Raw genomic sequence first — 71,519 nt, forward strand, 5'->3', positions numbered from 1 at the left:
TATGTTAGTGCCAGTGGCCGGGAACAGGGGGAAAATAGTGTCTAACATGTTTGCTTCTCGCAGACGTCTGGGCAGTCAGCTTTAGAAACTGAATGCTAAAATAGATGGATTCTGTAGCGTAGGGATCCCCAGCCTTTTTGAGCCTGCAGGCACATCTGGAATTCTGATGCGGCATGGTGGACACAGCAACAGAATGGCTGCCACAAAATGGAAACCGCAGGAGGTGGCGCCAACCAAAAAACGATCGCCACAGTTTCACTTGAGTAGTACCGTGCAGATCCTTGTGCTGTGGTGGCAGCTGCTACCAAAGCAACATTTTTAAAATCAAAATCAAATCTGCAATAGTCAACCAGAAGCCTTGCCAGGCAAAAGCCCTACCCCACTTCCTAAAAACACTTGGCGGGCACCGGAAAAGGTGTCGGTAGGCGCCATGGCATCCACGGGCACCACGCTGGGGACTCCTGCTGTGGTGTTACGCTCTTCTTGACAGATGTAGACAGACAGAAAGGCTATGAAACACAATGCTTTGCTTTATTTGCTGAAGAACAGCAGAGGTCACAAATGTCTGGAAAGAGCTATCTTACACGATGGGGGGGGGACTGCGTGGACCTCTGGTACAGCACCTGGTACGCAAATGGTATTACATAGCAGCAGTGGTGAGGACTGTCAGGAGAGAGGACTCAGGGGGACCATTTTCCTCTTTTGCAAACACTCACACACGCCTTAGTATACCGTCTCTGCACTGCTCAGTTTCTGGCAGGATGCTAAGTCCTCGTCCGGTGGTACCAGGCAACCCTTGGCTAAATCTGACCCTGCAGCATAGGAAGCTGGTGCCAGCCAGTTTCTGGGTGTACCTTCCCGGTGCTCCGTCGCCAGCTCAGCTGCCCTCTTGCCCATGGTGAGGATCCCGGCGGCCTGGCTGCTGGAGCCGTGCAGGAGGCGATAGAGCCGGTTCTGGAAAGCCTTGGCGGCCACCGCGTCGCTCCGCTTGCCAAGGGTCAGGATGCCGGCCGCATGGTTGCCCATGCCGTGGAGCAGCTCGAGAATACGGCAGGAGCAGCTCTTCTGACGGCAACAGTTTGGCACGGCGTGTTTGGCTACCGTGAAGGAGCACAGCAAGAAGAGCAGGAGCAGCGAGGTGGCGTTGCGGATCTGTGAGGAGACAGAGCAGACTTAACAGCTGGGAAAGCCCTTGTACATTCCTGCCAGAGGAATAACTGGGGGTGCCCTGCCCCACAGTGTCTTCAAGGCAAGAATTGTTGGAATTGGCAAGGTCCAGCCTGCAATGGAATTAGACGATGACCCTGCAGGGAGTGGGCAAGTGGTCACCCAGATAAGACTGTGAGGTTAGGGTCTTTTCCATTCCTTTTATATGTTACCTCTTGTCTACTTTGTCCGGAGCCAGTGTGGTGTAGTGGTGGGTCGGAGCGGTGGTCTCTGATCTGGAGAACCGGGTTTGATTCCCCACCCCTCCACATGAGCAGCGGAGGCTAATCTGGTGAACTGGGTTTGTTTCCCCACTCCTCCATATGAAACCAGCTGGGTGACTTTGGGCCAGTCACCCTCTCTCAGCCCCACCTACCTCACAGGGTGTCTGTTGTGGGGAGGAGAAGGGAAGGTGATTGTAATCCCGTTTGATTCTTCCTTAAGTGGGAGAGAAAGTCCGCATATAAAACCAACTTTTCTTCTTATCCTTAGACTGATATTCTCATGGCCATTTCCTGCTTTATCTCGCAACTCACTTCTCCCTCTCCTCTTAGCCAGTGAGGTAGTTAGATGACTCTAAGCTTTCCAATCTATTATGTAGTTCCTTAATAAACATTTATGTTTATCTTTCATCGGAAAGCGTGGGATTTTGCTGCATGACTCGCACTCTACCAACATTTGGTTATGGGCCCCCCGTCGTCTGTTCTACCGATTAAAGTAAAAGTTTGCCGGAGACTCTGAAGAGCCAGTGGACAAAGGATCTAAGATGGTGACCACCCGTGGAGAACGTTATGGCCCCCGCATTGATGTGCTAACAGAATTAAATTTATCCTGTTGGGGAAATCAGAATAAAAGCACTTTCGCAACAGGAGAAACTGGGATGTGGTCAGATCCGGCAGACGCAGCTCTACAGACAGTGTGGGACAAACAAAATTATCAGGCAAAAGGGTTTATAATTTAAACTGTCTGTGTTAGATTAATTATGAAAATGCCAACAAGAATAGCGCAAGGGTGCTTCAGCTAGCGCAGGTTTTCTACACATGTGGTGGAGCTGCAGTAGAGCCCAAACATATTGGATGAAAGTGATTGAAATCATATCCAGGGGCCTTGAAATTGTTATTCCAGTAAGACCAGAAACAATTGTATTAAATTATTTTCCAGATAAACCAAAGATTATTCAAGTTATGTTTTTCCATATACTAACAGTTGCAAGAACAAATCTTGCGAGATATTGGAAAGGCAAAAAACTCCCTGATTTAAATAATTGGCTTGATAAGGTTAAAGAAACCTATGATTTAATTAAGTTGACGACTTATAATAATGACAAAAATACAGAAGAACTGGATGCTCGCTGGAATGTAACAATTTCAAAGATGGAAAAAACACTCCAATGTGTAAATCGCAGTGAGGGAGGGAAGTGACAACCATGCGGATTTTAGATAAATCGACAGAGTAGTGCTTGGTTCACTATTATGGATATTTTAGTTATATTAGCAGCGCGGTCTTAGTTTCTTCTCAAGAATTTGTATTATGAGTATTTTAGTAATGGTATATTTCCATTTTCTTTTGTTGTTGTATTTCCGTTTTCCTTTGTTGTATTCTCATTTTCTCTTAATATATATATTTTTTTAAGGAATAGTGCAAGGGTCCTTTTGCTACCGACTGAACCATGGACTTGGCTTTTACAGAGAACAAGTTGGGGACCCATGAGGGATCGCAGGAGAAGGAGATAAATTATTTTGCAATCTTCCCCTTCTGGATTCTATAATCTCTTGAGTGAGGCTATTTCCTCAGTTCCCCCTAGGTTTCCTTTTTAATTGGGTCTCAACTGCTCTGGACATTTCACACCTCTTGGTGCATGCTGAGCCCTGATCAGGCACTTTTTTGAGGTCTTTAGTCAATTCACAAAGCCATTTGGGGAGTCAAAAAGGGCAAGAGTCCAGTAGCACCTTAAAGACTAACAAAAATATTTTCTGGTAGGGTATGAGCTTTCGTGAGCCACAGCTCACTTCTTCATTTGGGGAGGGAGTGTATTGCTGGCATGTGTGTATATAGAAACCCCTGTCTTGTCTGTAGCTGGCCTGATTTTGCTTCTTTTGTGACTGGCGCAAGCCATAAGAACATAAGAAGAGCCATTCTTGATCAGACCAAGGCCCATCAAGTCCAGCAGTCTGCTCACACAGTGGCCAACCAGGTGCCTCTAGGAAGCCCATGAGCAAGAAGACTGCAGCAGCATTGTCCTGCCTGTGTTTCACAGCACCTAATATAATAGGCCTGCTCCTCTGATACTAGAGAGAATAGGTATGCATCATGACTAGTATCTATTTTGACTACTAGCCATGGATAGACCTCCATAAACATGTCCACTCCCTTCTTAAAGCCTTTCAAATATAGGTTGTTATGTACAAAGTGGAAATACTGAGTCTTCTTGGTATTATTTCCAGAAGGTTCAGGGATGACCAGTTGTCAGAGGTGCGGGTGTCTCAATGTACAGGTGAGGGTGTGGCATTAGAAGGAAAGGTTTGGATTTGTTAGTCACTAAGCAAGAGACAGCCTCCATTTGAACTAAAACTGAACTAGGTTTGCAATTAAAATTGACATGAATCAACTTCACCAACTTAAGGAGTAGTAACAGCCAGTGTGGTATAGGGGTTAAGAGCGGCCCACTCTAATCTGGTGAACCAGGTTCAATTCCCCACTACTCCACGTGAAGCCTGTTGGGTGATCTTGGGCTAGTCACAGTTCTCTCCAAACTCTCTCAGCCCCACCTACCCACCTGTCTGTTGTGGGGAGGGGAAGGGAAAGCTTTGAGACTCCTTAAAGGGAGAGAAAATCAGGGTATAAAAACCAACTCTTCTTCTTCATCATCATCCGGGTCATTCAGCTAGAAATGAGACAAGACTTGCAAAATGCTTTAAACAAAACCTTTCATTCCTTCCCTTCCCTTTCTCCCGCTCCCTCTGTTGTATATCCTTGATTCTTTAACTCCGCTTTGAGACTTCTTAAGGTAGAGAAAAGCAGGGTATAAAAACCAACTCTAAAAACTCAGACATTTTGGTTTTGCACAGTCTACTCTATTTTTGGAAACTAAAATTCCACTTTGTGTCCACCTAGATGTTTTAAATGAATGCATTTAGGCATATTCAAGATCTTTCAGTAGCTTAGACGCAACTATTCTGTGTTACGCTTTCTGTGCACACTTGTTTAGTAGCATCCTGTTTTACTGGATCAGACTAACATCCACCAACCCATGGATTCTTTGCAAGAATGTCAGTAACCAGCAATCCATAGGTTTGCCAGCTGTGATTTTGACAGCTGTGATTGAAGTTAATCAATGTGTTTTTAATGTAACAAAATTTCAAAATGTGGGGTGTGGGGGGGAACCCAAGGGTTAAAAAAAGTTCATAAATCAAAGGAGTCCTGAGTTAAGAGGGCAAAAAAGCAAAAAGGGGACGGACAAAATGAAAGGTTTTGCATAAGGATCTCCACCGTGAAATGAAGGCTATTTATCATACTGAGAAATAAGTCAGCAGCAAAATGGGAGGTAGCCAAGCTTGTAGCCAATATAATCATTCAAGTCAATGAACCCCCGAGCAGGGCTGCAAAAACATATCTCCAAACTAGATAAATGAGCGATGGAATGGAATTTCAGTGTAAGGAAGGGTATAATGATGTGTATGTGGAGGCAAACAAAGAAAAAAAGAAAGTCAAACTGCATAAATACTGATGAGACGGGAATTGGCTCTAGCTGCACAACAAAGAAGTCTTGGTAACGTTCACTGAAAATGTCAGATTAATATATATCAATGGCTGCAGAGAAGACAGAATTCTTATTAGGAACATAGTTGAAAATAAAGACGCATGCGTCATAATGGCATTATCTAAGGCCATCCGATGGCTCGGTTTAGACTCCTGTGAGCGGTGCTGATTCCTCATCTCCGAAAGGGTACCAAAGCACAGGGAAAAAGGACGGAAAAGAGAAATCAGAGGGTCGGAGTTTGAGGTTTTTAAGTTTTAAGCATAAAAAAAAGCTGCAGTGGGTATTATAAGACGGTGAAAATGTTCTCAACCCTAAAATGCCAAGACACTTATTAAAACTAACTAGTGGCCATCCAGAACAGAAGTGGTATTTCTCACAACGTGTCTCTGAATTCGCCAAAACAGGATGTGCCAGATAGCCTTAAAAAAAGAAGAATTGGTCAAAATCCATGATATCTTTGGCTATTATTCTTGATAACAATGAATAGAAACTGGCCAGGTGGACCCAACTGAGTGAGAAGAAAATTCTCGTTTCCTCTTCTACCCTCCCTTTCCACTCTGTTTTGATAATCTAGCCTCCTTTTGGCTCATTTGGTTGCCTACTTCTGTTCCATCTTCCAGGATTTATTTTCTGCAGGAATAACTTCTTCAACAAGCTCTTCTCTTCCCGAAGAACCTCTTCTAGGTAAGTTTCCCTTGCAAAGCCTTTCCCAACCACCCTGATTTACCTCATTTGTTCCTTGGCTGCTTCTCCCCTCCCCTCCCCTCCCCTATTCTCTGTACCCATTTGTCAGACCTGCACCTTTTCCTTCCATCCTAACCCAGAAAGCAGGCATAGCAATGCTTCCGTGCTCAGTCACACAGTGGGAAATCAGGGGGGGCTCCCAAAGGAGACAATGCACAGGAAGCAAGAATCTATCTTTCAATGCACCAACTTTAGCTTGATGCAAGCTTCCATGTTTTACAGCATTCTTCTGACCGACGAATTCTGTAGTACTCTGAAGATGTCCTGGTTCTGTAAGGAGTCCTCTAAGCACCCAATTAGATGTTACAGCATGCTGTAACATCTAGTTTAGCCCTATCAGATTGCTTTTTTAAAAAACCTACTTTGTGTATCTCCTTCTCAAGCTCAGGTTGGTATACGTTTGTCCTATCTACAGCTCCCCCTCCCCACCAGGCCGATCTGGCATCTCCAACCCAATGTAACCATTACCTTAGTATTGTGGGTCTCCATAGTTTGGGGGAATCTTCAGGCCCCCCAAGCGGCCTTGTGTCATAACCTTCCAGGGGTGAAGCTCTCTGCAACTGCTTGCAGAGGTGGAGGATTTATAGGGTCAGGCTCTGAGCAGCCATTGGACACCTCCCTCGTTCTCATTCACGACCCTGGCAATTGCAGTGCCCCAAACAATACCTTTCCTCCCCACAGACCCCGTAGGTTGGGTCAGAAAAGAGAGGAAGGATCCCTTTGTACACCGTTTCTTGGAAACAGACCAAGACGTCTACCTGCCTTTGTTGTTTCCCTCCGCTGCTAATGAATCTGTCTGAGGAAACTCGGCAGCCAGACATGAGCCACAAAAGCGGCAGAAGGCTCGGTCGGGATAATGAGACGGGCCTGTCCTTGTTTGCATGGAGCCATTACGCTAATTACCTTCAAAAACGGCGAAGGGGAAGCGAGCGGCCGCCTTTTTGTTGCTTGGCGCTGGCACGTGGTATTGGCACATTTCCATGGTGGCCCGTGGCACTCGGAGGCTCTCAGCATGCATGGACGGGTGCTATGTGGGTGCCGTCGCCATGCCGCACCCCCAGATCTTAGCTCTACTTTTCCACTTCCCAAAGAAAGGGTCCCCAAACTAAGGGGCAAGACATCATGAAACGAAGAACGTCAAAATGTGAAGCAGAGTGCTACTTTATGGAGAACGGCTGGGTCTGCGCGAGAGAGGCGACATCCAAATCACAAGATGTCATAGTTCCGCGGCACACTGCGTTGGTCAGGCCGCACCTGGAGTATTGTGTGCCGTTCTGGAGGCCTCACTTCGAAAAGGATATGTGGACAGTATGGAGCGGGTGAAGAAGAGGGACGAGGATGATCGGGGGCCTGGAGACCAAGCCCTGCGAGGAAAGGCCGAGGGAGCTGGGAATGTTTAGTTTGGAGGAGGTTGGGGGGGGACATGATTGCTCTCATGAAGTATTTGAAGGGCTGTCACCGAGAAGAGGGCAGGGAGCTGTCCCTGTTGGCGGCAGAGGATAGGCCTCGCAATTATGAGTCTAAATGGCAGGAGGATATTAGGAAAACATTTTTTACAGTAAGAGTTGTCCGACAGTGGAATCGGCTACCTAGGGAGGTGGTGAGCTCCCCCTCACTGGCACTCTTTAAGCAGAGGCTGGACAAACACTTGTCAGGGATGCTCTAGGCTGATCCTGCATTGAGCAGGGGGTTGGACTAGATGGCCTGTATGGCCCCTTCCAACTCTGTAATTCTGTGATTCCATTCTAGGCTATGTAGAAACAAAAGATCGTCCACGCGACCCTGCTTTCTCTGTCAACAGCTTGAGAGATGAGGCAGGAGGTAACCAGAGATGGGGTAATATATTTTGTCACTTGTTGATGTTACAACATATCTGGAAACAATTTTTTTTTTGCCCCAGACACTCATGTGAGCAAATTACCATGCTGAAAAGACCTATGATTGGTGTGACTAACTGACATCTAGCCACACCGGATATACGGTTTATAAATTTCTGATATAATACCTTGTAAAGTGCACATCTGGATGTGGTTTTAATAATCATGTTTTGTATAATTTGACCACTGAGGAAAGCCCAAGAGGCTGAAACGCGTTTGGTCTATTGGCCATTTATATTTTGTATAGAATCAACGGTGTTGATTATTTTTGTAACTGTTTATACCGGTGGTTTTATATGAAGCCTGTATTCCAGGCCCATTTTGTTGTGTACACCTAATACATATATTCCTTTATAAGAATTTTTGGTTTCCAGCTCAGCCCTCAGGTTCCCTGGACTTTTCTGGTTGAGTTCTTTCCCCCTTTTTTGGTGGTGGCACCTCGCTTGAGGAATGTCCTTCCCCACTGAGACTCACCTGGCGCCTCCGTTGCTCTCTTCTAGGCTCTAGGTCAGGGGTGGGGAACCTTTTTTCCACCAAGGGCCATTTGTATATTTATAATATCATTTGCGGGCCCTACAAAATTATCAACTTAAAAATTAGCCGACCAAGCCCCAAGCAGGCAGCTGCCCCAGATGACCACCCCCCCCGGCACGGGCAAGCAGGCAAGCATCCAACCGGTGGCGCAGTCGCCCACCTGGTGGCAAAGGATGGTCTGTTGCACCAACCGGGCGTAGCCATCCAGCCACACACTGGAGTTGCTCCTGCTCCGCATGGTCGGGGCCGGATTCTACAGCCGGCTCCTGCTACCTCCACCTGCAGGGATGAAATGAGGACACACTGGCTAAGAACTCCCCCCCCCCCCCGCGTGCATTCTGGCCCTGCCCCCTTTAACCCCTCCGTTGTCGCCACTTCTGCCCCTAGCCCTCTTGTAGTACAGAGGGAATCCACGGCCTGGGTGGGAAAGAGTAAACACAGTTTCTTGGGCGGTTCTAGGAGCTCCATAGCTAACAACTCTTCGGCAAGGGGGGGGGAGTTCCTTTTCTTGGCAAAACAAACTCACATCTGCCTTGAATAGAGGCAATTCCTGCCGCAGGAGGGGGTGGATCAGCAGTCTTAGATCCTTCTGAGCTAGATATCTGCCAGGACCCACGAAGGGCCAGACCAAATGATTTCATGGGCCTTATACAGCCCCTGGGCCTGACTTTCCCCACTAGGTCAAAACGTTTCTGTTCACCCAGGCCTTTAATTAAGTAGTCTTTTAACACCATTTTAGTATGCTTTTAGTCAAACTTTTATTTTAAAGTTGTCCTTTTAAGCTGCTCCATGGTCTTATGTTTTTATGCCATGGCTGGGTCTCTAATGCTGGGTTTTAACTAATAGGTTTAAATTTTTTGTTTTTATCACTTTTTTTTTTTTTGTAAGCAGCCTCAGACAGATTCCCTGGAGAGGCAGCATCAAAATTTGTTAAACACATAACTAAACAGAAGTGGACTGAAGTTTTACACACATTGAAACTGCAGCAAAATTCCAATTTCTTTTTTGTTTTTTTTAAAGCTTTTCAAATTTGATTTTTGCCAATCCAACTCGGAGAAAAATGAAAACAAACTTAACTCTTCCATCTTATTGATGGATGTTTGAAACATTTCTCAATCTAAAACCATCACCATTAACGGCAAACTTTGGAAGAGGAGTCAGATTACAACAATCACACTTTTGACAATAAATGGGTTTGGTTTTGCACATATCCTTCCTACTAAAAAAACATGTTAAGATTGAACGGGCTTACTCTGAGTGGAACTCAGGATTGTATGGAGACCGTGACTTGAGTGGAGGGAGGGAATGGACCCCTCCCCAAGGATATACACGTGGATTCTAGAGTTCTGGTCCCAGAATCAAACAGTGTCTAATTTGACCCAATGGCCTAAGTGTCAATATGCAAGATTCGCTCAACAGAAATAAAATGGACAGGAAGGAAGCGTGATTCAATGCAAGACAATAAACAGCAGGTGGGAAGGGGATGCTGAATCCTTCCCTATGGACACTTACCTCTCCCCGCCCCAATAAAAATAGTTTCAGAGAGCCTGCAGTAGAACAGCTAAATTCGAGTCCAGTAGCACCTTAGACAGCAACAAGATTTTGGGGGCATAAGCTTTTGAGAGTCAATGCTCCCGTCGTCAGGTATCTGACATATTTTCCAAAGGGAGCGTTGACTCTCGAAAGCTTATACTCCCAAAATCTTGTTGCTCTCTAAGGTGCTACTGGACTTGAATTTACCTTCCCCAATTAAAAAAAAAATCTTGCTCCAAATGCTCTTCTGTGCAACCCTAACTGTGCAACCACCTGCTGTGGATCCTCAGCATGTTGTTGCAAAGGATTATGGGGTAGCATACTCGCTCATGCTGGACATCAGCAAGGCGTATTGGGCCTTGTCCTACTGTCACGCTTGGACTGACGGCCAGGAAGTTCAAACACATAAAATTAAAATTACACTCTCATACAGCCTTAATTTGCCTTGGGGCCATGCAGGAAAGTGAGAGAGAGTTTAACCCTTCAACATCTTTTCAGTTTTGCTTCTCAGGACTGGGCTCCTTAGTTTAATTTTCTTAGCATTTCAAAGGGGGGAAAGTATGCTTTTAAAGGACACATTTTTTCTCCTTTAAAATGCTAATAACAGAGTAGGGAGTTTATTTTGGAAAACCAAAACCAAATGGAAGGTGATGGGTTAAATTCCTTTCTTCCTTCCCTGCTGGACCCTGAGGCAAATTGAGGGTGGGGTGAGCCCAAAGTTTGCATTTGTTTGAGTCCACAAAGTGTGTCCTCAAATTCACCAAACAACTGGCACCTGCACAGTGAGCAAAGATCCAAAGTCCCGTTCACAGAACTACAATCCCTTGGTCAAAATCCATGACAATACTCAACGGTTAGTTGGGTAGCGCAGACAAAGGATTCTGACATCTGAGTGAAAGAGAGGGGAAGCAACATAATTCAAGGAGACAACAAAATGAAAGAGAACCTCAGGCTTTATTGTCAACAGAACTCAGCCTTCTCAATTTAAGAACAAACCTCCCGGGTCTGATAAGTGGGGGAGCAGGGACTGGCTGCCTTACCGCAACCTCGCCTCCCCACTTCCCACCCCGACTGCTCAAAACACGGGAAAAGGAAAAGAGAGAACGATGCGTGGAACTAAAACAAAAGTTTGCACAAATGTACAGCTTGGCAACATTCGCATCCAAAATGCCCAGTATCAAAACTTTCACATTTGATTTCGAGGGACAGCCTTTTTTGGGGTGGGGGGGTGGGCTAAATTTGATATATTATGGAACTCTCCCCTCAAAGCAATAATGTACTAACATTCCAGACTCTATATTTTACAGCCTATGTTTTGCCTTTTAAAAATCAAAACAGCAGCACCCAAACCCTAAATTCCATAACTGGGAACACAGTGAAAAATTCCAGTTAGGTGAAATAAAAATCTTCGTTTTTTTCCCCCTCTAACAAACACGGGAATCTGAGATCCTTCCCACCCCCTAACAAATTTTTTCGCTCTGCCTTAATAGCTAAGGGGAGAGGAAGAGAGAGCTATTGGGAACCCTTTCCTTTAGGCCTCTCTAGTGACCTGTGCTCCAAAGAAAGTCTACATCTCGGTGGACTGCCTAGCTTTACTGATTCACTCCGTTTCCAAGGGTCCTGCAACTTCCACACCCGGTCCCTGGCTTTCACCCCCAACCCCACCCTGCTGGTGAATTAGGTTTCAGTATTGGGTGGGGGGAGGCTGTTATCAGGGCTGACCCAAGAAAATGCAAATGCAGGTTCCTCTTGCCAAGCACACCTGTGAAATCCCTTAGGGTCCACTCACCTTTGCTGTGGGACTAGAACTGGGAACTTGAGAAGTATGAGGCCTCTGAGCCACCAGCCAGCTCTGGATAAAAGGAGGGGACAGCAGGGAGACCAGCTAAGGAAGGCCCCCTCCTCACACTAACCGGCCAGAACATATGACACTCTTACTGTGCAGTTCTAAATGGAGTTATTCCCTTCTAATGGCATTAGAAAGGTGGTAACTCTGCTCAGGACTGCATGGCTAGACCCCTACAAAGACTTCCGGGTCCTTGCTTGTTTGCCACTTAGTTGTTCTTCCAGGGTCTGTTGCTTCCCTCACCCCTGGCACCCTCCCTCTCTCCTCAAGGTCTCTGAAGTCCGGTCTGAGAAAGCTCTCTTGGGATTAACAGAACCGGCACAGAAACACAGCAGCTCCTGTTCTTAGAAATAGGGTTGGATTCAGCCAGCTGTTTCGCTCAGTTCTGCCAAATCCCTTCCTTATTAAAGCCTCCGCCCTGCACGGCGTTTTGTCCATGCGGGTCCCGTGATCCAGTATGGCCTTATGGGGGGGTCAAAGGGGAACCCCTCTTTGCTTTCTGAGCAGCAGGAAAATAAGTTGGATCCAACCCAATGGGGCTTGAGCGGGAGAATTTTTGTGGATGCGCCCCATAGACCAGATCCCCACCCTTAAAAGGGCCCAGAATCTGAAACTGCAACCTTGTCGGGTTGTCAAGGTGCCCCCAGCCGCGGCACATACAAGCACTTGAGAAATCCACCAGTTCTCCCTCCTCCCGTGCTGGAGGCAACGTTGTGCTCACGCATCTCTTTTCAAAAAACCTGCCGTGTTCCAATGTCTTTGTACAGCCCTTGCTGTGTCCACGAATCCCCTCCCCTCGTCCCGAGTCAGGAAGACCCCGTGTCACTGCCTCCGCCTTCGGTCTCCGGGATGGGGTCCAGGACGGCTCGGCTGCGGAAGAGGTCGGGGGAGGCGGCTCCGTTCCGCCCGATGCCGCAGGACTGGGCGGCGTTGTGGATCTGCCACAGCGTGTCCAGCGCCTCGGCCTTGGAGTGTTTCAGCAGATCGGCCTGGCCCTGCGGGTGGAGGAAGGGCAGCAAAGGTCAAGGAAGGCAGTCAAGGGGTGGTCCAGGAGAGAAAATAGTCGAAGGCCCAGCGAGCCACTGCAGGGTGGGGAAAGTCAAGAGTCTTAAGCATTATTCTTTGGTCTTTTTGAGGAAAGAGACTTAGGGCGAAAACGCACGGTCGCTTTAGCCTCCTTTATTCCCTCTTTCAGCCAGGATTCAGCCAGGATCCAATGAATGAGTTTTTGCCGAACGCGCGTTCGATCCTGGCTGAATCCCGGTTGAAACAGGGAATAAAGGAGGCTAAAGCGACCGTGCGTTTTCGCCCTTAAATGGACAAATAAAAAACCATAACATTTAGAACTGAATATAGATAGAAGAAATATTCAGAGTATGTAAAGTACAATAGTATAATGACTAATAGAGGATGTGATAGAGAACTTAAAAAATGATAATGTCTTCTTGGGGCAGATGTAGGATGCCTGTATGTAATGTTCTGAACCACTAGGACACAGATATCAAATGTTGTTATTATTTTCCCCTCCTTTTCCCTAATTTTCCTTCTGTACCCTTATAAGAAAAATAAAATATTTTTTAAAAGAGTCTCAAGCTTTAATAATTCTCCACTGTAAAATAAGTTTCTGGGACACAAAGTAGATTAGAGAAATTTGAGGAAAGACTGAGGGAGTTGGGAATGTTTAGTCTGGAGAAGAGGAGGTTGAGGGGGGACATGATTGCTCTCTTTAAGTATTTGAAGGGCTGTCACTGAGAGGAGGGCAGGGAGCTGTTCCTGTTGGCAGCAAAGGACAGGACTCGCAATCATGGGTTTAAATTGTGGGCGGAGAGGTACCGGCTGGATATTAAGAAATTGTTTTTTACTGTAAGAGCTGTTCGACAGTGGAATCAGCTGCCTAGGGAGGTGGTGAGCTCCCCCTCACTGGCAGTCTTCAAGCAGAGGCTGGACAAGCACTTGTCAGGGATGTTCTAGGCTGATCCTGCATTAAGCAGGGGTTTGGGCTGTATGGCCCCTTCCAACTCGATGATTCCATGATTCTATGAGTCCAGGGACATGGAAGAAGCCTTTTCCCAAACACCACGGCAGCATAAAAGCTGTTCAAAGACTTCAAAAGGTAGTGAGCAGCAGCTAGAAAAACAATAAGCTATAACCAAGCACTGGGCTGGGATGCTACATTTCAGTAAAAGTATACCAGAGTTAAGGATCTTTAAAGCTAAACACATAAAGCTAAAACATTCCTTTGAAATGTGGTGTTGGAGGAGAGTGTTACGGATACCCTGGACTGCCAAAAAAACAAATCAATGGGTTTTAGATCAAATCAAGCCCAAACTGACCCTAGAAGCTAAAATGACTAAACTGAGGCTGTCGTACTTTGGATATATTATGAGAAGACAAGAGTCACTGGAAAAGACAATCATGGTAGGAAAAGTTGAGGGCAGCAGGAAAAGAGGAAGACCCAACAAGAGATGGATTGACTCTATAAAGGAAGCCACCGCCCTCAATTTGCAAGATCTGAGCAAGGCTGTTAAGGATAGGAGACTTTGGAGAACATTGATTCATAGGGTAGCCATGAGTCGGAAGCGACTTGATGGCAACACACACACACACACACACACACACACACACACACACACACAAAGCTAAACAAAAGAAAAGAAAGGCTTTTTTCCTCCGTTCCTGCTATTCCCCAATACATACATTCTGGTACACACACTTGGAATTCCCCACAGGGCAGAGCTCACGCTGTTGCCAGGGCCTTTCTATGTAATCAGGTTTCAACGCCAGGGCTCAGTCCCAGCTCATATTAATTCTTAATAATAAAAGAGCGTGCTTCTGGGTACGTGCACTGAATAAGTTATATTCTCACACACACAGGTCTAGATTGAGAAAGCATCAAGTCAAAATGTTTCTGGAAACTGGAACTCTGAAGGAGGGATGAGAAAAGTCTATTCAGGAAGAAGAAGAAGAAGGAGAAGAAGAAGAAGAAAAAGAAGAAGAAGGAGGAGGAGGAGTTGTTGTTTTATATGCCAATTTTTTCTACCTTTTTAAGGAGAATCAAGCCAGCTTACAATTGCCTTGTCTACCTCTCCCCACAACAGACACCTTGTGAGTTAGGTGAGGCTGAGAGAACTGTGACTACCTCAAGGTCACCCAGCTGGCTTCATGTGGGGGTGTGGGGAAACCAACCCGGTTCATCAGATTAGAATTCGCCGCTCATGTGGAGGAGTGGGGGATCAAACCCGGTTCTCCAGATTAGAGTCCACCGCTCTTAACTACTACAGGAAGGAGGAGGAAAAGGAGAATGGCTTGACTACATAGTGGGGACCCCCAGGGTAAAGCCACACATAACATCTATACAGGGGTCTTTACCTGCATTAGGATTTGCTACATATGGCACACCGGCCAGTTAAATGCAACAGCTGTCAGTCTTGTTCTCTCTGGCCCTGCTAAAATTGGCGGTCTGCTTTTTAATTTAAAGCAACATGCATCTTTTTTATTCACTGATATGCTTCAACCTTTTTTTTAATGCAAGTTATTAAAGAATACCAGTCACACAACTGCTTTGGGAATGTAAGGGAAGGGAGCGAGATGTATCGGTGAGATCACAGGCAAGAGCCAGTCAGCGCTGTCCATGGCTCTATTCCCCCCAAATTTAACCACTCCAAAAAGCAGCAGAACAAATTTATTCACAACTCAGTTTTAAAGACCCAGGACTTCTTTCCTGTTGGAAATCCACACCATGCAGCCCTTATCTTTGGACTGTATGTGGCAGGGGGTGCTTAAAAAACGGCCCCAACATATATATCTATCTACCCAGGCTTCGGAGAGCAGGGCATGGATTTCAGCAGGAGAGATGCGCCATCTGCTGGATGTGAAAAGTCTACTCCTTATAAATCAATGTGAGTCCGGAATAATCCTGGGTCCTTGCTCACAACCAAGAATGGGCTCTGGAATCTTCAAATATCATAAGTAGGGTTGCCAGCTCCAGGTTAGGAAATACCTGGTGATTTGGGGGGGGGGTGGAGCTTGAGGGCAGGGTTTGGGGATGGGAGGGACTTCAATGGGGTATAATGCCATAGAGTTCACCTTCCAAAGTGGCCACTTTCTCAAAGTGAACTGATCTCTGTCACCTGAAGATCAGTTGTAATAGTGGGAGATCTCCAGCCACCACCTAGAAGTTGGCAACCCAAATCAGAAGGCAGGTTGCAGGACCAGCAAATGTCATTAGCTGAAATCTTGGGGTTGGATCCCATCAAATTTTCCAACAGTGAAAGAGGAAGGAGGGGTCCCTTTTTGACCACCAAAAAGAGTATGGTAAGGAATGCAGGATGGGAGATACAATCAGAAGAAGAATCAGATGGGATCAAGAAGAAAAGTTGGTAGGATCAAACCTTTGGAGATCTACTGCCAGCCACAGCTGGCAGGTCTAGATTAGGGTTGCCAGGTCCCTCTTTGCTATTGGTGGGAGATTTTTGGGGTGGAGCCTGAGGAGGGTGGGGAGGGGAGGGACTTCAATGCCATAGAGTCCAATTGCCAAAGCTGCCATTTTCTCCAGGTGAACTGATCTCTATCGGCTGGAGATCAGTTGTAATAGCAGGAGATCTTCTGCTATTACCTGGAGGTTAGGAAAACAGTACAGGGGCAACAATCATATACAAAAAGGTGCAATTTATATAAGCTACTGAAGTGAAAACATGTACAATATTGTACTCAACAAGGTAACCACGCAACAAACTAACAATCAATATGTACAATATATATAGCAAGGAGCCACAATGATTTTCCAAGAGTCTCAGCAGAGTAACAGTAGCAATACAGTTTCTGTGTACAAAATTTCATAAGAAGCCACAATCTTCCATAGGACACGGCCGTTTCAGATTCACAATGATATGGAATCCTTCTTCAGTCCTTCCTATTAGTTAAAATGTACATCTCAATTATACCACTAAAGATTAAAGCTATTCACAATAACAAAAATACAAGATTATATACTTACAAATATTGTTTCCAAAAAGTGTGCTGTCATACACAAACTTGATACCATCCCACGTAGGGTAAGCATAAATCAGGTTACAAAAAGATGTCAGCAAAGTACATCACATAATGCAGCATAGAAGGTTGAAAAGTCATAATGAAAACCCAGAGGTGTGTCATTGCCTGGGTTTTCATTATTTAGTTGGATTGACTTTTCAACCTTGTATGCTGCATTATGTGATGTATTTTGCTGACATCTTTTTATATCAGCAGTTTACCAATGACTTGTAGTATCCCACTGGGAACAGCTCATCTAGTAGAAACGTCTGTGCAACTATGCAATCGATACAATGAATCCTGTATTGGAATTTACTTATTGAAATTTACATAGTTGCTCTTTCATCCTGAATGGGAGAAAAAAATCGCATTTGGATGTACTTGCATGCATGCATTGAGAAATTACATTGAACGGAACTGAAGAAGAAAAAAGAAACGATCGTCTTCCTGTTCACCTTTAATCAAGAAAAGCCTTTGCAACATTGCCATTGCAGCAGTTCTTTGGAACTTTGTACCTATGTGGACTATTGAAATAATTTTTTTTTGTATATATTGTAAATATTTGTTAGTTCTTTGCTATTCTGTGATGCACAAATACACCTTGTCATTTCACTAGCATTGTCAGTGTTGTTAGCTGTTATTGCCAGAGATTCCTGCACTATCTTCCTTCCCTTAGGTATCAGTGCAGAGGTGTTTATTTGGGTTGCTCTAACCTCCAGGTAGTAGCTGGAAATCTCCTGCTATTACAACTGATCTCCAGCTGATAAAGGTCAGTTCACCTGGAGAAAATGGCTGCTTTGGCCATTGGACTCTATGGCATTGAAGTCCCTCCCCTCCATAAACCCCGCCCTCCTCAGGCTCCGCCCCCCAAAACCTCCTGCCGGTGGCAAAGAGGGACCTGACAACCCTAGGTTGTTGCAAGGAGTAAATAAAGGAGGGGAAAATGATTTATGCCACCCCGAGCTTCTTAGAGGAAAGGTGGAATTGAAAAATGTAGTAAAATAAGAGCAAGAGTGGCATAGTGGTTAGAGTGTCAGACTAGGATCTGGGAAACGCAGGTTCGAATCCCCACTCTGCCATGCAAGCTTGCTGTGGAAGTCACTCCCTCTCAGCATAACCTACCTCACAGGATTGTTGTAAGGATGAAACGGAGGAAGAGAGGGGCAAAATGTAAGCTACTTTGGGTCCCCACTGGGGAGAACATAGGGTATAAATGAAGTAAAGAAATAACTAGACAATAAAAATAAATAAGTAGTGCTTACACTCAACTAAATCTGTACAGAATTGTAGCTCACAGCTCTTCTAGCCCAAAGCTTCTTAAACTGTGGGTCGCGACCCCATCTGACTATGGGGGTCATGAAAAAACTGGCAACAGTAAATGGTAAAATTATGTATACCAAAGAATTGTTGTAAAATAATTTTCTTTATGATTTATTATCAGTAAATGTTTGATTTGTATATCTATTTTATATACCTGAGGTCGTGTAAAAATTTCTTGGGCAAAAAGGGGCTGGGAGTGGAAAAAAGTTTAAGAAGCCCTGGTCCAGCCCTAACCTCACAGAGAGGCAAGAGAGTTCAATAAAAACTCCACTGGACCTCCAGAGAAAACGAATTGTAAAAGAATGGGTAATGTTCTCCCGATAAGGAACCATCCAGCCTTCCAAGTTCTGTCTCTAGCTTCCCAGGGAGGAAAACCTTTCACGCATGTTAAAACAAATTAAAACAAATAAATTAGATCGGGAAGAGCCAGGCCTCAGGGCGTCTGCACCCCCCTAAACAAGAGAGTTCTGGTGTGTGAAAGGGCTTCTGACAGCAGGAGGAACTGCCTAAGGTACCTTCGAAAATTGGGCCGGACTATGGTGCTCTACCACTCAGCCAAGAATCTCCTTTGCTTCCTTACCCTGAACATGAACGCTGACCTATCTGATGCTGTCGTCTAGGGCCACAGCTGGATAGCAGCTCCAACATCAGTCCTTTTGCAAACCACTGCACCCCCTTGGCTACCGGGGTCCTCTGTAATCAAAGCGCTGCGTTCCACTCATTATATGCTAACTGAATCTGATTCATCCAGATGGATAAGTTTTATTGAATATAAAATTAGATCAATTGGAATCCCTTTGGATTCTTTGCACTGCCTTACAGAAAAAGCAGCGTTTGAGATGATTAAGCATAGATTTATAGATATAGAACGGCAGGAGCTTAGAAGATTAGCAAGTAGTAGATGTTCATCCCTGTGCTGGGAGCCTTGGCCATAGAAATAATCTGTGGCACAATATTTCATGTGCCTAACTGTACCCCAACAGCGGAGAGCATATATGCTCGCTAGATTAAACGTATTACCATCTGCATTACTATATGGAAGATTTAATAAAGTTCCATATCTGGATCGGGTCTGCCCATGTGGAGAAGGCGACATAGAAATAGTTTCACATATCCTCCTTAAGTGTTCGCTCTACGATAGGGGCTGTTCCAATCTCACAGACCCGTTACTTGCTGATAGGGAATGGTTGCCTACCAATTCAAAGGTGTCCTTCGTTATGACCACGCAGGATACAACAATTATTGACTCAGTGGCAAGGGCTTTTTTTGCTTATAATTAGAAAACGTGATTGCTACTCTGCACCATATAATGGTTATAACCAAGTAACCAATTTAGTGGGATTTGTATGTTCTTATAAAAACGATTTTATTGTAAACTTTACCATATGATACCTGCATACTTTATATCATGATTTTACTGTAAACTCCACTGTACGTTTTCCCTTTTAATGCCAATAAAGGCTTTTGTATTCGTTCGTATTCAAAGCGCTGCTCACAAAATGCACAGCACAGAAAGAAAAAAAACTACCCCCAAACAACACACGGCAGTTTAAATATACACAAATTCATAAATGCCCAAGAACCACTAGGGGGCAGATGGCGGCCTTAGATTTGGCAAAAGCACATGGGAGGCGTACACGGCCTCAAGGAATGGCCTTGTCCGACTGGCGGGGTAGAGCAAACACTGGAAGGATGCTGTAAAAGAGCGCCGACTTCTAGCGAGCAATCATTCTCCAGTCTGTATGGAAGTGCTTAATGCAGTGGGGTCTTCATCATGTTGCAAACCTTCCCACAGCTGCCTGAGGTGTGGGGGGGTTGCAGGCTGGCAACATGATGACCAAATGTCACGCGGGCAACCTTACGCAGTGGGGCTTGGGGTTACGTACCAAGAGGAGGCTCAAAAGTATCTCTATGAGGATTGCGAGGTAGATCCCTGCCCCAGTTTTTAGACTAAAGAACTGGTTCACCTACTTAAAGATACAGGCTCTGAGCAGGAAGCCGTTCCCAGTGGCGTCCTGCGTACGATAGAAGGAGGAGGAGGAGGAGAAGTAGAAGAAGAGCTGGTTTTTATATGCTGACTTTCTCTACCACTTAAGGAAGAATCAAACCAGCTTACAATCACCTTAACCTTCCCCTCCCCACAACAGACACCATGTGAGGTAGGTGGGGCTGAGAGAGTGTGACTAGCCCAAGGTCACCCAGCTGGCTTCATGTGGAGGAATGGGGAAACAAATCCAGTTCAGCAGATTAGAGTCCGCCGCTCATGTGGAGGAGTGGGGAATCAAACCCAGTTCTCCTGATCAGGGTCCACTGCTCCAAACCACTGCTCTTAACCACTACACCATGCCCAATAGCTGGTTGAGTTTCCTGAAAGGAGGGAAAGACACTGCACATTTGCTCAGGGGTACTTAAGTCTCAGTTCACACAGATGTGTCGCCGCACCGGAAGCCGGCTTGGGATTCTGCTCTGGTGACCCCCTTCCTTAGAGTCAAATTACCTTGAGGACCGTGATGTTCCAGGCAAAACTCTCCAGCGCTTTCTGCAGCTTCCGCCCTTTCAGACCCTCCTTCACCTCCAGCCGGTGTAGCTCTTTGTGAAAACCCATCCCTGGAGAAGCAAGGAAAGGGTGGGTGGGAGAAAGAGGGGCACAGGGAAGAGCGTCACAGGAGCATCACCTTCTGTCCGGGGCAGGACTTCTTTGCTAAGTCTGAAGTCTATCAAAGAGAGCATGAGGAAGGCATTGTTGTCCGTAGCGGCATGGTTTGGCCCACTATCACCCCTGGAAAAAAGGTTCTGCAGGTTTTCCTAGGGCTTGCAAAAACCTGAAAAACCTATTTGGGCAAAGACAAGAGTGGGACCATGTAAAAGCATGTGTACATCATGGGTCATAATGCCTGCATCATCCTATAATCATCAACTCTTTGGAAAAAAAATGTCTCTCTCCAGCTACTGTATGTCTCCTTTTCCATCTCTGCCTGGAGGTACTTCCCACAAATTCCCCCCCCCCATCTTACAGCCTCAATGTTCGCCATTCCCCATCTTCCACACAACGCCCTTTGTCATTTCAAACCTAGTCAGGAGCAAATTCCAAGAACCTCTAGAACTTCGGAATCATTATATGTTTAGTATTATGCAAAATAATGGCATGTATGCAAAGGAAGGAAACATTTTCCTATTCCAGGAGGATGGTTGAGTCACACAGAAATGCCAGTGCTGAAGGCACAGCACATCTGGATGGGCAAGTTCAAGCAAATCCCTGCAGGAGTTGATTCACAACCAGGCTTGTAACCGGACAGCTTGTGTGGGGGTCCTGAGGGGATAATTCAGTGCAGATCAGTACGAAATTAAGTACTGATTACTTCACATGCTATTTAATTGTATCAAATGTAAATGCAACAAAAATGTAGTTGTACACTGTTTAAAAAAACTGTACACTTATAAAAATTCATGCTTGTTATTGTACCACAGAATACAACCTCCCTATGTGCCCATATATTGCCACAAGGAAAAGGGCTAGAGTTACTTTTCTTTAATGAAAACTGAAAATTCAATGAAGGAGCCTGGAATATCTTTAAGGAGGGAGTCTGTTCAAATATACAGTTATAAATCAAGAAGCACTGCAAAATTATATTCAACTATACACATAATATATATCACATAATACATATCACATGCCTGCACACTCTCAGATGACTAGACATATCACATAATTTCACAAACCTTCTTGATTTATAGCTATACGTATGAACACATTCCACTGGAATCAATGTCTTTGGGACAACACAAAAGATCCATCAGAGGCTTGTTTGACATGTAATTCGCCTAGGTAGGATGTAAAATTAATGGCCAAGACAGTCATGAGAGATAGTTCTTTCGAGGGTGGCCAGGACACAAACTTTTAAAAAGAGCTGATCTGCACATGCAGGCTAAAACCCTTGACGACTTGCATCATCAGGGGATGATGTGATTTGTACATGTGAATGGGACATTCATGTAAATATGATACCACAGCCCAAGCATCAGTTATCTTGGCACGTGATGCTTTTGAACATGGGGTTTGTTCACAGATTCACCTGACAGTGTTCAAATAGATAGTAATTACGGTTAGGAAAAATCAAGGGGTACATGAAGCAGCCCCAAATGCAACAGACAGCTAAATCCTGGGAGCTGGATGTGGGGTGGGAAGGAAGCATTAATTTCATCCGTGGCCCTCTTTTCTATAAAAAGAACTCACAGCACTAACATCCCAGGTGGAGGGAAAGGAGAGGCCAGCATCACCCACCTGCTTGTTGCACCTGGATAATCTTGGTGTGAACGGCGTCGGCTGACTCAATTAGCATCCGGCTTGTCTGGATCATCTGGGGGGAGGGCGAACACAGAAAGAATGTGTGGGGAGATGTGGCAAGCAAAGTGCCCCCCCACCCTCCAGGAGTTCTTGGATCAACCCCTTCCCTTCCTTCATAGCACCTTTAGTAGGCCCTCCAAGGTAAAAGAGACTATAGTGGTTAGAGCAGGGGGTCCCTATCAGGGTGCCTGTGGGTGCCACGGCGCCCACCACCTTTTCTGGCACCCAAGTGTTTTAGAAAGTGGGCAGCCACAGCACAGGAAGCTTCACTGTGTGACCGAAATAAAGCCGTGGCAATCATTTTGTGGCTGGCTCCGCCTCCCGCGACAGCCATTTTGTGGCTGCTGCGCCCACCATGCCATGTCAGAATCCCAAAGGTGCCCGCAGGCTCAGGACCCTTTAGTTGAGATTTGTGGATGCTTGCCATTTGGGTGGGGGGGAGGAACTGAGACAATGCTTCTCCGGCAAGGCTGAGCTCTCACACGATAACAGGCAGCGCTTAGGGTTGCCAGGTCCCACTTAGCCACCGACGGGAGGTTTTGGGAAGGGGCTTCAATGCCATAGAGCCCAACTGCCAAAGCGGCCATTTTCTCCAAGGGAACTGATCTCTATTGGCTGGAGGTCAGCTGTAATAGCCGATCTCCAGCCACCACCTGGAGCTTCAACACATCAAATGTACAGCACAAGGCTCTATAAACTCACTGTATTCATTATCTACATTACAACATCAATTGAATACAAAGCATCAAGCACCATCACCCAAAAGCAATATTTAGAAAACTGTCTTGTTACCCTGAAAGATGCGGAGCACCAAAGTCCGGATCAGAGTCACAGATCTTTGGTCTGCACATGCTGGATAATGCACTTTCAATCCACTTTAACAACAGTTTGCAAGTTGGTTTTTCCATTCCGCACAGTAAAATCCATCTTCAAAGTGCATTAAAACCAGATTGAAAGTGCATTATTCGGCATGTGCGGAAATTGTCTGCACCCCGATCAGTGGAATTTCTGTCCGTCCGCAGCAAGAAGACCTGCCTCAGCCCGGCTGCCTGCTGATGTCATCGCTCCTTTGCGCAGGACTAATATATTAGGGACAGCTTCGGCGTCCTCCAGACTTTGGCGTGCCGTGTCTTTCAGGGTGACAGATGATTACTTGTTCACTGTTGACAGAAAGGTGTTTCTGTGCCTTCTAAATATTCTAAATATTGCTTTTGGATCATTGTGTTTGATGCTTTGTATCCAACTGATGTTGTAATTTAGATAACGAATACGGTGAGTTCATAGAGCCTTGTGCTGTACGTCTGATGTGTTGAGCCAACTCTGGCTGTTACCGCACTAGGTTTTCCCAGCAATGTAGTAAGAGTTTGAAAATGTTATAAAAAATACTGTTCGCACTTTCTATGTATTCCCACAGATGTATTAAGAGTTTGAAACTGCTATAAAAAATACTGTTCGCACTTTGTTTGGCCCCTTTAGCTGTGAAGACGTCTTCCAACCATTTTTTAGCCGTGGCATCCAAAAACCCTTTTAAAGCGATGTTTTTTATAACATTTCCAAACTCTTGATACATTGCTGGGAATACCTAGTGTGGTAACAGCCTCTAACAGCCTAGTCATTGCATTCTGTACCACCTGGAGGTTGGCAACCCTAGGCGGCACTCACAGTGTCGTAGGCGGCAAGCACTTTCCGTAGCAGCTCCGGGACAGGCCCCTGGGCCTCCATGGAAGGGTACTCCTCGCCCAGGTTCAGGGTGACGGCCGGGGGGCTCTCCTTCTCACTGGGTTGCAGCCACGTGGCCAGCTTCAAGATGCACTGCTTGATGTTTGCAGCCGGTGTTAAGCCGCACAACTCCTTGAAGGAGACCAGAGCGTTCTGGAGGAAGACGAGACAGATGGGGGATAAAAACAGTGACCTCCACGGAGACAGTTATCAGACCCATGGCCATGCCTGGGGCTACCCTCCGCTGCAGTGACCCCATGCTTAGATATCTGCCAATGTTGGTAGGCCTGGGTAGCCAGCCAAAATCTGTGGTTGCCTTGAGTCTAGGTTGCCAGGTCCCTCTTAGCCACCGGCCAAAGCGGCCATTTTCTCCAGGTGAACTGATCTCTATCGGCTGGAGATCAGTTGTAATAGTGGGAGATCTCCAGCTAGTACCTGGAGGTTGGCAACCCTATTGTGTGTACATCAACTGAATAACAGGGGAGCTGCTTGCTTAGGGACAAATCCTTCCATCTTAGCTTTGTTTTTTGCCAGTCTGCAAAAAGGGAATAAGGAGGGGCTCAAGCTGAATTCATACACTTGAATTTATACCGAGTCAAACCCTTGATTCTGTCAAAGCCATTATTTTCTACTCTGACTGGCAGCAGGGTCTCCAGGGCCTCAGGTACAGGCATCTGCCACTTTGCCTGTTACCTGAGCCTTTTAACTGGAGATGCCAGGGATTGAACCTGGGACCTTCTGCGCGGCAAGCAGCTGTTCCACCACTAAGGGAATTCATGGCTCAGCTGAAATTCCATCTGAGGCTCAGACTCCCTAGCTTAGAGAACATGCATTCTCTTGCCTACAATTCACAAATAACAAGCAAACACTCGGAACTCAAGCCTGCCTTTTTCCTTCCTTCTGTGCTGGCAAAGATGGTCTGAGAAAGCTGGACGGTCTTTCTAAGCCCTCGGTCCCTGCTTGGCCCTCGCTTTCTGCAGGGCTGCTCTGAACAGCTGCCGTCCACCCATACTTGGCCAGAGCAACCAAACAGAAACATAGCCGGGATCAGCCACAGTGCCGACCAAGAAAGCAAGCAGCACACGTGGGTCTCCCGCTCCTTTGTGTAATCCTCACAACCACCCTGTGAGGTAGGTTAGGCCGAGAGAGAGAACGACTGGCCAAAGGTCAGCCAGTAAGTTTCACAGCAAGTGTGAATTTGAACCCAGGTCCTAATCAGTGACTGTAGGTGGGCAGAGTTTAAGAGACTAGGAGCTGTTAGAGAAGAGAAGAGAAGAGAAGAGAAGAGAAGAGAAGAGAAGAGAAGAGAAGAGAAGAGAAGAGAAGAGAAGAGGTCTTTTACTCTGGGCTCCGGTGTGATAGGCTGTGCCTAGTGTGACTTTGGCAAAAACCTTAAAGGTGATGAAAGAGAGAGTTTGGGGAGAAAGGTCCCTACTCTAGTCACTGAAGGGAAGAAGAGTCTCTGGGGAAGGAGGTATTCCTGGCCCAAGTGTTGTGTGAAAATTACTTTAAGTGCTGCAAAGTAATTCCACAGAGAGATAAAGGAAAGGAGAAGGGAGAATCTCCACATTTCCTAGTTTTAGGCACCAGAGTATACACATGAATTTCTGTTTTAGGCACATGAATACACATGAATCTTTGTGAGAGCCAGCATGGTGTAGTGGTAAAGAGCAGTGGTTTGGAGCGGTGGAGTCTGATCTGGAGAACTGGGTTTGATTCCCCGCTCCTCCACATGAGCGGCGGAGGCTAATCTGGTGAACTGGATTTGTTTCCCCACTCCTACACTCGAAGCCAGCTGGGCGACCTTGGGCAAGTCACAGTTCTCTCAGCCCCACCTACCTCCCAGGGTGTCTGTTGTGGGGAAGGGAAGGTGATTGTAAGCCGGCTTGATTCTGCCTTAAGTGGTAGAGAAAGTCGCCAAGTAAAAAACCAACTCCTCTTCTCTTCTGCGTGAAGCTTATGGGACTAAGCTACCTTAAAGTGTTCGAAACCTTAGTCAGATAAAATATAATCTGTGCTGTATGCGTTGAGTAACTCTTTATATGTAGAGAAACTTTGGACCTTTCCTTAATACTAGTTTCTCCTCCCATACCTTTCCCTGTGAAATATCATAAAATTCTGTTGTTTTACTGCTGAACTGGGTAAAGCCTCTGGTGCCTTGATTGTCTGAGGTAAAGCGAAGTATGTAACGTGAGAGAGATCCCCCCGCCCCGTCACATACTCCAACACTTGAACCGTTACACCGTGCTTACCCCTTCTTAGAGTAATGGTAGCAGCACTCTCCAATTGCTAGAGAAGGCAGGGAGAGATCAGTAGGGACCTGCAAGAGTATTTGCCACTGAGAGAATGGATGGTTGAAACTGAACGAGTGATCTTCATGTTGAATGGTTAGATGAGTCCACAGTTCAAATCCCCACTTAGCCAAGGAAGCTCACTGGGTGTCCTCAGGCAAGTCACTCTCAACATCACCTACTTCACAGGGTAGTTGTGAGGACAAAATTGGGGGGGGGTAGAGAATCATGAATGCTATTGTGAGCTCCCTGGAGGAATAACAATTGGATTCAGGCCAGATCTTCTTTGGGAGAATAAAGTGTATTAACCTGTACTGTGTATGTGGTGTCTTATAGAACATAATGGGGAAAAGACCTCTGCCCTAAAGCACTTATGATTTAAATTGCAATAATTGAGAACACTCAACAGAGGCTAAAGTTAGATGCTATGAAGATTATTTGCATGGCTTCCACCAAAACTGGCAGCCTTGCATCTCTTGGCCTTTTCTTCCTAGAGCATTGTGGGTTTCACTGCCAATAGAAAGGGTGGGGAAACCCACTATGTGATTATGTCACTTTATGCGATTGAGTTTAAAAGTCCCTGCTGAGGGGGAGAAGACACGAGGCTGCTGTTTTCAGTGGCATCCACGCGGTATCGGTCCTGTCTCATTCCAGCCCAATGGAAGGAAGGCAGAAGTGAGGATACTGGGACAAATTACCACTAGTGTAGGGATAAGGGGGGGGGGGAAGGACGGTGAGATTAGGCCCAAAGCTTCACAGAAAAGGAACGGGGATGAGGAGCGATTTGAAGGAAGAGAGTGAGGCGGTACAGTTCCACCGTTTGGGGAGCAAGTTCAGATATAGGATGCCCACAAAGTCTGGATAGCTAGAGAAGGCAGAGAGTGTTGAGATGGAGAGGGAAACAGGATTTGTAGTGCAGGGATCTGAGGGACTCGCTTCTTGTTTACTACAGCAAGGGGGAGACTCAGGATACAAGCATACCTTGGAGATCTTGCGGGATCTGCTCCAGCCCACCGCAATAAAGCAAATATTGCAATAAAGCGAGTCACACAAATTTTTTGGTTCCCCAGTGCATATAAAAGTTATGCTCACGCTATACCGTAATCTATTAAGTGTAAAATAGCATTATGTCTTTTAAAAAAATGTACTGTAATAATAATGAAAAGTTTTGAGATATTGCGATAATTACCAAAATGTGACAGAGATTTGAAGTGAGCACGGGCTGTTGGGGAAGTGGCGCCAATAAGACTTGCTCGAAAGTGCAATATCTGTGAGGCACAATAAAGCGAGGTATGCCTGTACTAGTTTTGGTCTTTAAGACTGTGAATGCCCTTCCCCCCCACACACACCCCAAATCAGATTTGTGCCTACACCTGGTGTGTGTGGCTTGGACGAGAAGACCTTCTAGCTCCTGACAAGTGTTTTGATATAAACAAACTTTCTATGTCCTGCTTAACCTTTTCACAACCTCCCCCAAAGGACGAATGTCCCATATCCAGTTTCTCATTCCGGACACTTTTATCCTACCAATGTAAAATAGTTTTCAAACTCTTTTCAATCATCAGGGTTCCCTGTTGACTCTCTCTAAACCTGTAGAAGGACTCTTTCAAAGAATTCCTAGCACTGTTACAGAACAATAGTTCCCACGCTCCCCTGGGAAGGTCAGGAGAGTTAAACTTACAAGTCTTTGTAGCATAGATGTGCCCTCCGATGAGTTTAAGTCCCAAGCAACACCCCTTTCTCCCCAAATCCAAACCCTGCAAACCAAACGCAGGAGCCCTGGCTCCCATCTCCCACTACCTGGGTACCTGCATGTTCTCCCGCAGGTCTGTGGCGTCCCGCAACGGCTGAGTGGCAGTACGGAACACCTCGTCTATGGCCTTGATTCCCGTGGCCTTCGTGGACGTGTACTCCCGCATGCGCCGTCCCTTGCGCCCCGAGAGCCCCCGCCGGTGTGCTTTGCCCCCACCCCTTCGGTTGGTGATGGCCACGTGCACAAACAAAGTAGCATTGGAGAGGGACTCGCCAGAGAGGGACTGGAGGGGCACGTGGCGGTAGCCCGTCTGGAGGCATTCAAAGGGGATGGTGTACTGCGCAATGAACTCGTCCCCGATGTAATCGTCATCGAGCACCATGAACCGGAGGATCGCCAGCTCGGGAAGGTTCACCTGGAACTCCAGAGTCTCCTCAAACACAGGGTTGTCCCCGCTTTGCAGCACTGTCTTAGTGCGTTTCTCAGTGCAGTCGGCTGGGATGCCGTGAATCTCGGCACAGACGTATGGTTCCACCACGTCCCCCTTGGCACCGGAGCCCTTGGGCTTGGGCAGATTCTGCCCGCTGATGATCTTGAGGTGTAGCAGTTGGGCCGAGATGCCGGGCAAAGCGTCCCTAGTGTTCACGCTGAAGTAGGATACCTCGTCGCGCATAATGGCTGGCCGTAGCACATATCCGCAGCCCCCGTTCTGGCGGAACCAACCAGCGTTCAGGTCCATCATAAGGCCTGGCGTCTGGTAGTTCATGGCCACCATCTGGCAGCCGCACTTCCAGAAGTCCTGTGGGTTCATGTTGCTGGCATCGATGCGCATAGGGCTGGGATAAACCCGTGACAGGAAGCGCTTGTTGTAGGCCACAAAATCTTCTGGCTCCTCGTTGGCATATCGCCCAGCCTCCACCTCGCTGAAGGAACACATTTCCCAATAGCATTGGCCCCGCCGAGAGGCCTCAAAGCCTTGGAAAGACACCAACTGGCACAGGCTCACCAGGTCAGAGAGTTCGCGGCACAGGACTCGTCGGTGGCGGGGCTGCTCGTGGTCCTCCTCGCCGAGCGGCAGTCCTAACTCTGAAGTCTCCTCGTCGTCAGATACATCCCCCTCACTCAACTGGCAGCTGAGGGGCAGCTTTCGGCCTTGGATAAGGACGCATCTCTTGAGCCTTTCTGGAGAGGGGAGATATCCTTCGTTGGGATTCGGGGGTACGAGGTACAGCTTGTCCCCAAAAGTCTTCCTCAGATGTTCTGCCACTACCCTCTGCTGTGCACAGCAGCAGTGCACAGAGAGGCATAGGATAAGAGGAAACTCTGATGCTTCAAAGGCATATTCTGCAACAGCGGCCACCACTCTAGAGAAAGCCAAGCGGGCCCCAGCACCAACCACCGGCTCTCCAGAAGGGCCATCACATACCACTAGTTCCAAGCTGCGGCAGCCAGCCTTGAGAGCCGCCACATAACCCCCAATGTCCGAGGTGGAGCCACCCCAGAAACAACTGTCCTCAGTCAGACACGCTCCATGTGCAGAGCTGATGAAGTAATGAGACAGCGGTTGGCTCATGTCCTGGCACACTCGGCGGTGCTGCGGATCGAAGATGGAGCAGTCGGCCGAGAGGAGGTAGCGTGTGAAGCCATCGATGGCCAAGTAACCCTTTTCCCGCCCTTCCTTGGACGGCTCGTATTTGCCGATGATCTCCATGCACATTTCTTCTGTCACCCCTTCCATGCCCTGCTCTGCCTCCAAGAAGATCATGAGATCCTTCAAGCCCATGTACTCTTTATTGCTGGAAAACTGGACCAGGAGGAAAAATACCTCGGGCCTGGTGCACAGCTCACAGTAGGCCTCCACGAAGACCTCACAGCTGACCTCTTCCCCCAGCCGCTCACTGGCGGCTTTCTGGAGCTCTTTGAACTTCAGTTCGATCGTCGAGGCTTTCATACCAGGGTTGAGCGCCCGAATGAGCTGCACGGCCCGGGAGACTGGGATTCGGCCTTCCTTCTCCAAGTCTGCAATGTCGAAGACAGAGGAGACCCACGAGGTGCGGGGGTTAGGACGCCCAGTCTCGGGGGCCTCCTCCAGAGTGTGCTTTCCATAGGATGCCAAGTACCGCAGCCCCATGACCCACGCATTCACCACATCGGCAGAGCTCGCCACCAGATCCAAGGACTCGTAATTGTCTCCGTAGATGATGGAGAATGCGCACTCATCTGGGAACTGGTCCGAGAGGCCGTTGGAGCGGAGCACAGGCGTCTTCTTCCCAACTCGCACCTCCTTGACCGACTTGATCTCAATCTTGGCTTTGTCAGAGTCCTTCTTGGAAGGCTCCCAGTGCATGAAACGCAGGTCAGGGTCCAGCACAAAGAACCGGCTGTACATGCGCGAGTTGGAGCGCACCTTCTTCATCTCGCAGCCCTCCAGCATGAAGGAGATGCAGGCGGCGGTGCTGCTGAGCTTGCGGTTGCTCAGCATGGTGCTGAAGGAGACGGTCTTCTTCTTCTGCAGGGAGCGCTGGCGAGACCCGTCCTGCAGGAAGGGGAGGAGAAAGGACAGAGAGGTTAGGCGCATGACCTTTTCTTAACTCACAGAGCTGTTGTTTGTGACGACAGACACTGGAAAGGAGAACCACGGCTCAAATCCTCGCTTTGCCCTGAAGCCGATTGGGTGATTCTGGGCCAGTCTCTCTTCTCTGAACTCAGTAAGAGTTGTCATAAGGATAAAACAGGGAATGAAAAACCGTGCATGCCCAGAGCATCTTGGAAGGATGGGTGGGATAAAATTTCCTAAAGGCAATATCTTTGCACAGCAGTGCCAGTGTGGTGTAGTGGTTGAGAGCAGTGGTTTGGAGCTGTGGACCCTGATCTGGAGAATAGGTTTGATTCCCCACTCCTCCACATGAGCAGCAGAGGCTAATCTGGTGAATTGGATTTATTTCCCCACTCCTACACATGAAGCCAGCTGGGTGAGCTTGGACTAGTTACAGTCTCTCAGCCTCACCTACCTCACAGGGTGTCTGTTGTGGGGAGGAGAAGGGAAGGTGATTGTAAGCCGGTTTGATTCTTCCTTAGGTGGTAGAGAAAGTCGGCATATAAAAACCAACTCTACTTCTTTTTTAAAAAAAACCTAACAGACCAGTCCAACCCAGGGAAACAAGGGTGGACCAATTAGGACTGGAAGAAAGAAAAATAAAAAGGAGGAGCTACGTGCCTTAACTGAGAATGCTTCGTTTTTTTAATATGAAGTGGCTTAATATAAAGTTGAAAGGAAAACTGATAGGAAGAAAGTAGGATTCCTCATTCATTCATTCATTCATAGACCTTTATTGGCATAAAGAGTAGGATTCCTTTGAAATGTGGTGTTGGAGGAGAGTGTTACGGATACCGTGGACTGCCAGAAAAACAAATCAGTGGGTTATAGATCAAATCAAGCCTGGACTGACCCTAGAAGCTAAAATGACTAAACTGTGTGAACAGACTACAGGACTTGATGGGCCTTGGTCTGATCCAGCAGGGCCTTTCTTATGAGGCTATCGTACTTTGGTCACATTATGAGAAGAGTCACTGGAAAAGACAATCATGCTAGGAAGGTTGAAGGCAGCAGGAAAAGAGGAAGACCCAACAAGAGATGGATTGATTCTGTAAAGGAAGCCACAGCCCTCAGTTTGCAAGACCTGAGCAAGGCTGTTAATGATAGGATGTTTTGGAGGACACTGACTCATAGGGTCGCCATGAGTTGGAAGCGACTTGACGGCACTTAACACACACACAATGTAAAGCTGACGTGTCTTGACTTGGGTCTGTTCTCAGTAGAGATGGGGGGAGGGCATTTGCAAGCTCCCCCAGACAAAGCGGGCTCCAGACCCTCCCCCCAGATGACCAGACCTGACCCAAATTGTGTATTGTCGCCCACTCCCAAGGTGCAAGGGATAGATAAGGCTGACGTGGAGGCAAGAAACTCAGGGCCATCCCTGCCTGTTAAATATAGTCGCATCCGTGCATTCTGCCATTTCCTCCCCCTTCCCCCCTCCTGATGGTGCAGACGGAAGGCCAAATTGTGTGTGGAGGGGTGGGGCTGAGACAGGACAGAGTGAAGAATGGCATTAAAGAAAGGGGGTGGGGGGGACCAAAGTATGCAAGGAATGGCTAAATGGCATTAGTCCGAGCTTCAGGGGAAATATGTGTTCCACATCAACCACTGTGCAAGTTTCACCCCGGGCGAAAACGCATGGTCGCTTTAGCTTCCTTTATTCCCTGTTTCAGCCAGGATTAAGCCAGGATTGAATGCATGTTTGGCGAAACGCATGCGTTCGAGCCTGGCTGAAACCTGGCTGAAACAGGGAATGAAGGAGGCTAAAGCGACCGTGCGTTTTCGCCCTGTTTCTCCCTATTGCCTATAATGGTGCAGAAACCAAAGGAGAGTGGCTAATCTCTCTTTTTCCTGATTTCTCAGAGTGCGCAGAAGGTACTCTGTACATGCTTAGAAGCACTTTGTTTATTTGCACGTTCCAGGAAGATTGACTGAGCCCCAGTGAGACCCCCCCCCCCCGCAGTGAGCTCTGAAAGGAAACAACAAAATCAGACAGCTATCCGTTTGGGTTTTATAAAAGTCCTTGGCCATCCCATGTACATCGTCAAGCTCATGAAAAGAGACAGGGTACTGAAAATTCAAAGTCTTGGATGAAGAACAAGAAGAGGAGTTGATTTTGATATGCCGACTTTCTCTACCACTTAAGGAAGAATCAAACCGGCTTACAATCACTTTCCCTTCCCCTCCCCACAACAGACACCTTGTGAGGTAGGTGAGGGATTTCCAGGGGGATCCTTGGTCTAAGGGAGTTTTCCAGCAAGGAAAGATGCCGTTTTCTCCTTCCTACTGGTAACACACTCACAAAAGTGTCTGCCCTGCAATGGCTGACAGCCAGCATGGTGTAGTGGCTCCAGCGGTCACATGCTCTCAGCCTAACCTACCTCACAGGGTCGTTGTGAGAATAAAATGGAGGAGAAAGTAATGTTGCATGCCACTTTGGGTCCCCATTGGGGGGGGGAAGTGGGATATAAATGACGTAAATAAGAAATTGACAAGGTATCTTCTCTTATCACCCAGCGCCTTAGAATTAAGTACTTCGGAAACCAAACACACAAGGCCTAACTGGAGGCTCCAAAATGTAGAGGGGGCTAAAAATGTTTAAAGATGTTATTATGTACTTGTATTAAGTTGGTAAAAGGCAGGATAATAAAGGGACACACATACAATTTTTAAAACCCCGGAGAAACCAATGAATAAACTTAAAAGCTCATGCCAGGCAAATCGATATGGAAAAGGAGCCGGCCCCCGAGACGCTCTATTTCCTGTGGCCGTCTCCCTCACACCATAAGAGAGGGATGCGCAGTTCAGGGCCTCCTAGAGTGACCTTAAATGATGGGCAGGCGGGGACAGACTTCATTGCCAAAAGGAGCTATTTCAGGAAGGGCCTTGCGTGGCCTCCTAATCTATGCAAGGGATTGTATGTGCAAACAGCATCTTGGCTGGCCGGCTGCGTGTAAGAGAGAGGCCCGTCTCCTTCGAAGGAGGGGAGAAACGGCTTTGCTTTTCTCATGGAAACCTGAACAGAATAACCATTCTGTGGGTCTTTTAAGCTTAGTACTAAAAAGGTAAAGGTCCCCTGTGCAAGCACTGGGTCATTCCTGACCCATGGGGTGACGTCACATCCCGACGTTTACGAGGCAGACTGTGTTTACGGGGTGGTTTGCCAGTGCCTTCCCCAGTCGTCTTCCCTTTACCCCCAGCGAGCTGGGTACTCATTTTACCCACCTCGGAAGGATGGAAGGCTGAGTCAACCTTGAGCCCACTACCTGAAAACGACTTCTGGCAGGATCGAACTCAGGTCATGAGCAGAGCATGGACTGCAGCGCTGCAGCTTACCACTCTGCGCCACGGGGCTCCTTAAGTTTAGTACCACTGACCATTTTTTAAAAAAAAAAACAAGCACATATTTTCATTTAAGTTTGGGTGTATTTCGCCATGGTATTCAAGTGGATGCCCCTCCCTCCAATTAGCCAATTCAGTTTCTTGCTCAAGGCGTTAGCAGCCATGAATCTGAACTGGGGTGGGGGGATCCACTTTCCTACAAGTCAAGTGAGTGGTGAAATTAACTAGACCAGACCACAAGCTATGCAGGTCCAGTCAATTTCATGTAGAAACAGAACTGCATGCCCATACACAGATTTATCTGAAGTTTGTCTCAGCCAATTTCCAAAAAGCTCATAGTAAATCTGCTCGGAATTCTAAATATTATATTATATATAATATAATAATATACTTATATCCCAACACCTGACTCAAATGGCATACGTAGAGCTCCCAGGTGGTTTCTTAGCTAGGCACTGACCAGAATCCAGACTCACTTAACACCCGCCTTCAGGTTATCCAAAAAAGATAGAGAGAGAGGACATGTTGGAAGTTTGATAGAAAGTCACTCCATCTAAAAGGAGAACAGGAATCCCTTCTTCTTAGTGCCAGATGGGTAGGAAGCTGAAGTGGATGCTCAGCGGCTAGGAGAGGGAAAAACACTCTGCACAGGCTCAGAGGCAATCTTGCTCACACTAACATGACACACATTGGGGCACTGCAAAGGGGTTCCAGGGTATAAGCCCTGGCTGATGACAGGTTCCTTGGGTGGAGTATGAAACACTTTGCTCCCCGGCTTGGAGGGACTCTGCACTATGCCCCGCTTCATGGGTGGGGATCATAGAAAGAAACTTGAGCTGATGAGGAGGGGGGATTTCACAGTGAAAAACCAGAGAAAGCTGGGATACCTTCTGGCTGGACCCTGGTACTACTCTACAGGGACGTAACACTTTCCTGGGGTACCAGGAGCTCAGAGAGGGCCCTGAGAATATAGCCACACTTTCCTGGGGTACCACCCTGAGCTGGGCAAAGACAGAAAGTGATGGAGAGGGAACGGAGGAGATGAGTCAGGCGCCATGGTTACACAAAGTACCGTCTCTACGGTTACCACGAGAAGAAGGGGAAATGGATGGTTCTTGAATTGACACAGACCTGGGGGTTGGGAAGGAAGGATGCTGATTCCAACTGGCTGGATTTCCAGATTCAATGAAGCACAAGGACAATGCTAAGTTTGGACAGGTGTGTGTGTGTGTGTTATGTGCCATCAAGTCGTTTCCGACTCATGGCGACCCTATGAATCAATGTCCTCAAAAGTGTCCTATCCTTAACAGCCTTGCTCAGATGTTGCAAATTGAGGGCCGTGGCTTCCTTTATAGAATCAATCCATCTCTTGTTGGGTCTTCCTCTTTTCCTGCTGCCTTCAACTTTTCCTAGCATGATTTTCTTTTCCAGTGACTCTTCTCTTCTCATAATATGTCCAAAGTACGACAGCCTCAGTTTAGTCATTTTTGCTTCTGGGGTCAATTCAGGTTTGATTTGATCTAAAACCCACTGATTTGTTTTTGTTGGTCCACGGTATCAGCAACACTCTCCTCCAACACCACATTTCAAAGGAATCTACTTTCTTCCTATCAGCTTTCTTCATTGTCCAGCTCTCACACCCATACATAGTAATAGGGAACACGATGGCATGAATCAACCTGATCTTGGTGGCCAGTGACACATCCTTACACTTCAAAATCTTTTCTTGCTCCTTCATGGCTGCCCTTCCCAGTTTCAATCTCCTTCTGATTTCTTGGCTGCAGTCTCCCTTTTGGTTGATGAAGGAACTAAGGAATAGAAAGTCTTCAACAATTTCAATTTCCTCATTGTCAACCTTAAAGTTGTGTAATTATCCTGTAGTCATTACTTTTGTCTTCTTGATGTTCAGCTGCAGGTACAGGCTGACAATTCAGCCTTGGTGTGTCCACCTAAATGCACAGCACTCTAAAGCTTAATCTAAGCCATGGTTGACTGGACAACAACACCTGAACCCGAGGACTCATCCCGTGAAGTCATTGAAAAGGACAGAGTCCCCTGCTGTCCGTGTGCAGAGGAGATCACCCCTACTGGGTAACCCCAGAGCCAATCCTCACACATTTGGAAGCGAGGCATAGAGGCTTCTGGAAGGGCAGGGTTGACTTCCAAGAAACTCTGCAATCTGGAGCCTACCTACCTTTGGAGAAGATAATTACTACTGATACCCATCCCAGTCAGCAAAGTCCCTTGTGGGGGCGTTCTTGTTCTCTCAAGAGCAGCCCAGCCCTGTAAACCAGTGGTCTTCAATCCACAGGTTGGGACCCTCAAATGGGTAAAAGGAACAAATGCGAACTTGGGGTGTATCAACAGAGGCATAACATCCAAACTGCAAGGGAGGGGCCGTGGCTCAGTGGTAGAGCATCTGCTTGGCATGCAGAAGGTCCCAGGTTCAATCCCCGGCATCTCCAGTTAAAGGGACTAGGCAGGTAGGTGATGTGAAAGACCCCTGCCTGAGACCCTGGAGAGACCCTGCCGGTCTAAGTAGACAATCCTGACTTTGATGGGTCTCATTCAGTATAGGGCAGCTTCATGTGTTCATGTGTGTTCATGTCATAGTTTCCCTGTACACTGCATTGGTCAGGCAGCACGTGGAGTATTGTGTGCAGTTCTGGAGGCCTCACTTCAAAAAGGATGTGGACAGAATCGAGCGGGTGCAGAGGAGAGCGACGAGGATGATCGGGGCCTGGAGACCAAGCCCTATGAGGAAAGGCTGAGGGAGTTGGAAATGTTTAGTCTGGAGAGGAGGAGATTGAGGGGGGCATGATTGCTCTCTTCAAGTAGTTGAAGGGCTATCTCTTAGAGGAGGGCAGGGAGCTGTTCCTGTTGGCAGCAGAGGACAGGACTCACAAGAATGGGTTTAAATTGAGGGTAGAAAGGTATTAGGAAAAACATTTTTACAGTAAGAGTTGTTCGACAGTGGAATTGGCTGCCTAGGGAGGTGGTGAGCTCCCCCTCACTGGCAGTCTTTAAGCAGAGGCTGGACAAACACTTGTCAGGGATGCTCTAGGTTGATCCTGCATTGAGCAGGGGGTTGGACTAGATGGCCTATATGGCCCCTTCCAACTTTATGATTCTATGAACACCCCCCCCCACACACACACACACACCTCTTGCACAGTGGCTATCTTTTCTGTCTCTCCATGCATGCATGCTGAGAGAAACATTTGGGACAACGGGGTGAGGTCACTCAGAAGTGCGAAGAATTCCTCCCTGGCTCCAACACTTGGCATGTTCCTCACTACAGGACACCTCTCAACTTGCATTTCATGTCCCCAGTTCTCTTGGTCTGCTGGGCCATGAAACTGGTGAAGTTAGAAAGGTTAAAGGCCACAAATGCGCACCTTCTGCAACGCAGCGAAGGGGCCCACACTGCCTAACAATCCCGCCTTGCAATGCAGCTGGCCAAGAGGACATAGAGCTGCAGAAGGGGGGCATGGAGGAAACCGAAGATGGATCCACACCAAGCCAAAGACACTTCTAAGATGGGCATGCATAAACAGTGCTGGGTTGTGCCATTCTTTCCACCTGCTGAATAGACACAGAGACGAACCTCTCAGCATCTGGAAGCGTCTTTAAGAAGAGAAGAAGAGTTGGTTTTTTATATGCCGACTTTCTCTACTACTTAAGGAAGAATCAGCCCAGCTTACAATCACCTTCCCTTCCCCACAACAGACACCCTGTGAGGTAGGTGAGGCTGAGAGGGTGTGACTAGCCCAAGGTCACCTACCTGGCTTCATGTGTAGGAGTGGGGAAACCAACATGGTTCACCAGATTAGCCTCCGCCTCTCATGTGGAGGAGTGGGGGAATCAAACCCTGTTCTCCAGATCAGAGTCCACCGCTCCAAACCACCGCTCTTAACCACTACTCCACACTGGCTCTTGCTCTTAACTACCATGCAGAGGAACTTAAAGAAGCCTGACCATGAAGAGCCGTTTGGGGGTGTTAAGAAGAAGAGACCACTGCTCCAAACCACCACTCTTAACCACTTCACCACGCTGGTAGTGAAAGAACATGGAAAAGCTTCCAAGGAAAAAGAGACAGACATGCAGGCGACACCCAAAGCCACTGCTGCTGGTGTGTAGAGTGACCCCAAGAGACAAGAAATGCGGGCGAAATATGGAGCGCACCTTAGGACAGTTGGAAAGGCACTTTGCAAAATGTGATCGTTCCGAGGCTGTGTGGAAATAACCTTCCTGGGGTGAAGCATGTTGTGATGCAGGGAGACACCCACAACCAGCTGCTCCTGAGCTTTTTCTTTCTTTAAAGGTCAAAACATGCACAGGGTGGGGGTATCAGGTCAGGAAAAATGTGCTGGGGGGGGGGAAGGTTGCTTAGTCCTTCCCCTCTTATTTGCCACATGGGAAAATATTCACAGGCACACAAGCTTTGATCTAAGCATTACCAAAAAACCCAATGTGAGATCCTAATAACTATGGGATCTCCTGCATCATTCCTAGTTTGGCTCTTGGAGAGCCCGTGTGGTATAGTGGTTAAGAGCGGTGGTTTGGAGTGGTGGACTCTCATTTGGTGAACCGGGTTGGTTTCCCCACTCCTCCACATGAAGCCAGCTGGGTGACCTTGGGCTAGTCACAGCTCTCTCAGCCCCACCTACCTCACAGGGTGCCTGTTGTGGGGAGGAGAAGGTGATTGTAAGCCGGGTTGATCCTTCCTTAAGTAGTAGAGAAAGTTGGCATATAAAATCCAACTCCTCCTCCTCTTCTTCTTCTTCGCAAGGAGCACATAAGAGTGCCACATTGCAATCTCGCTCAGCTTATTATTCTTTCTATGAAGCCTGCACAGGAGAATGTCACCATGGGACAAATGTAAGGGGGCTACATCTCTTCTACTCTTTCTGGCACCCAAAATCTGGGAGACCCAGGTTCAAATCCCCACAAAACCTATTGAGTGACCTTGGGCCAGTCACACGCTCTAAGCCTAACCTACCTCACAGAGCCTAACCTACCTCACAGGGCTGTTGTGAGGATAAAATGAGGCGGGAGAGAACCATGTACGCTGCTCTGAGTTGTGCAGAGGAAAGATGGGATAAAAAAAAGTTCTAAATTTAGTAAGCCACCTCTTCTTACCCCATGGCAGGTCAAGCCCAAGTCTTCCTCTGGCGAAATCTAGCCATCTGTTCTGACATATTATGGAAGGTGGCGCATTAATAATTATGAGCTCTCACTCTATGGAGTCTGCATTATCAGAAGCAGCATGCCTGTAAAGACCAGGTGCCGGAGCCCGACTCAACATGGATCTCTCCAACACGTCCTGCTGATCAGACATCTGGCTGACTGCTTTTGGAAGCAGACGCTTGGCCTCAATTATAGATCTTTCTGGCGCACTTCACCAAGGCTGCATCCCCATCCCGACCACCTACGCTAGATCTCGGGGCTGCACAGAGGTCATCCAGTGGGCAAAAACCAGCCGGCTGGCCAAATCCTTGAGCCGGTTTGCAAAAACGCCGCTGAAAACCAAAGCCGCTCCAGACATTGCTGCCTGGAGACACAGAGGCGCAGCCAGACACAGAACTGAAAGGAATGAAAACTACTCAGTGGAACAGGCTTCCTCAGGAGGTGGTGAGCTCTCCTCCCCTGGAGGTTTTTAAGCAGTGGCTAGATGGCCATCTGTCAGCCATGCTGATTCTATGACCTTAGGCAGATCATGAGAGGGAGGGCCTCTTGGCCATCTTCTGGGCATGGAGTAGGGGTCACTGGGGGTGTGGGGAGGAGGTAGTTGTGAATTTCCTGCATTGTGCAGGGGGTTGGATTAGATGACTCTGGTGATCCCTTCCAATACTATGATTCTACACATTCATGCAAGGTGGGAGCTTGCTCAGAAGACTTTCCAAGTGGTTTGGGCACCCAGAAGTTGTCCCGTTAGGAGAGAATGCTGGTAAACCTCGCTGGTCCATTATGGGGGGTGGGGGAGGAAATCCAGGAACAACAGCAGTTGTCATTCCTTTGAGTCCAACTCAAATATCCCTAAACAGTAACATCTGGGTTAGTCCTAACAGAGCCGCTATTTTGTTTGATGCAACACTGGTGCTGGATTGACTAGGAGAGGGTTAACAAGATATCATCGTAACCCAGGAGGTCAAGGGCTCCGTTTGACACATGGCTCTTTGTCTCCAGCAAGGTTAAGAAAACTGACAGCCGGAGGGATGCTCACTGGAGAGGGAACAGCAGGAGAGACGGCAACGGTGCTCTATAGTTGGCTCTCAGCCCCTCCCTAGTTCTCCATCCCCCTTGCCTTTCATTTCCTTTTTCCTTTATCCCAGCCACAGTAACAACCTGAAGGCTGCGAGGGGCTGTGGCTCAGTGGTAGAGCATCTGCTTGGCAAGCAAAAGGTCCCAGGTTCAATCCCTGGCATCTCCAGTTAAAGGGACTAGGCAAGTAGGTGATATGAAAGACCCCTGCCTGAGACCCTGGGGAGCCACTACTGGTTAGAGTAGACAATACTGACTTAGATGGACCAAGGGCTGGTTTAGATTTGCTGGTTTTGACTCAATGTGTGCATTCAGGGCATCATGTATTCCATGCTTAATTTTCTTTGAAGTGAAATTCTGAGCCCAAGCAATTCTGGCCCTAAGAGAAACCAAATTCTGCAAACTACAAACATTATGCAGGGTGAGAATAATTTATTCTGGTTCTGGCAATCACCAAGTAGGAGCCATGAGTCACACAAGGGTGGGACCGTGGCTCAGGGGTAGAACATCTGCTTGGCATGCACAAGTCATCAGACCAAGGAAAGGCCCCCCCGTTACAGATGGTCTACATAATGGGTGACTATTGGAAGGGTATAAAATCAGAGATTTTATGGGGTCAGTCTCAACAGGCTGTTTCAACTATTTGCAATCTATTAGAAATATGCCGAAAACTCTACTTTGAAGGAGCACAGAACAAGTTTTTTGCCCTGTTCCATCCAAAAGGAATTCAGGTAATTGAAGTGTGCAATTGGGTGTCCTTCCTGTCCTTCTCTCTTCCAGATGAAGCATTCCCAGTCCCTTCGACCTTTCTTGGGAGAACTTATCTTCTGGATCCCAGACCAGCTTCACTGCTCTTCTGATCCTGCTCCAACGTGGCTTGCATCACGGTCTCCTCCAAAGATTGTATGCTCCTTGGGGCCAGGACCTGCCTTCGTGGCTGACGTCAGCACTAAAATGTGGCACAGAGGCTTTCCGTGCAACCCTAAGGAGAGTTACTGCAGTCTAAGCCAGTTGCATTTCAACTGGCTTAGACTAAAGTGATTCTGCATAGGATTGCGCTGTTTGTTATGTAAGTGATTGTAATATAGACCGCTTTCCATCTGCAAAGCACTCCGAAACCTCCCAGTGGGACCAAGAGCTATGAATATCTCCCGATCTCCTTGGAGAGGAAGCACAGCGCTACGCATCCCCAGATGTTGTCTCAGGTTGCTTTTGCAAGTGCAAAACAGTTGGGAACAGCTTCATTTCTTCTGTCTCTCTCTGATGTGGTAAGCAGATGGACAGGGGGGGGGAAGGGGTGCAAAATCAGGAATGGACTCAAGCACTTCCTAGAGGGCAACCCCCCCCCCACACTTTCTGCCCCTCCCAGGCTGAGATGAAGGGCCAGATCCAAACAGTAGTTCCTGAGGAAGTTTATACAGGAGGAATAACTTTTCCTGCCTTTGCAAACAAAGCAGGTGTTTTGGCTCGGACCAGAGAGAAGGAAAAATAGGAACTGAATGCCAGGAAGAAGTCTTGCTCAGAGGAGGGACCATAGCTCAGGGGCAGAGGATGCATTCTGCCCACAGAAGGTCCCAGATTCAATCTGCAGGGTTTCAGCTTGAAACCATTTCAGAGAACAAGGCTGGGGGGCCCTCTCCTTGATACTGTTCCTGTTGGCAGCAGAGGATAGGACTTGCAATAATGGGTTTAAATTGTGGGAGGAAAGATAAGGAAAAACATTTTTACAGTAAGAGTTGTTCGACAGTGGAATCAGCCACCTAGGGAGGTGGTGAGCTCCCCCCTCACTGGCGGTCTTTAAGCAGAGGCTAGACAAGCACTTGGCAGGGATGCTCTCTAGGCTGATCCTGCATTAAGCAGGGGGTTGGCTAGATGGCCCGTGTGGCCCCTTCCAACTCTATGATTCTAGATGATGTTCTAGATACTTTGGAGTTGACGGGACAGGCCAGCGTATGCCAGTGGTAAAGCAGCTTCATAAAATCAGCTCCAGAAGAGTCCAAGCACAGGGAAGCCTGAGCCCACCAGAACTATCTTGGAAAGTGTGAATTTAAGGCGCAGGGGTCAAGATGGGGAACTTGTCCCAGGCTCGGCTCTGCCATACGCAAGATCTTTTGGGTTATTTATTTGTTGGCAGGACCAAACAGAGGGGGAAATGCCCAACTTAAAAACAAAGTTGGGTAACCTAAAAAAAGTAAAGGTAAAGGTCCCCTGTACAAACACCGGGTCATTCCTGTCCCATGGGGTGACCTCACATCCCGACGTTTTCTAGGCAAACTATGTTTACGGGGTGGTTTGCCAGTGCCTTCCCCTGTCGTCTTCCCTTTACCCCCAGCAAGCCGGGTACTCATTTTACTGACCTCGGAAGGATGGAAGGCTGAGTCAACCTTGAGCCGGCTACCTGAAACCGACTTCCGTCGGGATCGAACTCAGGTAGTGAGCAAAGCTTGGACTGCAGTACTGCAGCTTACCACTCTGCGCCACGGGGCTCCTGGGTAACCTAAAACCACGTGCTAAATGCAGCCCGCAGGCCTTCTTCAGTGGTCTAGTAAAACATATTAAGGACAAGAAAACATAAACTAAGAGAAAGGATGGTTTTGTATCAGCCCGGGTATGTATTTAAAAATGTATTCCAAATGGACTATGTGCTATGAAAACAGATTGTTACTAAAATATGCTTTGACTTGTGAAAGTACTGCATTCCTTGGATGTGCGCTTTTACAACCCTGTATTTCCTGTTTAATTAAATTTTATTAATTTTATTAAACCTTTTGGGTTTTTAAAGAAGAAGAAGAAGAAGAAGAAGAAGAAGAAGAAGAAGATTTTTACATGCCGCCTTACTCTACCATTTGAGGAAGAATCAAACCGGCTTACAATCACCTTCCCAAGGTCACCCAGCTGGCTTCATATGTAGAAGTGGGGAAACCAACCTGGTTCACCAGATTAGTGTCCACCACTCTTGTGGAGGAGTAGGGAATCAATGCCAGTTCACCAGATCAGAGTCTGCCGCTCTTGTGGAGGAGTGGGGAACCAAACCTGATCCTCCAGATTAGAGTCCACCGCCACAAACCCTGCCTTTCTCTCCAGTGGGAATTTAGAGCCCAGGTTCAAGTCCCTGTCTACCATGCAGGCTTGCTGGGTGACTTTGGGCCATTCACACACTTTCTGCCTAAGCTATCTTATGGAGAGGAGGATACAATGGAGGAGAACAATGTAAGCCACTGAGGGTCCATGCTGGGGAGAAAGGAATAAACGAAGTACATAAATAAGGAGCCCCGTGGCAAAGAGTGGTAAGCTGCAGTACTGCAGCCCAAGCTCTGCTCACGACCTGAGTTCGATCCCAACGGAAGTTGGTTTCAGGTAGCCGGCTCAAGGTTGACTCAGCCTTCAATCCTTCCGAGGTCGGTCAGATGAGTACCCAGCTTGCTGGGGGTAAAGGGAAGACGACTGGGGAAGGCACTGGCAAACCACCCCGTAAACAAAAGTCTGCCTAGGAAACGTCGGGATGTGATGTCACCCCATGGGTCAAGAATGACCCGGTGCTTGCACAGGGGACCTTTACCTTTACCTTTTTACATAAATGAATAAACTTTGTTGAAATCATAAAATTCTTTCTGAAGAGGGGATCGACAGACATGCTCTTACAATTGGTTTTGTTCCACAACATCTGCTACATCTGGGACTAAAGAAAGCCAAGGGGAGGGGCTGTGGCTCAGTGGTAGAGCATCTGCTTGGCATGCAGAAGTTCTCAGGTTCAATCCTCGGCAACTCCAGTTAAAGGGACTCAGCAAGTAGGTGATGTGAAAGATCTCTGCCTGAGACCCTGGAGAGCTGCTGCCCGTCTGAGTAGGCAATACTGACTTTGACAGACCAAGGGTCTGATTCAGTATAAGGCAGCTTCATGTGTTCGGGTGTCTACCAACATCTCATTGACATTGAGCTTCAAGATGATGATGCTCTTCTTCCTAATTCTTTTAAAAACCTTAGGTCAAGGGTAGGCAATTATTCATCCCCTTACCTAACTAAAATTACTTCCCCTACATTAAGACGGGCCTTTTCTTCCATTTGATGCCCTTCCATCAGCTGTACTTTCAGGAAGGTTTCTTCATTTCCTAAGAGACACACAAATGTTCTTGCTCTATGGATGTGGTGGAGACGCTAGGACATATATTGTTTCATTGTGAATATTATGATGATGCCAGAAATTGTTTAATTACTCCCCTACTCTCTCAGCTTGTACACTCTTACACCTCTGAGGTCTCCTTGGTGGAATATTTACTGGAAGATAGGGTGACTTTTATTTCACACTCGGTAGCAAAATTTTGCTCCTATGTCTGCTGGAAAGCCTTAATGATGAATAAAGGTCTTACAGGTAAATCTTCAGGTTAATCAGCACGGATGAGATGCTGTAAGCAGGAACTGTATAGTTTTATCATAGGATGTATATTTTATATTTTATGCTGGCCTTTGGCTGTAATAAAGATGATGATGATGAGTACAGACAGGTGAGGGCTCTTATACCTTAGGACCTGTCCCAAATTGGTTGTTTATTGCACAATCAACCAGTAACCATCTGAGAAGATGAGTCCACATGGCCTCTTTCCCTTCCAGGAAAAAATCTTTCACTTCCAAGCATTCTTTTGCTATCTTAACATCCTTGCTCTTTCTTTCCTTCCTTCCTTCTTTTTGACATCTTCTTTGTGGGTGACATTTTGCTGGTAAGCTTTTCAGCAGCAGCCCTCAATTTGTTTAAAATAACACTCTGGAAAACAAATGTACTTCTTCCGGCACCCTATGGTGAACCTCCGGGATTCACTGCTGCAAGACAATCACTGGAAAAGGAATGAACGCTTTCACAACAAAGCACCCAGCAGTTGCTATTTGTTGCAAGAGCTAAACGGAGCCTCCATGTTCACAGGCAGCACACCTTGCTAACCACATGCTGGGAATACACACTGGGTTAGGGCTTGCAGGCTTCCAAAAGGCACTGTGTGGGCTGTCTTGAAAACGCAGCGGAATTGGAGGGAACCTGGGCTGGATCCCGCATGGCAAATGCTTTCATTTTTGTGCAAGAGTTTGGCAAACCCACGACTGTGCATAAACACACCACCACTACGTCTCAAATCAACCATTGCCATATTTGCTCAAAACCTCACTCCACAATCACTGCCCTGCTGTACTTTCCCCGTCCCTCGAGAGATCCAAAACCTTCCTGCTTCTTTCGTGCTTAATTTGCAACGCGGCACCCGCTCAAGACACCTCGGAGTGTTTCTTTTTCAATTCCGTTGGCAGAAGCAAAGCCCTGCTAATTTACGAGCCTGTCTCAAGGTCCCCTCCCCCTTTTTTTATTCTGAACATGCTGCGTCTAATTTATTCGAGCGTGTATGGATGTAATTGCACACAAAAATACAATACAAACAAAGCCATGCCTGCGAGTCTGGGAAGAGGACGTTATTATCAATGGAAAAGGGACCTCTGAATGGAGGAGAGCCGAGCTCTATGGGTACAGTATGTGCCTTGCATGCAGAAGGTCCCAGGCTCAACCTCTGGCTTCTCCAGGTTGTGTACATATCTTTTTTTTTTTTTTAAGGCTACCGAGTTGCAGGGCTGGAAAATGCCTCTGAGAGAGCTCCTGTAGACGGAAACACCCAATATTGGGATAGGTAGCCCGAATCAGTACACAAGGGGTTTGTCTGAAATTAACACATGAACACATGAAGCTGCCTTATACTGAATCAGACCCTTGGTCTATCAAAGTTGGTGTTGTCTACTCTGACCGGCAGCGGCTCTCCAGGGTCTCAGGCTGAGGTCTTTCATATCACCTACCTGCCAGGTCCCTTTAACTGGAGATGCCAGGGATTGAACTTGGGACCTTCTGCATGCCAAGCAGATGCTCTACTACTGAGCCACAAAAAGGCTGGTTTGGATCTAGCTTTTAAAGATTTGCCATTTCCCCTCTCTGATCCACTGGAGCCAATTACCAAACTGGATGCCCCCCCCCCAACTCACCAAAGCAAGACCCAACAAGGGACTGTTTTTCCTTGGCCAATTAGCAGCCGGCGATTAAAAGCTCCAAGGCCTGCCAAGGCTTAATCTCGAAAGTCCCAATGAACTGATCTGTTCCCGCATGGAATTAATTTGCTAACAAGGATTGGGAGACGTTTTCACCTTTCCTGCCAAAAAAACCCCTTTCGCCGCCCATCCTTATCTCTTTTCCCCTCTGGGATGCCAGGGTGATGGCGGCAGCAGCATGTGGGTCCTAAGACCCAAGCAAAAAAGGGGACGAGACAGATGGGCAGAGGAGGCTGAGTCAGTGGCAAGGGCGAGCCGGTAGAAACCAAAGCAGAAAGGGGATTGAAACAACACCCCCTCCCGTGTCCTGGTGCAACCTCTCCGATCCGCTGAGAGCATCTCTTCGGCAGCAGAACACATCCTGTGCCAAAGGCACCTATGAAATTCGACTGAGGACCCAGCTGGACAATCAAACTGCATTCACCTTTTAGGCCCGAAACCCTTTTCCAGCCACCTGTGAAACCTCTGGCAAATGCCTTCTTCTCCATCTGATCTCTGCCACCCCTGCCCTGAGGGACTGTTGCCTTTTGTGATGGGGGCAGGACCCGGGTTTCTTTTCCAAGAGCTGCAGGTTGGCGGGGGGGGGGGGATCTCTGCAGGGAGACGTCAGCTGTCACTTGCAGACAGGGATAACATGCGTCAGTCCGCACAGTGACGACAACGACAGCAAAGCAATTTGGGGCCCGTTGGTGAAAACGCCTTTTAATTAAGCCGTCCATGGCATCCTGCCTGCAGAACGACGGCATGCCGACAGTCACGGTTGGGGACCGTGGATAAATAAGCGGTACCTTTGGGCACTCCAAAGTATGCCTCTGTGTGTGTCTTGGTTTTGATAGCTGAAGCGATTTAACGGACTGTTTTCTACGGGGACTGTTGCGAGTGTTGCTCCCCAAGTCGAGCATCTGAGAGAGGGGCCAGCAGAATGAGACCTCCTGTCCTGTCCTCGTCTCACCGGGTGGCCCCCGAGGGTAGTCTTAATCTTTCAGCATCAATTTCCCACCCGCAAAATGAGAAGGCCCTGGGTGGGATCCTTGCATGGGAGGAGGGATGCCCCGTTAACAGAACTGAAACTCTGGAGCCAACTGAAGAGCCCTAACAATACCGCTCTGAAATAGGGCATGGGTCTGCTTTTCTGCTGCTTGAAGCCAAGAAGTGGGCGGTCCTGTCTTGGGCAAATCAGCGCATCTGAAGCTACCATCACCCGTTTCAGATTTATTTATCAAATCTGTACCCCAGCCTTTCTCCACAGAACTCAGGACAGCAAAGAAGAAAAAGAAGAAGGAGAAGGAGGAGGAGGAGGAGAAGGAGGAGGAGAAGAAGAAGAAGAAATTTTGATATGCCGACTTTACCACTTAAGGAAGAATCAAACTGGCTTACAATCACCTTCTCTTCCCCTCCCAACAACAGACACCCTGTGAGGTAGGTGAAGTAGGTTAGTATGAGCCAGGATTTGAACACAGATCTCTCGAGTTGAGGGATGACACTGCTCCATGACACTGGGCAGAAACCTAGGACCCCCAGCTATAAGGACAGCTCCCAGCTATCAAGAGAGTGGCACTCGGCAGGGCCTGTTCCAGGACCCCCCTCTCCTCCTCTGACCCCCACCAGGACCCCCACTCATGCTCTCTTTCCAGCCCACCCGCATCCCCGCCTGCCTGTGCGTCCTTCCTTCCCCCTGCCCGTTTGTCAGCCTTTCTCCTGGCTGTATGTTCTTTCCCTGATGACGCTGGCGTGTGTGTGCAGACAGGAACCCTAACACTGAGCCCAAAAAGAGTAACACCCCCCTACACCACCTGCAGGTTCCTCCTCAGCGACATGTGATGGGGGGGGCTCTGCGGCAATGGGCCCTGCCAGAAACCCTGGGTCCTGGCAGCTGCCCCACCTCAGGGTATGGTGACGCCAGCCCCAATACTTGGTATGTCTTGCCAGATTGCTCCATGGGCTTCCAGTGTCCAATCCACAAACCCTTGGAACAGTATTTACCCTTAAATGTGGTGTAGTGGTTAAGAGTGGTGATTTGGAGCAGTGGACTCTGATCTGGAGAACCGGGTTTGATTCCCTGCTCCTCCACATGAGCAGCGCAGGCTGATCTGGTGAACTGGATTTGTTTCCCCACTCCTCCACATGAAGCCAGCTGGGTGACCTTGGGCTAGTCACAGCTCTCAGCCCCACCTACCTCACAGGGTGTCTGTTGTGGGAAGGGGAAGGGAAGGTGATTGTAAGCCGGTTTGATTCTGCCTTAAGTGGTAGAGAAAGTTGGCATATAAAAACCAACTCTTCTTCTTCTTCTTCTTATCCCCCCCCCCACTAACAACCTCCCTCCGTTTCGGAAAGGGATACAATAGATCTCCCTGCCGTTTGGTGGGTTCCAGTTAGCCTTTTAAAACACTTCACTCAAAGACAGCTCATTCCTGCCCCCCTCCTCCAAGGTGCACAAGAAAGGCCTTGCAAGCAAGGGGGGAGGGTTGGAACGCAGCCCACACACCCTGTATTAATAGCACCCGAGCAATCGGCGCTTAAAATAGGCCGCAAGGAGCAAGAAGGCGGGTCTTGGCTGACAGCAACCTATTCTGCAGAAGAGCAACCGTGACGCAAGAAAAATTAAAAGGGCTGCTTTTAGAAACGCACACACCTACTGGGACGCCTCCCGCTGAATGTCCAATACATACCCACGCACAGGTTAATACTCTGCAACAGCTTCCCAGAGTCTCCCTAAATGGGGCATCTCAAGAAGCGGCGTATCGTTTCCACCAAGGCATCGTTTTCACCCTTGGCATCTCCGGCAAAAAGGAGTTTTGTTTCCTTCTTGGAAAAGGCTTTTGCCCAAGACCCATAAAATAGGTCTCGTGCCACTAATCAGGATAACCTAAATTCCACCCACATGCACAGTTTGGCAAAGGTTGACGCTTCCACATTTCGAATTTTATATGTGACTCCCCCGCCCCCGGCATGCTGGTAACTTTTTTCCTTATATAATACGGAGAACCCTTACTCAGTGGCAGAACTATAACATATACTCCGTGTGCCTAAGATCCCAGCTTTGGTTGCCTCTGGTAAAGGATCTTGGATGGCAGAGCCAGAAAGACCTCTCTGCTGCTAATGACACCCTAATGTCTTGGACTATCAGCAAATCAAATAAGGTGATGCCATATAAGGGAACTCCGTATGCTCGTATTCAGACTTAACCTTTTCAACAGACATAACCTTTTCAGCAGCCTCTCCTTCCAGAAACACCACTTTCACTCGTTCGCCAATTTAATCATGCTTGCTTTTCAAAGAAAGTTTGGATTAAGACAATTTGCCCGAAAACATTCCCAGCTCTTCCGCCACTCCATTTATTTTAGATTTAAGACTGCCCGGTTACTGCTTAGATAGAATCATATAATGGAATCATAGAGTTGGAAGGGGCCATATAGGCCATCTAGTCCAATCCTCTGCTCAATGCAGGATCAACCTAAAGCATCCCTGACAAATGTTTGTCCAGCCACAGCTTGAAGACTGCCAATGAGGGATCATTTATCTGACTTCCTAGAATGCTATATCCTTTTATTCTTGTCTATGCGGACAACAGGCTCCTGCCAGTTAGTAAAGATTCAGATGCCAATGGGGTCGCCTTTCATAAGAAAGGCGACCCCATTGGCATCCCAAAGGGGACAGGTTCACGTATGGTTCATCCTCTGGACCCGTTTTCAGTGCTAACATCCACAGGAAAGAATACACATGAAACAATATGGAAGCACGTAGCTTTAAGTGGACAGCTGTGTTCCCAACATGACTACAAATTCATGGTTTGAACCATCTGTAGTGAGTCGCAATGTCTGAACGCAGACAAGTGCAAACAAACCAGTACTTGTTGCTTATACCTGGGAGACCGAGCAGAGTTTGTTACAAAAACCAGGGTTAAAACAAACCACGGTTTATTATGACATCTGAATGCTTTTCTTCCTCAATGAACAATGATAACCGCTAGACCCCAGCAATCAGAAGGGGACCAGCGGACCAGGCTTGCCAATAATCTTGATCCCCAAGACGTTTTTATTTAAGAAATTAAGCACAAAACATAGCAGTCTGACTCTGATCTCCGTAACCCCAGGGTAACATGCCTCCCCACCCCCACCCCAAGTATGAGATGCAGCAGTTCAAGAAATTGCATTTACAGATCTGGAAACTGTACCCTAAACTGTGATGTTTAAAGGCTGCACTTCTGAACAAGAAAGGCCTTCTGAACAAGCTCAGAGACATGGTCACTTCACACATTCTGATCGCAGGGCAGGGCACGGTTTCAGAGCGAAACCCCATTCAAATAACGCCCTGAAAGAGTACAATATTGGCCAAACAAGTGAAGAGGCACCTTTGTCTCCCCCACTGCTCATATTTATTTATTTATTGCATTCAAATATTTATACCCCACCTGGTAAGGGGCAGTAGCTCAGTGGCAGAGCATCTGCTTGGCATGCAGGTTCAATCCCCAGCATCTCCAGTTAAAGGCACTAGGCAAGTGGGTGATGTAAAAGACCTCTGCCTTGAGACCCTGGAGAGCCGCTGCCGGTCTGAGTAGACAACAGTGACTTTGATGAACGGGTCTGATTCAGTATAAGGCAGCTTCATGTGTTCATGTGTTCCTCTTGGTTCAAGGAGGTTTACAAATCATAGTTAAAACATCACAGATTAAGCCCCCAAACACCTCCCTTCCTTAAAAGATGCCTGCCGTTCATACCCCCTCAAAAGCCCCGACAAACAGCACTTCCTCAAGATCTCCGATGAAGGGGTCTCCCCTCCATGCTTCAGCGGGGGGCCATCCCAGTGTGGCAGCCATGATGGAGAAGGCCTTGGTGCTGGTCTATGGCATGCGGGCCACCCTAAGCGGAACAGCTAGCAGTGGCAATGGTGGACCTACATTTTGAGAATTCAGATGTCTTTTTATGGTTCCGATTGGCTCTAGCCTAAGAGCTCAGCTGTATTACTATTAAGCCGTGCACCAACAAAGGATTTGAGGATCCAGCTGCCAAAATGAGTAGTCTCTGGGGAGCTCAGCAAGCCCATACAGTTGGGGGTTCGGGCACTACAAGCCCCTGAGAAAATTTTGAAATTGGACCAATGACAGGGACATTTTGAGGCCATATGAAATGGGTATTAATAGAGCATATTCTAAGGTCAATATTAAGTGCATCAACCCATTGGCTTATGGTTCTATCACTAAAATAGCCTTATTTTAATAACAAACGCTAAAAAATCTCCATCAATTTTGTTGGAAAATTCACTCATTTAAAAAAAAGTTCACTCATTTAAAAAAAGGGGCCCCTCCGGGATTAGGGCCCCTGAAGCTTAAGCTTCATTAGTTTCATAGTAGATCTGCCACCGAGGAGCTGAGGACAGTAGATGGTGCACAGGAATATATGGGTAGAGCCGGTCCTTCAGATATGTGGAAACAATGGGGAGCCCTGCCTTTCCCCCATATTTAAAAAGGTAAAGGTAAATAAAGGTCCCCTCTGCAAGCACCGGGTCATTCCTGACCCATGGGGTGACCTCACATCCCGACGTTTCCTAGGCAAACTTTGTTTATGGGGTGGTTTGCCAGTGCCTTTCCCAGCCATCTTCCCTTTACCCCCAGCAAGCTGGGTGCTCATTTGACCGACCTCGGAAGGATGGAAGGCTGAGTCAACCTTGACCGGCTACCTGAAACCGACTTCCGTCGGGATCGAACTCAGGTCATGAGCAGAGCTTGGGACTGCACTGACTCCCAAATACTGATCATTTGCAGGGACCGATGGCCTTTAACAGCTAGAAGAGAGGCGCCAGCTCACCCTGAAGCCAAATAACTGGTCCTGTGGAGAGCTCTGCCTTGGCCCCTTCCCCAAGGAGCGGCCTCGACTCTGGTAAACAAGACAGAAATAACCTCAGGGAACCCGAGAGCCCCTCACTGTCGGGAGAGGCCTGGCGAGATCCTTCAAGGATACTGATACCATTGGAAAAGTTTGGCTTCTCTCGGAGCATGGCATGTTTGCAAGCGCCACTCGCCACTTCCCGCAGCGTACCTGCTCCGTCCACGCATGAGGTGGGGGAAACCGACCCTGGACCCCCAAAGTTAAAGGACCTCAGGCAGCCAGGCAGAGAAAGATCTTCCCCTAATGATTTAAGCTCAATTCAGACATCACACACACACACCGCAATTTGTTCCCCAGGGGCGTGAAAGAGTTTAAGTGCCAAGCTTCTGAGCTCCCCCGTCTCTCTCCCCGGGACTTATTCCAATTAATTGTGACATTCGAATGTGGGAGCATTCACTAACTAAGGCTTGTCTCTTTCCCAGCAAACAGAAATTCTTGACCGCAGTTCAATCCTGATTAAGAATCCTGGTTCTTGGAAAAGAAACTAACTCCCTTATGAAAGTGCCCTCATTCTGATAATTCCGATAACTGGAACCCAATTGAAGACTTCCGTCTCAGGGCACTGTGCAAAGGGAGAGGATGCATGGGCCCAGCAATTAGCTCACGCGCCAGTGCGGCTTAGCGGTTAGAGCGTCAGATTACAGTCAAGGAGACCCAGGTTCAAATCTATTGCACTCTACCGCAAAGCTCACAGGGTGAGGATAAAACTGATGGAAGGGCATCACATAGGCCAACCTGTGGTCCTAGTTTTTTATTTAATCATTTATATCTCACCTTTCTCCCCAAAGTGACTTTCTCCCCAAAGTGACTCTTCCCTCCTCCATTTTAGCCTCAAAACAACCCTGTGAGGTATATCACAATGGGTAACCATGTTAGTCTGTCACTAACAGTAGAAAAGAGCACGGGTCCAGTAGTACCATAAAGGCTAACAAAATTTCTTGCAGGGTATGAGCTTTCGTGAGCCACAGCTCACTTCTTACAAGATACATGAAGAAGTGAGCTGTGGCTCACGAAAGCTCATACCCTGCAAGAAATTTTGTTAGTCTAAGATGCTACTGGACTCTTGCTCTTTTCTACTGTGAAGTAGGTGAGGCTCAGAATATATGACTGGCCCAAGGTCACCCTGCAAGTTTCCATGCCTGCATGGGGCTTCTTGGAGGAGAAGGACGGGATTAAACTGCCGTCGATCAAAAAAAATGCCCATCACAAAGGAACCCCAGTTTGTTTGCGATGTCTGAATGCAACCTTAAAGCTGCTCCAAGTCAGAACAGACAATCCCGGGCGCAGGGGACCATATGCTGTGGCAGCCGGCAGCCAGAGCGTACGCGTGGGAGGCCACGGTGGTGCTCAGGGGTGCGACTGTGCGGGCAAGATGGCTCGGCTTTCCAGCAGGCAGCCAGATTTGATGACTTTCAGCCTCATTTTCTGACTATAATCGCAGCATGGAAAATGTCAACGAAACCCTCCGGGATTTTCTTGTGAACTTTGGATCAGAAGTGTATGAGTGTGTGTGTGTGGAGGGGCTCTTGCCACTTCATGGGGGGGAAGTCTCTGCTGAGAAAGAAAAGAGGGCATAGCCAGTTGCTGCTGGGCATCTCCCTGGCTATCCAGAACAGGAAACCCAACCAGGAAGCCCGGCAGAGGAGGAAAAGTAAAAGTAAATCACGGCTTGGGAACACATGAACACATGAAGCTGCCTTATACTGAATCAGACCCTCGGTCCATCAAAGTCAGTATTGTCTACTCAGACCAGCAGCGGCTCTCCAGGGTCTCAGGCAGAGGTCTTTCACATCACCTACTTGCCTAGTCCCTTTAACTGGAGATGCAAGGGATTGAACCTGGGACCTTCTGCATGCCAAGCAGAGGCTCTACAAACTGAGCCACGGCCCCAGAGGTCTTTCACAGTACCTACTTGCCTGGTCCCTTGAACTGGAGATGCCGGGGATTGAACCTGGGACCTTCTGCATGCCAAGCAGAGGCTCTACAAACTGAGCCACGGCCCCAGAGGTCTTTCACAGCACCTACTTGCCTGGTCCCTTTAACTGGAGATGCCGGGGATTGAACCTGGGACCTTCTGCATGCCAAGCAGATGCTCTACCACTGAGCCACGGCCCCTCTCGAAGCTCCCCAGGCTAGCTTTGCTGGATTCCCTGGAAGGTCTACCTGCCACAGTTACTTCTCTTCCATCTGCCAACAGGGAGGGAAGGAGAAACATACTAAAGTAAGGCATGGTGCCAGATACTTCCATTTGTATTCCTGTATTGCATTTTCTTAATCTGGAATTGTTGTCATGGCTGCTGATAAAACACAGTGATTAAGAGATGTGCTTATGATGCTGAGGCCATTTATGCATGGGAGGTTTTGCCTTGGATTTGCCACTCTCTACATACACATTTCCCCCATTTAAATTCTTAAAACTCTGCATGGGGGCTTATTTTTGAGTTCTGAAAGCTTGGATGGGGAAAATGTGCGACTGGAGAGTGGCAAATCCAAGGCAAAACCTCCCATGCATAAATGGTTTGAAAGTCACGGGTTTAAATCTTATCCTTATGCCATAAATGGCCTTAGTTAGATATGATGGCCTTATTTATTTATACACCTTTTCCCCAACAGGGGCTCAAAATGACTCACACTGTTATCCTCTCCTACATTTTATCCTCACAGCAACAATCCTGGGAGTTGGGTTAGGCTGAGTGTGTGTAATGGCTAGCCCAAGGTCATCCAGCGAGCTTCCACGGTAGGGTGGGGATTCAAACCCAAGTTTCCCAGATCCTATCACGATACCACACTGAGAAACCACCAACTTTCCAACTCTTCCCCGCTCAATGTGCAGTAGACTAATACTGACCTATCCTACAGAGTTTTAAAGATTACGAAATCCTAAAATCTGCCCTGCTGGATCAGACCGGTGGTCCATCTGGTCCCGCATCCTGCCTCAATACAGTGGCCAACCAGTTCTTCTGGAGGTCCAATAACAGGGCATAGAGGGTGAGGCCTTCCCCCGATGTTGCCTCCTGGCACTGGTAATCAGAGGTTTACTGCCTCTTTATATGAGGGTTCCCTCAAGTTACCATGGCTAGTAGCCATGGACAGACTTAATAAATCACGCCAGTTAGCTGCTGTGAACATCTCAGAATTACTACTACACCCACAAGCATGCATTAACCAGATTCATGTGTGTTAAGTGCCGTCAAATCGCTTCCGACTCATGGTGATCCTATGAATCAATGTCCTCCAAAATGTCCTATCCTGAACAGCCTTGCTTAGATCTTGCAAATTGAGGGCCGTGGCTTCCTTTATGGGCCTTCCTCTTTTCCTGCTGCCTTCAACTTTTCCTAGCATGATTGTGTTTCGGGTGACTCTGGTCTTTTCACAATGTGACCAAAGTACAATTGCCTCAGTTTCGTCATTTTAGCTTCTAGGGTCAGTTCAGGATTGATTTGATCTATAACCCAATGATTGGGTTTTTTTTTTTTTTTTTTTTTGTAGTCCACAGTCGTAACACCCTCCTCCAACACCACACTTCAAACCAGATTTCATACCCATACATAGTAATAGGGAATACGATGGCATGAATTAACTTGATCTTGGTTGCCAGTGACAGATTCATACAGACACATAAAACACTTGATGACTGTAAAAGTCAAGCAACGTCTGCAGTATAGATCGCAACTGATTTCCCCAGCCGCTTCAAATGCAGTGACTTTTTTCAATGGGGCTGGTGTGGAAGCGCCGTGCCCAGTCACAAAGACCTGATCCGCATGACTGGCAGGCCCCACACCATCCATCGTGGAGAAGCACCACTTTCTCAAACCACTTGAATGAGCAGCCACTCCCACTGGTGTGACTGCAACCCCTCAAAGGAATATCCTAAGCAAATGGGAGAGGCAGGTCACAGCCCTGCTGGCAACTCCACATCCTCTCACAAGTACCCACATGGAGGTTGCTGAATGTATGCGTCAGGCCCAAGAGTGAGAGTAATCCAGCGATACACCTGGACCACTGCTTGGTCCTATTCATACCTGTATGCTTTGAGAAGCCAACATGGCTGAAAAGTAGGCCAGGATAGGGAGGAGGAGGAGGAGGAAGAGAAGAAGAAGAAGAGTTGGTTTTTATAGGCCGACTTTCTCTACCACTTAAGGAAGAATCAAACCAGCTTACAGTCTCCTTCCCCTCCCCACAACAGGGAGGTGGGGCTGAGAGAGTTCAGAGAGAGCTGTGACTAGCCCAAGGTCACCCAGCTGGCTTCATGTGGAGGAGTGGGGAAACCGACCCGGTTCACCAGATTAGAGTCCGCCACTCGGTTCTCCAGATTAGAGTCCACCGCTCTAATCCACATCACCACGCTGTTCACAAGTTAAAGTGAATGCACATACAATCTGTCTACAGTATACAATTGATTTTTCTTTCTGCATGCGTCGAGTAATTCTCACGTAACATTCAACACGTGTACTGTACGACATGTGATTCAAACTCCATATTTATCCAGGTACTGGTGCCTGGTTTCATTTGTAAAGTGAATGCATGTCGGCTCTTTCTTACAGACGTATGCACATCCACGCAGGATGTATAAGCGTTCCCGGTAATGCGTGAACAGGGCTCCTCGGTACGTCCATCACTCGACTGCTATGACATCAAGTGACAACTTGAACACACGAACGGATCATCACTCACAAACACATTCATATCCCTGAAACTGCAATGTCTTTTTTTCATTCAGCGGCCAGAGTATTCAAGCGTTTTCAGAAATCAGGCGATGTTGCACATGTAAACAGGTGGCGTTTCCCCACCCAGTTTACAAGTTTAACCGCGTAGGTTAAATCCACATGGGTAGCCACATTTGTCTGTGGCAGCAAAATAAAGCAGGAGGTCACAGCTTCTCTTTGTAACATTCCCCACTCTGCCCCTTTCTGTTATCAGCAGTTTTAAGTATAAATTCATCCGCCGAACGCTTCACACATCTGATGAAGTGAGCTCTGAGTCACCAAGGATTATGCTGGAATAAATTTTGTTAGCCGCTGGACTGGTGCTTTCCCACAGGTTAAAGCGCATTGAGTACACCACCAGAAAAGGGGGGGGCTACATGGTGGGGCCTCGAGAGTCACTGGGACAACAGCCCCAAGAGATGCCCCTTTGGCAGGGATGAGAAAAAGTAGTATTTTCCAGGGGTCATTTGGGTCACGAGCTGAAAATGACTGGGCTGCGGGTCTTAAGCAAAGATCGGTTAGGATTATTTGGGGGCCAGGAAACTTAACTTCCAGCTAGATCTTAACCCTCTTAATCTGTTCACGGCTCAAAACCAGGGAACAGAAAAACCCAAGGACCGCTGCGACTCTGAGCATAGGGAGAGAGCGCTTTTTGGTGCTGGAAAATCCTCCCGCAGGCAGGGATCCCAACGCTAGACATTTTGGAAAAGGGGAAAATGGCTTGGAGGCGGGGAGGGGGGGAAGGAGCTTTCGCTGCGGCCAGGGGGAGAAAAGACAGATGGGTCTGGAGCCTTTCCCGGATCCTCGGTTCCAATTCAGAAGGTCAGATGAGGACAGAAATGGGGGTTTTTGGGGGGGGGAGGAGCGACCGCTGCTAGGCTATCCTTAAGGATTTGGAGGGGGGGTTGCGAGGAAACCCTTGCGGAGGGGGGTGGGCGACAGCCCCGCGTGTCCAAGGACCCGGGCGGGGGCGAGATCGGGACCCACCTTCATGATGCCGGCGGCGGGGGCGCTCCTGGCCGGGCCGGGGGGGTCCCTCTCGGCCGAGTGGTCGCGGCTGCTGGCGGCGGAGCCCCCCGAGGGTCGCGGCGGGCTGGGCGGGGCGGCGGCGCGGGGGGGCGCGGGCCGGGGCGAGCCCGCGGGGGGGAGGGGCGCGGGGGTCCCCTCCGCCATCCCCCCCGGGGGCGCCCAGCAGGCGCACCGGCCCGGCCCGCAGGGGCTCCGCAGCGCCTGCCCCAGCCGCCGCCGCCGCCGCTTCGCCTCGCCGGCAACGGAGGCGCGAGCCAAGGAGGGACGCGGCCGGCCAGCCGGCCAGCCAGCCAGCAGACGCCGCCGGGGGGTGGAGGGGCGGGGGGGGGACGGCCGAGGCGGGGCCACGCAGGGTACAGCCCCCTCCCCACGCCCCTGCCTCGGTGCCGCCCCCCCCCCGCCGCCCCACTCAGCCCCGCAACCGCTTGCGCACGGCGGCGCGGGTTGCCAACCTCCAGGTGGGGCTCAAAAACAATCCAGCACACAAATTTCAATGCAATACAATTATATCAAAAGTGCAAGGGGACACGTGGATACTTAGCTCTAAGATAACGACGAACTATACATATATATTGACAAACTATATATATATATATACCACATATATATATATATACATATACATACACATACATATAGATATAGTGTATATATAGTGTGTGTATATATATATATATTGTATATATATGTGTATGTGTGTGTGTGTATATATATAAAATTGTATATATATATTGTGTATGTTTGTATATATATATTGTATATATGTGTGTGTATATGTGTGTGTGTGTGTGTGTATATATATAATTGTGTATATATATTGTGTATGTATGTGTATGTGTGTGTGTGTGTGTGTGTGTATATATATATATATATACACACACACACACACACACATATATATATACACACATACACACACACACTCATATATATATATATACACACACACATACACACACTATATATATACACACACACACACACACACACACACACACACACACACAATATATATATACACAAATATGACTCAATAAAGGAAGCCACAGCCTTCAATTTGCAAGATCTGAACAAGGCTGTCAAAGATAGGACATTTGGGAGGACTTTCATTTATAGGGTCGCCATGAGTCAGAAGCGACTTGACGGCACTTAACACACACACAAATACACAAATATACAAATTGGACAGATGAATTCTTCTTTCCAAGTTAAGTACACTTTATATCATTTTGTACTGCAGAATTGTCAATATGAAAGGTAGACAATGTGATTTTGACTTCATTGGGAGCCGTTCTGGCCATTGGAATTTTGCGAGTATGAGGAATTTGTCCTAGTCTTTCTTTTCCTGTGATGATTATGATCAGCTGATGAAGCCTTTGGCAAAACGTGAATATTGATCTAAGCGACACGTCCTTACTTGTCATCTCTTCTTCGGCTGTCTTCATTGGGGACTTCCATTGTCTACCTTTCATATTGACAATTCTGCAATACAAAATGATTTAAAGTGTACTTACCTTGGAAAGAAGAATTCATCTGTCCAATTTGTATATTTGTGTATATATTGTATATATATTGTTCGTCATTATCTTAGAGCTAAGTATTCACTTGTCACCTTGCACTTTTAATATAATTGTATTGCATTGAAATTTGTGTGCTGGTTTGTTTTTTAACATTACTATACAGCACAGAGCCTCGTTTTTCTTCGGTCAACCTCCAGGTGGTGGCATCCTGGAAAATGCTGTGTTAATTGTGCCTTCTGTACAGGATATTCTTGGTCATGCGAGATGGTACCATTTGGTCTATAATACCGTTGGTAATTTGTTGATCAGCATTGATGATTTTCCTGTAATTGTAGACACTTTCCCATTATTGGACATTGAAAGTTTATGGTGTGTTGCATGTGTTTACTTCGGGCAATGTGCTGTATTGTAGTGGTCGACATTGCTGTTCCTTGTGTGTGTGTGTGTTAAGTGCCGTCAAGTTGCTTCCGACTCATGGCGACCCTATGAATGAAAATAATTCACAGTGGGGGTGGGGAGGAGGGGCATTCATGGCTCATTACCAATGCTGATTTCGCCACACCCATCTCTCCCCTGGACATCACAGACTCTTCTGCATTCCACACCTAATCCCATCATGCCTGCTATTCACATGTACATACTGTTAACATTTACATACTAATGCTTGTCTGAATTCACTCTCCTCTACTTAAAGACAGATGGATTCACATTCTAGCTGTATCTGAAGAAGTGAGCTGTGGCTCACGAAAGCTCATACCCTGCCAGAAAATATTTTTGTTAGTCTTTAAGGTGCTACTGGACTCTTGCTCTTTTCTACTATGACTCTTGCTCTTTTCTACTCCAAAATGTCCTATCTTCCTTAATGTTCCTTAATTCCACCTTAATCCAGGTGGTGGCTGGAGATCTCCCGCTGGTGGCTGGAGACCTCCCGCTGGAGATCTCCCGCTATTCCGACTGAGCTCCAGACGACAGAGATCAGTTCCTCTGGAGGAAACGGCTGTTTGGGCAATTGGACTCTATGGCATTTAAGTCCCTCCCCAAACCCCGCCCTCCTTAGGTTCCACCCCCCCCCCCAATCTCCAGGTATTTCCCAACCCTGAGCTGGCAATCCTAACGGCGCCCCCCCCCCCCGTGACATATAATTCTTATTAGTGGGCTTTCCCCTCTCCATTGTCACCAGCTGACCGCCATGTACATTTTAATTTTAATTTTAAAAATTTGTTTGTCACAATATATATTTATATACTGTATATGAGGCCCCTAGAACCATAAGCAATGCAAAAAATTCACTATTAATAACTCATTCTCGAATTGCCTCGCTTAAAAATCAAATTGACCCCCTGGGGGGCATGTGCCCCACGTTGGGAACCACTGTTCTAGTTGCACATTTTCCCCATCTATATTCTCAAAACCCAAAACTAGGCCCCCATGTAACTAAGCTTCCAACTCATGGCGACCCTATGAGTCAATGTCCTCCAAAATATCCTATCATTAACAGCCTTGCTCAGGTCTTGCAAACTGAGGGCCGTGGCTTCCTTTACAGAGTCAATCCATCTCTTGTTGGGTCTTCCTCTTTTCCTGCTGCCCTCAACTTTTCCTAGCATGTCTGTCTTTTCCAGCTACTAGCCCGTAAAATGTTGGTTGCCCATCTACTCAGGTGAGCTTGTGTTAGTCATTTATGCAACATGAATGGTCTGAAGGTGGGAGGAATATTATGAAATTTAAAAACCCTTCCGTGACTTTTGGAGAGGGACTGTGGCTCAGTGGTAGAGCATCTGCTTGGTATGCAAAAGGTTCCAGGTTCAATTGCCAGCATCTTCAATAAAAGGATCATGTAGTAGGTGCTGTGAAAAACCTCTGCCTGATACCCTGGAGAGGCACTGCCAGTCTGAGTGGACAATAATGACCTTGATGGACCAAGGGTCTGATTCAGTATAAGGCAGAGTCATGTATTCATGTGATTGGTTGCTTAGAGTCTGAGATAACACTGATTAGCTATAGACTATTTGGTATAGACTGTGAAGGTAGTCTAGGCTGTGTTCTAAAGAAGACCAATATTAGTGTATTGGACAGAATATCCAACTGAAGAGCTCTGGATTCGAATCCTTGTCCAGCTATGATACTTCCTTGAGTGTCACTATTTCTCAGCCTAACCTGCCTCGCAGGGTTGTTGTGAGATTAACTGCAATTCTAAAGAGACTTATACCCTTCTAAGTCTGTTGGAAGTCGATGGGCTTGGACGGGTGTAATTTTGCTTAGGATACCAGTTGGGCCAATTCCATGTATGCTGCATTGCGCTCTTCAGAGGAAGGATGGCATAGCAATGTAATCGCTCAGTTGAGTCGATCACTCCAGATTTAGGAGCAAAATGCTTGCCATTAAACTATTCAGAGTCATCCTTGTGGGCAAGAAATTCCAGAGTACATTTGCATCCCTGCCTTCAAGTATTTGAAGGGCTGTCATAGAGAAGAGGGAGCAGTGTTGTTTTCTGTTGCCCCAGGTTGAAATTAAATCAAGGGTTTTTGACCAAACATTAGAAAGAACTTTCCGACAGATAGAGGGGTTCCACAGTGGAACAGGCTTTCTTGGGAGGTGGTGGGCTCTCCTTCTTTGGAGGTTTTTAAACAGTGGCTAGATGGCCATCCAACAGCCCTGTGAGGGAGGGCAGGAAGGGATGAGTCAGTGCTCAGCTCTCATGGCCCCTTCTTACATGCCCAAGGTAATGCTGATTGCTACTTTGGGGTCAGGAAGGAATTTTCCTCCAGGCCAGATTGGCCAGGGATCCCACAGGCGTTCCCCCCCCTTCCTCTGGGCATAGAGCAGGAGTCACCAGGTAAGTGTGTGAAGTGGAGGTAGTTGTGCATTTCCTGCGTTTTGCAGGGGGTTGGACGAGATGACCCTTGAGGTCCCTTCCAGCTCTGTGTTTCTATGTTTAATCTCTGTATCATTTTACAGGCAATAATTTCGTTGCAGAAGTGTCTGAGATCAGCTCTGTCGGTCTCCTGGAAGCTCCTTCAACCCCATTCCCCACAAGAAATAATTCCCTAATCATAAATAATCACCCAGTGTATCCCAAGTGGAAGAGCCCCGTGGCACAGAGTGTTAAGCTGCAGTACTGCAGTCAAAAGCTCTGCTCACGACCTGAGTTCGATCCCAACGGAAGTCGGTTTCAGGTATCCGGCTCATGGTTGACTCAGCCTTCCATACTTCCCAGGTCGGTCAAATGAGTATCCAGCTTGCTGGGGGTAAAGTGTAGATGACTGGGGGAGGCAATGGCAAACCACCCCGTAAACATAGTCTGCTTAGTAAACGTCGGGATGTGATGTCATCCCGTGGGTCAGGAATGACCTGGTGCTTGCACAGGGGACTTCCTTTACCTTTATACCCCAAGTGTCCTCTAGAAAAGATCATCTGGCTGCAAACTACCATGGATAGGAAACATGGACTGTTGCAGCCACACACCCCAGCAATTCTGCTCCTGGCCTGGAAGAGTACCGTCCTCAAATTTCCATTGATCATCAAGGTGGCCAGGTAAGCTTTAATGAGATTCTGGGTGCTTTCTAAGCGGCAGCCCAGCTTTGCAAAACGCCAGCCAGCCAGCTCACAGCTCAGGGAAGATGCTGGTCTTTGTAGTGGAGTGGGGGAGAAGCAATTAGCGTAGAGCTAAAGGAATTCCCCACCTGGGCCTGCTGAGTGACTGCTTGCATCAAAGGGGGGAAGGCCGACACCTACCTGCATGCCTATGTGGGCAAAGGGACCAGGTGAGATGCCACAGCTGTTACTTTTTTTTTTTGCCGTCAAGTCACAGTTGACTTTGGCCTGGAAAATGTTATTATTAATATGTTTGATGATTATATTAATATGTTTGATTCCCCACTCCTCCATATGAAGCCAGCTCTCTCAGTCCCACCTACCTCACAGGGTGACTATTGTGGGGAGGGGAAGGGAAGGTGGTTGTAAGCCAGTTTGAGTCTTCCTTAAGTGGTGGAGAAAGTCAGCATATAAAAACCAACTCTTCTTCTTTTTCGTCTTCTTCTGTGTAGATATTATAGCAGACTGCAAACTTGATACGGAAAAAATATTCGGTTTTAATGGTAGTTTAAAAATATTGATTATTAGCTTTAGTGAGGAGTATTAACGTTTTAACCCAACATAACTACAAATGAAAATAAACAATCTAGATTAAATTAAAATTAGAGAATAAGAGTTGATGTATTTGTTTCAGTAAAGAATACAGTATAAGACCAGACTAATAAGAAAGACACTAACTGATATAGAATGTACTAGCTCCGCTTGTTATTCGAGGAGGATCTTGTGGATATGAAGTTTAAGGAGTGTGTGTTGTATATGAATTGTATGTGTTCTACAAAAAACAATAAAAATAATATTTTAAAAAAGTCACAGTTGATTTATGCCAACCCCGCAGGGTTTTCAAGGCAAGAGACATCCAGGGGTGGTTTGCCATTGCCTGCCTCCGCGTCAGGACCCTGGTATTCCTTGGAGGTCTCCCATCCAAATACCTGCCAAGGTCGACCTTGCTTAGCTTCTGAGATCTGACAAGATCAGCCTGGGTCAGGGCACCACTGACATACAGGAGAGAAAATGAAAGTGAATGCTTCACTTTCCCTCTTTCTGTGTAGTTTGATGCTCTCCATTCCTTGGGAAGTGATTCTGGATTTATATTATCATATTAATAATAATATAAACTGCCTTTCTACCCAGCTTGGGGTCTCCTGGGCAGCAGCCCATAAAAGCATTAAAACAAACTTTAAAATACATTTTGATATACATAAATGAATTAAACACATAGACACACGAACTGGGAATCAGTGGGGGAATGCCAAACAGAACAGAAGACCAATGACAGAAGGGGGCAGATTATCTCCCTGGGGAGGAAATTCCATTCTTTTGGTGCCAAGACCAAGAAGGCGCTGTCTCAGGTTACCATTTACCTAGTCTCAGATGCTGACACCCAAAGAAGAGCCTCCAAAAATGACCCTAGCCTAGTGACTAGGTAGGTTCATATGAGAGTAGATAACAACAACTAGTATTATTATTTCAGAGTATCTCGAACAGGATGTTTTCTTCAGAGGCTTCTGCTGTTTGTTTAAAAATATCCCAGTGGAATAGGGGCACAGACGCACACATGCAGGTGAGTCACGGTACCCCCAAAGCAACATCCGTCTAGCATCAATAACTGTAAAAAAGTAACATCCGTCCAGTCAATCTAAATGAATCCCCCAGTCACATCCCCAAACGGTTGCTCTTCTGCCCTCATACTATACTCATCACTACACAAAGCTGCTTTGAAGATCCTTCCCACACAGGTGAAAAACAAGGTGTTTTTTTTTTTTTTAATGATTTCTTTATTATCGGTGTTTCTGACTCACTTTCCAAAGATATCCAAAGCAGCTAACAACAAAAGCAATTCATTAAAGATAATAGACAAAAATTAAAGGGGAAAGATGCCAGCAGAGGAATAAGTCAGTTGAGTTACACCGCAGGAGAAGAAACAAGTGGACATAAAAACAGAGGGTAAAATCAGAGCAACCCAAGGAAAGGGGCAGTAAATGAGTAACAATTCAATTAAGGGGATCAAAGGGGGAAATCTTCAGCTGGTGTCTGAATAACGGTGAAAATGATGCTCAGTAAATTTATTGGGAGGGAACTATCATGTTTTTATTTTTCCCTTCCTTCAAGGAGCTCAGGGCAGGTGTTTCATCACTTCCCTCCTTCTCACGACAACCTTGTAAGGTAGGGTAGACCAAGAGAGAATGATCGTCCCAAGATCACCCAAGTGAGCTTCTTGGTCGATTGGGGATTTGAACCTGGGTCTCACAGATCTGAAACTAGTTCACCTGAGCAACTTGCTACTGCATGACTTCTGCATCATGGGAAGACTTTTCTCAGGGAAAGGCTGTCGGGGAAGGGAAAGAAGGAAAACTGAGAGACAGTGTAGTATGTTGGTTAGAGTATCAGACTAGGATCTGGGAGACCCAGGTTCAAATCCCCACTTGGCCATCCACACATTGGGTGACCTTGGGCCATTCACTCTCTGTCAGCCTGATCTACCTCGTGGGGTTATGATGAGGATAAAATGGCGGAGTGGAAAATTATGTAAGTTGCTTTGGGTCCCCACTGAGAGCCAGGTGGGGTATAAATGAAGTAAATAATAAATAAACCTGAAGACTAGGGTAGGGGGAGATGAAAGAAAGGGTGGCTGGCTAGCAGGAAGAAGGAAGCTGAGAAAGGGGAGAGGATTTGGGGGTTGCCAGGTACGAGAGGAAGAAGAAATAGGGGGGGGGGAAGGGGATACAGAGGGCAATGGAGCGACCCCCACAAGTCCTTGTGGATTCCCCGCTTGTAATATAAATAATAGCAGATGCACTGGTTAATTTCTGAAAAGGAGGTGCTGGGAGGCACAGAGTTCTCCGCCCACTGCAGAACGGCTCTCCTAATCCTTTCCAGAAAAGCCGCTCACATTTTTGTTCATAGCTTTCTTGACAACCGCAAACAGAACATGAGAAAGACAGAGATGCCGAAGCATGACCCAACGCAGAAGCATCTCCTGATGACGTGAAAACCCTATTCCCAATTCACACATGCGGGGAAATGGAGAGTGGGCAGATGACTCAGCGCCCTGGCAGATGTCATTTGCACACGGCTTTAACACCCGACCTGTGGCGTTCAGACGAGGTTGCACAGTACAGCCTCCTATTGGCTAGAATAAAGCCTTTCCTCCGAGGACTGAAAACTTGCTGAAAGGAAAGAAGAAAGAGAAATGGAAAAGAGAAAGCTGAGTTTTTTTCAGGAAGAAAAGCAGAAATGCGAACGCTTTAGATGCTTCTCTTTCTCTCTTTTCACCCCCCAATAGGTTGGTTCTGTGCAGTGCCGGATTTACCTATCCGCCTGGCAGGCTGGCGCCTAGAGCCTCAACATCTAGGGGGCCTCCGGCCAAGGTGTATAATATTTTTTCCCCCGATTACTATGGTAGTCAGTCATACGTCCTTTATTGCCATAAAATCACTGTACATACGGTAGCGTGTAAATATATATATATATTTGAGACATAACCTTACTAAATGGTTAAAAGACACTTGCATAAGATGGTGTCGCGAGCTACCGCATCCGTCTATTTAAATTATTTACGGCATTCTAGCAATCTTTAAAAAGTGTGCTACCTTCTCCAGAACATAGGGCAAACAGTTATTCAAAAGAAAGGAAGCATTACTGGAATTGGAGGCATTCAGTCTACATGTAATGTAGTTCATTACGAATTTCTGAATAGAAACTACAATAAAATAAAACATGGACAACTGTTTCAACACACTCACTGCCACAGGGACAAAGTCTGTCTGACTGAGGGATTTTGCTAAATCTTCCATCGAGTAACGCAGATGGCAAAACATTAAACCTAGCTAGGGAGACGGCTCTGCGATAAGATGGATCATACATGTGAGATAGATATGGGGAAGGGTGGTACACATCGAAAGGTATCCTTAAGTTTAGTGGCGAGAAGGTTTTATTAGCAGCCCTATATAGATCCCGAAGGCCTATGTCTAAAAGTCTGTGTTTTATCATCTGGAAAGCTACGTCAGAGAGCATGAGTAGGGAATCAAAATTCAGGCCAATAGGTTTGGATGACTATGGTATTTAACAATAACATGCCCTTTAGAGGAGGAATTGTGAATTGTGGGATTTTAAACACCCGTCATCATCCTCGGCTTCACTGAATTTTGTTTAAAACACTCTTCCATCTTTCTGTAGACATGAGGGTGGGGGGATTGGGGGGGGGGCTCACAAGTGAAATAGCCTGGGGCTGCTCTTCACCTAAAGCCGGCACTGGTTCTATGGAATAGCTTGATTCTGGCTACCGCAGACGGACACTTTAAGACTTCACTTCCTGCCTGCCCCATGGGTGCCCCTTCACATGTCTGGTCAGCAGCTGTCCCCACGGCAGGCTTCCTCAGCAGGGAGGCCTGGCCTCTTTGCTCAAAGCCGGCATGGGTCCACGGGAAAAGCCAGCTGGTCACGGAACTGCCTCCGCATCCAAAAGGGCTTCAACAGGAACCCAGGTTCAGGAAATTATTTTAAAAATTCAAAACGGAAAGTCGGCTTCCAATCGCAAAAATCTCTTAATGGGGATTAGAGGAGATTCAGTCCTGGCCGCAACGCATGACTCCTTTTTTTTTCATTTTAGAGCAAAAGAGATAATCCTGCTTTCTTTGCCTTCATCTTTTAAGCACGCCCACATGTTTTTCCTTAAACCAGAACGTGTTCGGGAGTTGGAGCGGTTGTTTCCAAAAGGAGAGCCGGTGTGGTGTAGGGAGAGTGGCCGTCCCCCAGTGTGGTTGCCTAAGGGCACCCCTGCTAGCTGATGTGTTTCCTGGCCCTTGCTTGTTTCCCATGTCGGTTGGAGATAAAATCCAAGTGATTTATATGGAACAGAAAAAACCCCAGGCCCTTCAGATGGCTTCCCTAGCAGCTGACCGGCTAGAAGCACTGAGCTCATCTTAAGCCAGCGCTTCTGAGTTGTACACCCTCAGCTTGGCCACAAACACAGACCCTGTTTAGTTCTTTGGGCTTGGAAACCTCTCTCTTATGGTTGCCAACCTCCAGGCAATTACCTCTCAGTAGGATAGAGGAACCTTTTGGTCAGGAACCCTGTTGGGGTCTAAAAGAATGAGTCAAATGAGGTAACTTACCTTGGAGTTCAAATACAACTGAAGAAGCAACGTATATGCGAAATGAATACCAACCTGGGGTATCGTCATGCCATCTTCTGCCATCTCGCTCTCAGCAGCAACAGGACTGCTATCATCTCCTTTGGAAAAAATTTTTGGATTAATTTGGGTGTAGTAACCATATTTACGTTGATATAACCATAAGGAATTTGGACTTTGCAATATCATTCCTCTATACTTTGGACTGTTCCGTACCCTAACACGGGCTATACTATTAGGTTGTTTACCTAATTTTAATGTTGTTATTGAATTGATTTGTGTTGCTGTGGAGAAACAGTGTTGTTCACTTACCTTTTTTTCAAGGAGATTACAGTTTTTGTTTGAACATTGCTTGTGTCAGTTCCATTGTTACATTGGAGCCCACGTGCTGATTGTTGTTGTAACTTAGTTAATTTCAGCATAAGTAAGTTTGTTTGCACAACCTCCAGGCACTAGCTGGCGATCTCCTGCTATTATAACTGATCTACAGCCAATAGAGATCAGTTCACTTGGAGAAAAATGGCCACTTTGGCAATTGGACTCTATGGCATTGAAGTCCCACCCCTCCCCAAACCCCACCCTCCTCAGGCTCCACCCCAAAAACCTCCTACCAATGGCAAAGAGCTACCTGGCAACCCTACTCTCTCTGCAGCTGAGCAGAAAGCAAACCTTTCCCTTTCTTTGAAAACTGCAGCCAAATAGCATATTTTCCTAGGGTTGCCAGGTCCCTCTTCAACACCGGTGGGAGGTTTTTAGGGCGGAGCCTGAGGAGGGCGGGATTTGGGGAGGGGACTTCAACGCCATAGAGTCCAATTGCCAAAGCGGCCATTTTCTCCAGGGGAACTGATCTCTATCAGCTGGAGATCAGTTGTAATAGCAGGAAATCTCCAGCTAGTACCTGGAGGTTGACAACCCTAGGGGAGACTCATGTATGCTGCTGTTGGAGGAAGGATGGGATAGAAATATAAAGGAAATATACAGGCAATATATAAAGGAGGATGGATGCCAGGGCTCAGAGTACTGACCTGGAAGCCCTAAAACTCAGCGTGGGGGCTCTGAATGTGGTTCTTGCAGAGGAATTTTGCACATTCAACAGGCCTGGAGAAGAAGGCTGTTTTCCTTTAATACAGGCTTAATGGGGTATTTACCAGGTGCTATTATTTACCTCCATGCCATGAAAAAAATCACCTTCCCCATTTTACACATTAAAACTCTATTAAAGGGACAGGACATTTTTCTCTAGTCATTTTGGCAACCGTATCTGATTGGCAGTCCCCCCACCCCCACCCGCATCAGTTCTCTGTGTAATGGGCAGAAATCCAACAGGTGATGTTTCTCCTTTCATGGAAACCCAGTGACGTGGAAACGTTTCATCTCGAATTTCTACCTGGCCTACTTATTTACATATTTATACCCAGCTTGTCTCTCCCAATGGAAACCCAAAGCAGTATACAACGTCATTCTTCCCTCTTCTAACTTATCCTCACAACAATCACCATGTGAAGTAGGTTAGCATGAGAGAGTGTGACTGCGCCAAGGTCACCCTGTGAGGGGCCATGACAGAGTGGGGATTAGAAGCTGGATCTCCCAGACCCTAGACCAACTCTCTGACTGCTAATGCTGGCCACCATACTGCTAAAGATTCATAAGTCTGCAGGGACCTCTTTGAAACAAGAAGAAAAAGAAGAGTTGGTTTTTATATGCCGATTTTCTCTACCACTTAAGGAAGAATCAAATGCAGCTTACAATCACCTTCCCTTCCCCTCCCCACAACAGACACCTTGTGAGGTAGGTGGGGCTGAGAAAGTTCAGAGAGAACTGTGACTAGCCCATAGTCACCCAGCTGGCGTAGGGCTGCCAGGTCCCTCTTCGCCACTGGCAGGAGGTTTTTTGGGGCAGAGCCTGAGGAGGGCAGGGTTTGGGGAGGGGAGGGACTTCAATGCCATAGAGTCCAATTGCCAAAGCGGACATTTTCTCCAGGTGAACTGATCTCTATCGGCTGGAGATCAGTTGAATTAGCAGGAGATCTCCAGCTAGTACCTGGAGGTTACTGGAATAGGCAAAACCTGTGCTGCAACACAGTACCTGGAGGTTGACAACCCTAAGCAGGCTTCATGTGTAGGGGTGGGAAAACCAGCCTGGTTCACCAGATTAGCCTCTGCCGCTCATGTGGAGGAGTGGGGAATCAAACCGGTTCTCCAGATTAGAGTCCACCGCTCCAAACCACCGCTCTTAACCACTACACGACACTGTCCTCACGGTCTCCCAAAGAAACCAGGAGGGCAAAACCTCCCTGTCAGTTTCACACTCACTCCATCAAAGTCTGCTGCTACAGACACTTCTGTCCAGAGATTCAGGCCTCCTCAGGTCACTACCGTGTCACCTGAGACCTATCAGTGTTATCATACAAGTTAATATTAGGACTTCCTGTCTGGAAGTTGCTTTGAAAATGTTCAGTTGTAAAGCGGCTAAAAACAAGCAAACCCCAAACCCACATACAACTCCACATTGTTTTAACTAAAACCATCCCTCTCGTGCAAAAGGGTGGCGCCAGCTCTTCACGTTCGTGCCAGGGTTTCAGAGTCCTGATTCTCCCATCCAACCCTTCTTCCTTTTGGAATGTTTATTTCGTTTCAGTATTTGAGTATCCCACAGTTCCTTTAAAGAAGTGGGTGTACCTGACCCCCTTCCCAGCCCTAGTCCAACTCTGTAACCACAACGCCACACTGGCCTTTTATGCATGGCAGTTTCCCTCGCAGTCACCCCTTGGACGACTTCGGGTCTTTGTTTTGATTATGCATGCCGTTTCCAGCCGTCGATGGTCACCTCGCTCTCCCCCTGCGTTTCCCCATGTTTTAAGAACATAAGAAAATCCCTGCTGGATCAGGCCAAGGCCCATCAAGTCCAGCAGTCTGCAGATAGGATAAGAACAGGTTAAGATAGGATAAGAACAGGTTAAGATAGGATAAGAACAGGTTAATTAAAATAATATTGGGATTAGCTCCGTTAGCAAAAGTTTATGCAATTCATTTTTAGATGGAAGAGGGAGAGGGGGAAGTCATTTTATTGTTAAATTAGTGATACTACTTGTTTTTCTTTTTATTATTACTATTATTTTTTGTATTGGATACCGTTTCTGTTGATATGTTAAATGAAGAAAATAAAAAAATTATTATAAAAAAAAGTCCAGCAATCTGCTCACACAGTGGCCAACCAGGTGCCTCTAGGAAGCCCCCAAACAAGACGACTGCAGCAGCACCAGCCTGCCTGTGTTCCGCAGCACCCAAGATAATAGGCATGCTCCTCTGATCCTGGAGAGAATAGGTATGTATCATGACCAGTATTCATTTTAATTCGAGATAAAAAAATATTTCAAATTCGAGATAAAACAGGTCCCTCAAATCGCAGGCAAAATGTGGGGAAATC

The 71,519-nt window shown here is 47.2% G+C and overlaps 2 protein-coding genes across 2 annotated transcripts; both read right to left on the reverse strand.

Annotated features, from left to right (window-relative positions):
• Positions 1-723: 723 nt before the first annotated feature.
• On the reverse strand, positions 724-6,199 carry HCRT (hypocretin neuropeptide precursor). Its single transcript, XM_056864637.1, has 2 exons — positions 6,179-6,199; positions 724-1,152 (listed from the first exon to the last, which is right to left on the reverse strand). The coding sequence occupies exons 1-2, from the start codon at positions 6,197-6,199 to the stop codon at positions 724-726; spliced, it is 450 nt and encodes a 149-aa protein (XP_056720615.1).
• Positions 6,200-12,301: 6,102 nt separating this feature from the next.
• LOC130489756 (inactive phospholipase C-like protein 2) lies at positions 12,302-57,994 on the reverse strand. The gene is made up of 6 exons (XM_056863548.1): positions 57,809-57,994; positions 28,015-30,495; positions 23,859-24,068; positions 22,134-22,209; positions 20,349-20,458; positions 12,302-12,495 (listed from the first exon to the last, which is right to left on the reverse strand). The coding sequence occupies exons 1-6, from the start codon at positions 57,992-57,994 to the stop codon at positions 12,307-12,309; spliced, it is 3,252 nt and encodes a 1,083-aa protein (XP_056719526.1). The 3' UTR covers positions 12,302-12,306.
• Between the last annotated feature and the right edge of the window lie 13,525 nt (positions 57,995-71,519).

The sequence above is a fragment of the Euleptes europaea genome, chromosome 18, assembly GCF_029931775.1.
Source record: "Euleptes europaea isolate rEulEur1 chromosome 18, rEulEur1.hap1, whole genome shotgun sequence".
NCBI lineage: Eukaryota > Metazoa > Chordata > Lepidosauria > Squamata > Sphaerodactylidae > Euleptes > Euleptes europaea.

Excerpts from the sequence above, each read along its gene's own strand:
- HCRT (XM_056864637.1), bottom strand. The coding sequence starts at position 6,199 with ATGGAGACCCACAATACTAAG. Across the intron at positions 1,153-6,178 it reads TGGAGACCCACAATACTAAG|ATCCGCAACGCCACCTCGCT; the intron begins GTAATGGTTACA and ends GTCTCCTCACAG.
- LOC130489756 (XM_056863548.1), bottom strand. The coding sequence starts at position 57,994 with ATGGCGGAGGGGACCCCCGCGCCCCTCCCCCCCGCGGGCTCGCCCCGG. Across the intron at positions 20,459-22,133 it reads TATCCAGGTGCAACAAGCAG|GGATGGGTTTTCACAAAGAG; the intron begins GTGGGTGATGCT and ends TTGCTTCTCCAG. Across the intron at positions 12,496-20,348 it reads GGAACATCACGGTCCTCAAG|GGCCAGGCCGATCTGCTGAA; the intron begins GTAATTTGACTC and ends CTCCACCCGCAG.